This window comes from Corvus brachyrhynchos, unplaced genomic scaffold (assembly GCF_000691975.1).
Source record: "Corvus brachyrhynchos isolate BGI_N302 unplaced genomic scaffold, ASM69197v1 scaffold54, whole genome shotgun sequence".
Lineage (NCBI taxonomy): Eukaryota > Metazoa > Chordata > Aves > Passeriformes > Corvidae > Corvus > Corvus brachyrhynchos.
The window spans coordinates 1,629,343-1,691,580 of record NW_008237902.1 but is presented as its reverse complement, the minus strand read 5'-3'; the positions used below and the strand labels follow the sequence as shown (position 1 = coordinate 1,691,580).

The following is a 62,238-nucleotide window of genomic DNA, read 5'->3' as shown; positions in this document are numbered from 1 at the left end:
AGCCCAGCGAGGGGCCGCAGCCAGCCCTCCCTGCCAGAACTCAGGTTGCTCCATCGGCGCTGGAGCAGGGCCCCTCGGAGCAGCACACACGGGGCTTGCCAGGAGACACCCGAAAGCTGGGAAGGCCCAGGCCAGGAGCACTCACCTGTCCGAGCGTCCTTCGGTCCCGAGGCTGGCGTGGGGCAGAGCTGGGCAGTGGCGTGGCCGTGGCAGTGACATTGTCCCACCTGGCCAGAGCTCTTTGGGCTCAGTGTGGAGAGTTCCTGGGGACACCTGTGCTCCAGCGGCTCCTGAGTCTGGAGCAGGCTGCAGCTCTGCTTCCCCCATGCACAGGGCTTGCTGCGCGTGTCTTTTCTCTTCCCACTGCTGGTCTGGACAGGCCTCCTGCTCATCCTTTCAGTTCATTAAAAGGGCCTCAGCCCCTCCTGCAGCATCTTAAAACATAGTGCTGGGAAAGTCAGCAGTGGCAGGGGTGACAGGCAGAACTAGAGTAACCACTGCACCCTTGTGCTTACAGCTCCTGCAGTTATCTTCTGCCTAGGTGAGAATCTCTCTCAGTGATTATCTGGCTCTTCTGATTTTCATCAGCTGGAAAAATGCATCTTTGGGATTATCCTCTCAGCATCTTTGCCTACCCCTTAATGTGACAGCCTTTGGCCAGTTAGTCCACTTATAGCTTGTCTCAATTCCAGCCTCATCCTCCTGCAAGGGTAACTCACAAATAAAGCAAAGTGGGAGTTGCCATGTTAATGTGCTTTCCTTGAGCCCTCGGGGAAAGGTCCTGAACATGATTTCTTCCGCTTGGATGGAAAGAGGAATTTCTGTTTGAGCCTCCATGAAATTACAGTCTTCTTTTTTTATGAAATGTAGACCAAAGTAAATATTACCTTAGAGTCTCTTATTCGTATTGCAATAAAATGAGACACTTCCTTGGAAATAAGTTTTAAGACATGAGTCTTGTAATGTTGGGATTTGTTGGAGTGGAGTTCACAGCTGACCTGAGGTCTGGAGGGCTTGGAAGCAATAGTCTGTGTGAACTTCCCCTTCTCCAGCACATGAGGTGCAAAACTGGCCAGTTATTCAGAGACTTCCCCACCCTTCGTAAGCTTGTGTGCTCATATATCTCTCATGGTACATAAAGAATGACATATTGCAGTGAATCTGCTAAGAATAGCTTGTAAAATACATCATTATATGAATCAGCCTCATTAGAAGTCTCCTTCTCTCATGATTTAAACCAGACGCAGTACTCACAGGAATGGAAACCAGTTTTTTTTCCTCTCCTGCTGGCATGTCGTGCTCAACCAAATGTTGAAACAGAAGAAAATAATTCTCTGAACTCAAGGCCAGAAGTAGAAAGTAAGTACTGCATTACCCTGATGCCTCTCTGGCATAATTAAAGTCTTGGGTGTTTCCCTGGATATATGACTTTCCAGTTTCATTAATAAAATATTATGTTGCTCTTCTGAGCAGCACATAGCTACATTCCTTACATACTCCCAATCCCCCTGACTCAGGACGCTGTAACACCTCACTTTCTGCATCCTCAACCATTCCAGGCTTTTCTCCCACAGCTGCTGTTGTTTATGAAGGGGATTATCCAACATGGTGCCTGTGATAGCAGGAGACAAGGCTGGGCAAGCCAGGAGGCCTCTCTCAGCCCATTTTTCCACAAGGACTGGTGCACCAGATGCCACGGCTGCATGACTCAGACCTCATTCAGCTTGCCTGTCTGCTGGTGCAGCCACTTGCCAGCTAACGAAGGCAGTGTTTGACTCAGACAAGGCAGATGCAACCCCAGTGACACCCCAGGGATGGCTGCAGATCTGGGCTAGTGGCCATGTCATGCAGGACTCATGGAACCAAAGGGACGGCTCTGTGCTCCAAGGCAATGAAACAAAGTCTTCACTCCCATTTGTAGAGCTCACTGACAAACTGCAGGTACAGCAACTTTTTATTGTTTCTCTCTTGTCACTTCAGGATCAGAAACTGTTGTATTTCTTGCTGTTATTTCTTTTAAACCATGCCAACACACACCCTCCACAGCACCCTGCCTTATAAACCTCTGGCTGCACTCTTCTGAATCACACTGATTTTTTAATTAACTCTTATAAGATCAATTACTCAGCTGCCCTTGGTTGCTCTGGCCTCCTATTGCTTCCAACCATGTAACCCATTCTCTCTCCCTGGTTTGTGGTCTTGTTGCCAAGGAGCCTTGTTGGCTGAACACCTCCATGTGTTTGTCTCCCACCCAAGACTTTGGGCCAAGGACATCACCAGGAGGTTTGCCACAATCAAGACATCATGACTTTGCAGGCAAGCTGTATTTATCTTGAACTTACTTTGTTGTTAGACTCTGCTTTCACTTTTGCAGAAGTAGGTCAGAAACGCAGTCTGGATGAATGTTGCCTGCAGAGGTGACGAGCAGCTTCTGCTCAGCTCACAGAGGCTCCACAGAAAGCACCACTGCCTGTTCCAACAGGCTTTAAACACTGCCCTTCTAGCCTGCAGTGTCCTCAGTCTGCTCTGGAACCTGCAGTGCCTTTGGTTGCTGCCAGTGCAGTCACTTCAGTGCACCTGGGAGCATTGCAGGCTGGATTTCAGTGCACGTTTGCTTGGAGGTAATGGGCCTGCTGGGATGGCCACAAGCTGCACTAAATAAGCCATAGAGAGACACAGGCTGGAAGTCCTGCACTAGGGAAGGAAGGTTCTTAGGCTCTCCTGTGCTCTGGACATCTGTTATTTTTTGTCAGTAGGAAATACAAATCCCTGATTTTCCTTCTGCCAAAGTTTGAATGTTCTAGCAGGTGATCAGTGGATGGTGCTGAGGGTTCAGTGTGGTCTAAAAATGAATAAGTGTTTGCAAAAACCTATGTACTTTTTTGCAATTGCACCCCACTCAGGTGGTGGCATTTCAGGGCATAGACCAAGCAAATTTTCTCTTTTTTCTAGACTTTGTCATCCTTACCCACACATTTGCCTTCGTGTCATAATTTGAAGGAACTATTTTTAATAGCAATTCACAAAACCTTCATGTCACTGCTGGTTTTGCCATGACAGAAGTGGGTTTTATCTATCTCTCACTTTGTTCATCAATGACCATTTTACAAGCCCTGTTTTGTATCAGGTGTGATTTTTACCTCAGGACTGTGCATCTTTTGCAATACAAGCCTTGCCTGCTGCCCCTTGGATTTGAAAGTGAGGATCTGGTTCCCAAAGCTGGGGTTTCACAGCTGTGGTCTGACTGGTTTCCTATCAGCACATACAAGAGGAGTGAGCACACAGCAACAGCTCAATACCCACTTCAAACCTCAGCCTTCTCAGCTGGAACAACTGTTGCGGTTTGAAGTTTTGTTAACTTTTTTGGCTAATTGATAACATCTGCACCTCACCGCCCTTCCTCACTTCTCAAGCTGCTTTCAAATAGATGGACAGATAATGCTGTGGCAGATCTCAGTTTCTGTATTAGCGATCTATTGTCACACTTTTGGAAAATTGTGTGAGAACTGGGGGGTGTCTTCGAATAAAACCTCCTTTATAAAGGCTCCTTTCACACAGTCTCAGAAACAAGCCCAGAGACACTAATAAACCCTCATGCTAATAATTTGGCATTTCTCTTGTGATCAGATAAAAGAACTTATGATTTCACACTTTTCCCACCTCTATTTTCCCTACCATGTTTTCTAAAGTTGGAAAATTACACTTGGGCTTTAAATATTAGAATTAGTATTTATTTCTCATTAGTTTTCATTTTCTTTGTATTACAGAGAAAATCAGGATCAGGAACTGGTATATGTGATATTTTAGTAAATAAAATCCTTGTATTCAGGATCACTCTTGAAGTCTGGTAATACACACTGACACCATATAGGTCCCAAGGAGACATTATGGTTGTAATGGAAATATCATATATATCTCATATCCCAGGTCTGATATATCAACTCAGCAATAAAAAGAAACAGGATATTTGCAACTATATTTTAAACAGGTATTTTGCTGTTACTATGAGAACATGGATTACTTAGAAATTTTGGTGAGAAAATTCCTTAATGGTTTCATCAATGTCGAACCCCATGAGATCTCAGTTCTCTCACTGCTATCGAAATAGCTATTAATGCAGTGAAAATCAGAAATAAATGAGCGTGGTGCATTGGTGTCTGCCTGTACACCTCAGAGTTAGGTCTCAGTGCAGGTCAGATGGTCCCTTCTCTCATATTGCAGGATTCCCAGGATCAGATTTGGGTACGTCAGTAGAGATGTGTGCACTGTGAACTCTCCCCACCTCGACACCTTTCTGTTTTGGCTGGGGAGAGGTTCCCTCCTCCATCTCCCTCCTGGTGTTGGGGTGGTTGGCAGTGTTGCTAAGCCAGGTCTGGAGATGTCTGTGATGTGCAGGGAGCTGATGTAAGCTGAGACTTGAAGGGTTGATGTTGCTCAGCCAGCCAGGAGAGCCTGGTGAGTTTCCTTGTAAAAGGAATTTCTTACTATTCAGGGAGACTTGTGTTACACAAGGCTTTGAAAACAACATTTGACACAGGGTAGGGCTATCCCCTTTATGAAGTCCCCAACAGAACCCACCCACTGCCATGAGCACTGTTATTATTGCCGTTGCTTTATTTTGTGCCCTTTCAGCATCACCAGCATCTATAGAAAAGATAAAATCCCAAATACACATCTCATAACTTCACCTAATGCAAGCTCAACACATTTGGTCTTAATCTGAGTGCTTGGACTGGGATGAGTTCTGCAGGGCTGTAATAAAATAAATATTTTCCTGCACTGAGAAGGCTCAGGGAAAGGTTCCATGTCAGGTCAGCAAAGGGAGCTCTTTAACCATGTTTTGCTAGACATGGACCATATCCTCCTTTAAGAAACTGTCAGAGCTCCATAGTGGCTGGTGGATGGAATTGATTAAAGTATTCACCTCTTGCTCATTTTAAATGTTGGATTTGGTTGGTATTTGAGGAAAGTTGGGCAGTGGGTACAGCCCCAGCTTGTAGCAACAAGAATGTTTCCACCAGAAAAACAAAAATTAATAGTGAATGAGCAACTCTTGGTTGGAATTCCCTTTTCTTCCCTGCCCAAATTGGATTACTTTCAGGAACAAAGGGAACAAGCAGCCCTATTGCAGCAGACCAGGTGAGCAAGGCTGAGCTGCTTAACAAGTGGCAGTATAGGGAGAGCTCCTTCAATTGTTTTTTCAAGCAAACCTGACCCACCTGCTCTGCCATTTTAATTCAGGAACCAACGGAAATGTGATCCACAGGTGCATTATAAAAGGGAAGGCAGAGGTACTGGGAGGGAGGTTTGCCTTTTTGCTGCAGTGTGAGACAGTGCCTGAATGTTTTGTGTCATTACACAGCTGGTGCAGAAATAGCCTGAACATCAGGAGAATTTGTTAAGGTTAGTAGTTTTCTATTCCTTTGCAGATGTGTTGTTTTTTGGTATACCACAGATGAGCAAAAAGCCCCATCTTGCTACCAAGTCATTCAAAACCTGTTCCTAAGAGATTGTGCCTCTACTAAACCTCTTGGTATCCACACTGTTGCCTTTCTACAGCTGGGTACTGCTGCAAACTCAAGATAGTTCCCTTTCAGTTTCCTGGGAACTGATTATGAGCTCTGGAAATAAAATGTGTTTCTTTAGATGGATCTTTCTTAATCTAATTCCTTAGATTAAACTGATTTATTGAGTAACTTTCCTAAAGGTTGATACTTTTCTAGTTTGAGAAGTAATTCATCTTCAATTTACGCATGCATTTAGTTATTGAATGTTCTCTCTTTTGTACTAGACAGGAGCGTTTTTTCTCATTTCTAGACTCATACCAGCCCATGCAAAGAACTCAAAGTTTTGAACAACTTCAGAAAGAGGACTATGAGCAGAGCTGGAAATGAGTGCAGGGGTTTTGGTTCCAGGTACCTCTGACTTATTAATTATCCACTGATGTGATTCAGTCTTCAGAAAGATCAGACATACCCACCATGAGCCAACTAAGCTCAAAGCAAAGGTATTGGATGGATACCCATTTGCAGACCTAGGTCAGCAAGAAAGCCATTGTGGGGTCATAATAGAAGTGGATGGTGCTCTACACCTGGGCCTAGACGTTTTGCTACTTATTTAAATTCAGTAACTGCATTCCATGTGATCTCATACCTCTTGGAAAAACCTAATTCTCCTTGTTTAATAAAATACACACTTCAGAGACCACTTTAGGAAAAGCAAGTGGCTCTCATGGTTGGACTTAAATCACAAATGAAGACTTTTGCAGTATTTTCAGCAGAGGACGTTAAAGCAAAGATTGAATTGAATATTTATGTTTTTGTTTGCTGGCTGTCAGTGGGAGGGTGATGTATCCTATCCTTGCAGAAGTTGGTTAAGTGAAAGTATTTCTTTGTGATCATTGCCATTTATCCTTTAATTTTGGAGCAGCACTAATCCCTCTCCTTTCAGGGTGTGTCAGTACACTTACAGACTATGATAAGTTGCCCAGCATTGAAGGTTTTACAACCTTATGTGTATTTTTGAATTTTTTTTGGGACACATATAGATCATGTTAAAAACCAGAAGTCCATTGTTCAATCAATCAAGTTAATCCTGGTGCTCCTTGATAACTATAGCTATCACATTTCAGAGTGATTTTATTGGATATTACTGGGATTACTTGTAGTAGCCACTCAGTCTAGACAGGGGTTTCTATTACAGTGAACACAGACAAAAGGGTAAGAAATATTAATGCCCAACATCCATTAACCATGCAAAAACTGCATATCAGAGAGTGGATCCTGTTCACTTGGCTGGGGATCTCCTTCCCTTTTGTTTATCTCTCAGAGGGGCACTGGGTTCTTAATTAAAAGGAAATGGGTTGTCTTAATAAAGGAGTAAAAAAATAAGGAGCTGCTTGAAAAATTTACCTCTTAGAGCTAATGGAAATTAGAGATATTTTGATCAACTGTCCTAATACTGAAAGCCCTGAGTATTTTGCCCCAAAATCTGTCTTTGGGATGGCTTTCTCTTCCCACCTTTTTGTGAGATGGAAGTAGTCACAGTCATCTTGCTTAGAAACTTGGATCTCCAACAGTCCTGTGGTGAGAAGTATGATGAAATGGACCTCCATACTTCGCCAGGACTGGATAAAATTATACTGCCCGTGGTTTCTGAAACAAAGCCTTTAGAATGACAAGCACTCCAAGAATGCTGTGCCTTGAATGAATGTGATGGGGCAGTGATGTCGTTCCCACCATCTCTTGGAAGACAACTCTGCTCAATTAGGATTATTGGCTGATTAAAATTAGACCTAGTTAACGAGGCACTGAGTGAGGTAATGAAGTTTAACTCAAAAGCATTTAAAGATCTTATTTTATGCTACTCCGCATGTTCATAGAATCATAACATGTGGGCAAACATTGTATTTGCTGCCTAGACCACTTGTGTCACTGACTGTATTTTGGATAGGACATATTTCAGATTGTTGTCAAATTGCCCATCATAACATGAGCTCTACCAGGTCTTTCAGAGAATTTTGGGAGTCAGGGGAACAGTAGAAACACTCAAACACTGCTTGCATATGGCTTGCTGTCCTGCATTCATGCACCCAAAGACCATGATGTCCTTTTGTTCTTCATATCCTTTTGGGATCAAAAGTTAATTAGCCCGTTGTTGGGAAGGGTGTGGGATCATGTAGAAGCAGAAGAGTCAAAACCTTCTTTTGTTGGAGGGAGAAATGAAAAACAAATTCCCTAGTTATGTAAGAAGTTCGCAATTATTTCAAGACTCCCTTAATTCCTGGATCATGAGGTTGATTATGGACTATATAGAGACATAAATCAAGATTTCCCTGCAAGACTTTAGCTTGGTGTAGATTTGGAGAAAATGCTCTGCATGCCAGTGGCCTCAACCCCTTTTTATATCTGACAGCTGATATTGGTGTGTTTGAACACGCTCTGGGGGCACTGGGGCTGTGTTAGGGTTGCTCTCACTATGTCTGTCATCCAGCTCCTGGGAGCCAGCCCTGCTCGTCCCTAATCCTCCACAGCAAATTGACCTGGGACCGGAAATCTTGTCTGTTGTTGGCAGAGCACTGCAGTGGGTTTGGTGGGTCCCAGCTGGTTTACATCCCTATTTTATAAATGGAAATGCTGCCATCATGAAGCTCCAGATATATCCAAGTAGGAATGCCTAGTTCTCTGGGTTATTTTAAGCAGCAGTTATGCTCTTGATAGAGTTATGGCTGTTACAATAGGTTACTTGCATTAAACCTGTGGAGCAGGGCAAAGCAGGTGGGTTCCCTAAGGTTTTAGACTTAGCAGTGAAAAGTTTTTCTCTGTGTATGTATTTATCTTGATCCAACAGCTACGGGTCTGCTTGCCCTGACAGATCTCCTCCCTTAAACTTTCATTTCATGGTAATAAACCATGAATTTCCAGGGTATTTCTCAATGTAATGTCAGAAAGGAGAGGGCAGCATAAATTTCTGCCCTCATTTCCAGGGAGATTATCTTCCAAGAAGAATTATTGTTATATATCTTTAAGATCACAGTATCCAACTATACATATCATTTGAGGCTGTTTCTAATAAGCATTGTCTCTAGCCTGTGGTTCGCTCTGGTTTAAATGTTCTCAACTTTTAGGTCAAATAACAGCCTAGAACAGTATTTTTAGGAAAAGATGATGCTTGGCAATGGCTGGGAATTCTGTAGCTTTCCCCACCCTTCAGAGGGTTTGGGTTAATGTGTGTACTTTTCAAGAAAACAAAAAGAATACCCCCAGCCTGGGAAGGCTTTAACTGAAACACCATCCAAGCCAGCTTGCAACTTTTCCTTTGATTGTGTTCCTGATGTGAGGGTTCTTCTTTTCTGAATATAACTGGACTTTCTGAATTTCTGATTGCTTATTTTCTTTTCTTCTTTTTTCCTACTTTTCTCTGGTGCTTTCCCAAGTACCACTCAGGTTCTTGCAAGCTGAGCAATCAATGGTACTGCACCAATGTCATTAATTTTGGATCAAACATTTTTCTTTAAAGTTTGTCAGGGATGTGAACATTTTGGAAGTTAGACTATGAAGGAGGGAGTTGTCCATGGCAAAGGCTGGTTGGTGCTGTTTCATCCGCCGTCTGGCTGGGAGATCCTGATTGTCCTCCTCGTGACAGGTTTTGGATGACTATTGAAAATGTAGATGTTTAAATGATAATTGATAACATTACTCATCTCAGTGATTTTCTTGGCAATGCTCTTGCTTTAACATTAATTTTTAATAAAACCTGCCACTTTAAATTTCATTTTAAGCAGAAAAAAATATTTTTAAAGTTTCAGATTTGGAAGCTTTTACAGAGCCTAATAAAAATTCACTTGGGCAAAGCGCAGTAGACTATTGGTGCTGATGGTTTCTATTTAAAAAACATGTTTCTTTTGTTTGCTGCATCTTGCAGCTGCTGAGATTCTTTGTCTTGCTTCCTCTAAGTCATTCTCCTGCCATCTCCCAACCATCAGAGAGGGGGGCAAGTGCCTCCAACACTACCATTGCAGGGAACTTGATTTTCTTCTCTCTCATATGACTCGGATCTTTGTATTGGTGTGGGAATAATCTGGGCAACAACCAGGGATGCTGGGGAGAAGGAGATGCTCTCAGTAAATTGGGAGGGTCAAACACCCCACCATGCTTTATGAACTATTGTTAGGCAGCAGGATGGACAAGTGCACCAGACTTTCGTGTAGGAGAAATAGATGCCTAATCCTCACCACTGCTCTGGGACCCTCCTATCAGATAACTGAGCAAAGTACTCCCTGAAAAACTTGTTAGGACAGAGATACATGTGTTAAGCTGCATGTACATTTCTATAGAGACAGGAGTGACAGTTCTCTGGGAATCCTGCTCTGCTTTTGGATTTGGCATTCAAAGAAAAGCAACAGCAAAACCACTCATGGAGTAACACAGACTATTCCAAGAAAATAATTTAGGGGGAAAAAGATTTGCATATGAATGTACTGGGTAAAACATCTGTCTGGGGAGTCTGGGATCTGACTCATCCTACTGCCACATTCCTGGATGTCTGTTGTATCTCTAGGAAGAAGCTAGCAAATTGAAGAAAAGGAAATAAATAAAGTTAATCTCTTGCCTACCTAGTAGCTGTATCTCTTTACCAGCTTAGCACTTCTGGGCTGTGTATTCATGTAGGAACCCCAGTTGTACTTCTTTTTATGTGTATTGACTTAGTGAAGTGCAAACATGTTAAAAAGTTCACTTTCTCCTTTATACGAGTCTATAAAAAAGCTCTTAAAATGGAGTCATAGTGTTTCAATGAGACAAATGAATGATCAGCTGAGACCCAACAGTCCTTTCCGATGGATTAGGTGCTTGTGTGAGAAATTCTACGATGCTAATCAGCCTGGAGAATTTTCATGCCTCCAGCACTATGTAATGACACAAAATATTGCGATGCCTCTAAGCCAAGCTATAATGGGATAGGCAAGATGCAGTAATAGGTATCACTACTGATATTTGATTCCAGCTAGAACAAGACTTTCAGAAGTCTCTAGGCAGCACAGATTTCTTGTGCATTTATGGACATTGGGGTAAAACTAAACATATCCACACTAGCCTGGAATTTTTTCTAACAGCTATTTGGATACAGTAATGTACAGAAATAATTATAAACACATGTACAAGTAGATCAGTGTGATTTCAGTGCCTGCTTTTAGGAGGAATCACATATTAACATATTTTCTGAATTTTGCAAGTGCACTGCAAAATTGCAGCTCAATAAAGGGAAATTTATATGTTCATCTAAACTGATGACACCAGTATAAAATAAAGATATTTTCCAGTTGGGATTAGGAAGCTGTAAGACATGACAGAAGTGTTCATAATTAGACATTTCAGCACAAATTTGAATTCTCATGGAGTTGATCCAAAAACAGTTCTCCAGCAAAGCATGCATCTGTTTAAACACTTACTGTGGAAGGGATCGATCCCACTGCCAGAGCAGTAAAACACATATTTGCTGTGATAGCGTAGAAATGGGTCACAGTTTACCAGAAGGAATCACTTACTGTACAGAGCTGTTAGACTTTATTTCTGTACATTTGGAATTTTTGAGTTATGTCCTGTCATAGCTGCAGGCGTGCAAGTGCTGTGTTTGTAATCTATGTTCGTCACTGAGAAAATAAGAAAAAAAGAGGGTATTTCCTCAGCATGAGGATGGGGAGTCCCTGGCACAGGTTGCCCAAAGAAGCTGTGGCTGCCCCATCCCTGGAAGTGTTCAAGGCCAGGCTGAACGGCTCTTGGAGGAACCTGGGATAGTGGAAGGTGTCCCTGCCCTTGGCAGGGTGTAGAATGGAATGTCTTTGAGGTTCCCTCCAACCTAAACCATTCTATGATTTTGTCTTTCTAGGCATGGTATTGTTGTTTTGAGAGATAAAGAGTAAAACTGAGGCATTTTAAAACAGCCCTCAGGATGGTTTGCTCTCTACAGGTTTCACTGAGCATCAAAGGATGCACCTGAGTTGGTGCTGAAATGGTTAATTAATAACATAGGGCTGCGAAATCAGCTTTCTGCCTGGCACAAGTGCTTCAGGAATCCTGCCAGGAGCCAGTAGCTGAAAGCCTGACTAAAACCACTATTAAATGCCTGGAGTCTTAAATGATTTGTGGTTTGTCAAGGTGACACTTGTGGTGTTCAAGGAAATGCAACCTGAGAGATATCTCTGCTATTTACAGAAATGTGTAAGCAATGCAGCTTGTGAGTGTTTGTTGTCATTACAAGAACAAAATGTTATCTGCATAATTACAAAGTTATATTCTGATAGGGATTCTTATTTAAGCCTGTTACGTGCTCCAGCAAAGCAGAAAATCCCTTCCTGAGCACCGTTAATAATGGAGCATTAAGAATACACTTACATGTTTTCTTTTCTTGCTTTATATACATCTATTTATTTTTTAAACAACTGTTTTCTGGTGCTTTCTAGGATTTCTTTCCCAGGTGCTGGAGAGAGCATTTTCCTGGAGCTGGCTACAAGAAAGAATGTCTGTACAGCCATATCTGGTAATATTCCCTGTGCCTTACTGCGACTAGCCCTTTCCCTCCACAGTCTGCAGCAGGGCCTGGGACAGGGAAGTTAGGTGGGCAATGGAGTGGGCAAGGTTTGTCAACTCTGAGGAAAGTGCACGGCCTAGGAGGGACTGATAATGTTCATGGATTTCCTTCTGTAAAGATTAAACTGAACTTCATATGCAAAAAGTCATAATATTTAGTGGTGGGCTTGGCAGTGTTAGGTTAATGGTTGGACTTGACCATCTTGCATTTTTTTTTTTTAAACCTAAAAGATTCTGTGGTTCTATATGATGCCAGAGGACTAAAATATCTCTTATTCTCCCCCTGCCAATCTTATTAGCAGAATTCAGTGAAGTGAATGTGCTCTCTGGGATGCCCCAAGCATGAACTCACATTTGGGCAGTACCTCCAGGATGGAGGGCACTGGGAATCCTTCTTGGGGGCTGTGGGGGCTTTTCAGGATGTGCTGTTATGCAGGGTCATTGTAGCTGTTGGGGAGTGGTTTCTCAGGAGGCTCCACCAGCCATTTCTGATGGGCCAGCCACCTGAGCTTGCTGAGCCAGCCCTGGCCTCTCAAGACCTGGGGAATAAAGGTGCTTCATCATCCTGTACAGTCCTGTGATGAGTTTGGGAAATTTTAGATAGTGTTCTTTGAAAGCAAAAGGGAAAGAAAGGAGGGGGAACCCCACAAAGGGAAGCAGGTGAGAAGGAAGGCAGGAGGAAGGGCAGATAAGGTAACTCCTGGCAGTTAAGCCTTCCTGGGCACAGCCCTGCTCCCTGGGCAGAACCTGCCTGGCTGCTCCTTCCACTGGTCTTGCTTGTGCACAACAGGACAAACAGCCAATGATAATAAAAAAAGGCCACTATCAATCAGGCTTTGCTTGTTGAGTCACTGGGAATTTGCATCTGGAAAGGCTGAGGAACCTCCTCCATTTAGTGCTGTCTCCAGCTGAGAGATGATGGTTGGACAGTGAACAGGGCAGCCCTCGCTGGCTTCCTACAGGGATTCCCACACTGCAGCGTCCTGTAGTGGGAGGATGGCTCAGCAGGATAACCCAGACCTACTTACTCCATGCAGTTTCCTGCAGTGCTCTGTGGATGTATCTCCCAGTGACGTGGGAAATGAGCTGGTCTTGCCAGTTCTGTTAAGGCACAGCAGTAAATTAAGCAGTGGTAAAAGAATGCAGGACCCCTTTCCTGGGTACTTGCAGGACTGGAAGTGTAACACCAGTGTTAGTGGCTTTATCATGGACACGTGCACACTTGGATTCCAGGCCAGGGGCTACACTGAGCAAACATTTAGTGTGATGGGAGGAGGGAAAACATCTATTTTCTTGTGCCAGTACAAAGGATGACTAATTACACCAGGAACAGCTGCAGTGCACTTGAAACTATAGAAGACCAGCTGATCCCTACCATGCTTGCCCAGCCAACTGGCAGCACCTGAGCCCTGCCAGGTAAAAACCAGGCTCTGTGCTTTGTCCAAGTCATTAGAGCTCCACTTGGAGAGAAGTGAGCAAGGAACAAGCTTTGCTTCACTGCTTAATGTTGCTCAAAGGGGAAAAAAAATTACCTGGAATAAATATTTCAGTCCGAAGTAATATTTACTTGGGTGCTTAAACTTTGTAAAATGCCCTGAAGGTCACAAGATATTTATTCTGATGTGTATTTCTCTTTAAGAAGGTGCTTGTAAGTACTACTGCAACATATGTGTGATGAGGGGTTGCCATGGCAAACAGGTTTTGGCACTATTTAAGAGAGCGTTTTATTGCACAGCAGAATAAATAAGCATGTTAAAGCCACATACAGTAACTTGTTGGCACATACATTAATGCTCCCAAGGGCTGCAATAACTTAAGCACCCTCCCTTTAAACATTTTTCAGTGTTTTTCCTTTCTTATTGACTACATGCATTTAGTATTAGGGCTAGGAATGTCCCATTTCCATCCTCTTTTGAAGTGAGTAATTGAGGCAAAAAAAGAGGACTGTCTAGTAAATCATAAAGGGGCATTGTGCACAGACAAGAGGGGCAATTTTCCCATTCCTAACATACATGAGGATAAGCCAGCGTGAGACCTGTCTGTGTGCTAAATCCTGACTTGCTCCCTCTAGACATAGGAGTAGATTGGCCTATTTATATTTCTGATGGAGCCTGAATAATCAGGAATAGTTTCACACTGTTCTCTGCAGTTTCTGTCTTGCTCTGTTGTGCCAACCCAGTCTTCTCCCACATCACAGCAGCAAACTCATTACTTTGGCTTTACTAATTTTATGAACCACCTGCTCTGTTCCCAGTTTGGCTCCCAGTTCACACCAGTGAGTCCCAGCACTGGAAACACTCCCAGTGTTGAGGAAGTGCTGCAGGGAGGCAAGAGGCAAATCTGTGCCTGTGAGAGGGCTCAGGTTTGTGGAGCTCTTAAAGGTGAGCATAAATTACATTTATAATGAAAGCTCTGGTTTAAGAAGAGTTATTAGTGTATTAGTCCGGGCTTTATTAGCGCGGAGGTTTCAGAGCCATGTGGGAGGTGTGACACTGGCTCCCTCTTCTGTGGGAACCGGTAACTTTTCTGGGTTGGAGAACTTTGAAGCTGCCGAAAGCAGGTGAAGCTCACAAAACCTCCCCCATCCCTCCTGCCTCAGGACATTGGTATAAATCACGTTATTGTAGATGTGCTCAGATAACGCCCAGTTGTGAGGCAGGGGCAAGGCTGCCTCCTCCCCTAGGGAGGGAAGGATGGCCAGGGTATTCAGCTGGAGCTGCTGGTAATTGTGTCTTGTTTAAAACTGAGGGATTGGTGAGTGTGATGGACCCAATTCTCCTTAGTTTATTGGGGAAGAGTGACAGAAATTACATCTCACCCTAAAAGGAGAGTGCAGGCAGTGTTGACTCCCATTATAGTCAGAGGAAAAATCTGGTTTACATATTCCCTATAGTTTTAGGATGAAAGCTGTGACATATTTTACTCTTGGAACCCTTTTTGTCTCCTGCCTCATCACCAGGATTACCTCACACTCTTCAGTAAGGCTTGGACTGATCATCAGAGCTTCTTGTTTCTCAAGACCGGGATGGATGGGGCTCTGAACAACCTGGTTTAGTGGAAGGTGTCCCTGCCCATGCCAGGGGGTTGGAACCAGGGGATCTTTCCGGTTGCTTCCAACCCAAACCATTCTGTGATTCTCTTCTATCATTCTAAACTTCCCTGTACACTCAGCAATCGCTGAAGCGTTCTCAGGCCTCAGGAAACAGGGGAGGGGAAAAAAGAGTTCATTATTTTATGAAAGGTACATGTTTGTAATATCGCATACTGATGGGTTCATTATGAATTACAATTTGCCGAATAGGAGGATTCCTGTGGGAGGGACAGTGCACGGAGAAAAAGGAAAGGCAAAGGGAGGGAGGTAATTTTTATGCCTGTAAAGGTGTCTCTGGGGCATAACCAGAGTGGAAGATGTACCACTTCCTTCCAGCTGTTTGGATTTGTTTGCAATTAAAGCCTAGTGGAGCTGTCAGGGGCTGTTGACAAATATATTATAACCAACTTAGGTTAAGCGAGTTAGTTAAAATTAATCCATCCCTTCACAATACTCCTGTTTCGCTTCAGAAGAATGTGCCAGGAGGAATGAGTTACAATCCTGACCATGTTGGGAGAACCTCCTCAAGGTGGAAATTTGCAAATAGGGCTACTGTAGTATGTAATGAGAAGCTGCAGGGCTTTCAATTATCCCACATAGTCTGTCTCTTTGCAACTTGACTGACAGCTAATTATGCTGGTGCCATTTTTTTGGCAGTGGAATTTAATCTCCCAGATGGAAAGCAAATCAATCTGCCCATTGCTGCAGCTGAGGCATACTTTGGCTCAACTTTAATTTATTCTCCTAAGCCTAAGAAGGTTAGTCATTTCAAGGTACAAAAATATCAAATTTCTTCCGTTAACCAGGCTGGTGAAAAAGTGGGGAAGAGTTGGGATTTTATGGGCTGTGCTGGGAAATGTTGTCGCTCCTTCCTTTCTATTAGTAAACAGCAGTATCATCTCCCCTTGATTCCTGGCCGTGGAATCTAACAAGGAAGAAGCATTTACGAGCAGGTCGCTAGTGATAATGGTTAAACATGAGTTGTGGAGGCATTAAGTGGGATTCTACGGAGGAGTGAACTAAATCTCTGAAGAACTTGACACAAAAAAGAATCGGTGGCAATTTTCAAGCACTTTAGCCAGTGTGCAATAGCCTGGTTCCCTTTGGGTTTTGTGCCAGGGATATAAATACAATCCTCCTACTTACCTGCACTCTTCAGGCCTATCAATTATGTTGCTCCCTCCGAGTTGCTGTTACAACTTTAGGTATTACTATCCGCTGTAAAACCAGCACAGAGCAGAGTATGTGATGGGTTATCACAGCCTACAGACCTCATCTTTGAGTAGCCAGCACCTGCAGCTCCTGTCAATGCTGTTTCTCTGTCCAGAAACCCCAATTTTAGCTGGGATCAAGGGGAAGGGAGCTCACAAAAACTTGGTGCTAATGAATGCTGGAAAATCGGAGCCTTATTTTTCTGTAAACTTTTGTCTCTCTGGTTGTTTCAGCCTGACTATGGTTCTGATGTCTTGTCTGTGTGTTACTATTTTCCCTTTTGGGATGCTTTTTCTGAATTCTCTGGAGGTGTTTAAGGCCAGGTTGGGCTGGGCTCTGAGCAACGGGGTCTAGTGCAAGGTGTCCCTGCCCAGGGCAGGGAGTCGGAAAGAGATGGTCTTTAAGGTCCCTCTGACCCAAACCATTCTAGGACTCTGATTCTACTCTGGTTTTTGGAGAGTTTACACAAATAGGAAGGTTCCAGATTCCCCTTCTTACTGAAAAAAGCATTTCTAAAGGTACTTTGCTCAGACCTAATGACTCCAGTTCCAGTTTTCCTCACATTTTTACAAAACCACAGCCATTTCAGTGACTCTTCCTTAGTACACTTGGTGGCTGAAGGATTACACCATCTCCTATCTAGCTACTTACACGTATCTTTTTGTATTTTCATGTTATCTGTATGATTATGTTGATACTGCTCCCAATGGACCCTTGAATTGCATTCCCCAATGGTGATAAAATCTTGTACATAGAAGCGTTTTTGGTGACAAATCTCTGGAGATGTCCTGATGTCCCACTGGTGCATTTGTTACCCTGCTGCATGCTGTGTTTCTTCAATATTATGGTAAAGAGGGTTTGAGTTATTCATCCAAGATTGTTTAATGAATGATAGATTTTTAAAAAAAATAATTAGAACAATTATTTGTTCTCAACTATGCTCTAAGTTTAAATGCTGATGATAAAATGTAGTGTCAGACCTGTAATCTCTGAGTCAAGCACACTGAAAGCAGTGCAGTCCCACCTGTTTTTTGTGTAGTTGTCTGAAAATAAGGAGCAGTGGGGTCTCCAGGCTGCAACAGGAATCAGGACAGGAAAAGCCTCTGCCATATGTCTGTACCTCCTGTCAGGGTAGTCCTTGCTCAGGCACCTGACTTCTACTGATACAAACTGAAAACGCTATTGGCCACAAAATGCTTTTAAGCTTTGAAAGTATTGAAAAAGTTGGAGAATGTCTATTTTAACTGCTGCGTTCAGGTAAAAGCCAGAATGAACTTACCAATAGAAGCTGTAAAGGTACCTCACTGAGATTTCTGAGATTTTTCCATGTGTGGTCTTCCCAAAGTGTAATTTTCATTTTTTAAAATTTTTTTTTATTTTTTCTTTTGCAAGTGGAGCTTGCACGTTTAACTCCAACAAGCAAAATGCCACAGAGATTCCCAAAGTAATGTCCTGGCCCCAGTGCACGTGTTAGCAGGAGTTTCTTGTTTTCCTTGTTATGAATGTAACCTGATATGTTACTTTTTTAGGTTCTTTAATAGGTGCCATAATCTGCTTGGGCTGCCTGAGGTCAAGCTTGTTCCGGGATCTCTGGCTCTCCTGACAGAGCCTGCTGGATTCTGGGACCTTGGAGCAGCGTTCCTTGGGCTGTGGGCGATGTGGGTGAACACGGACGGCTCTGGGCTGTTGGACGAGGAACACTGCTGTTTGTATGGAAGGAGAATATGGTGATGCCCCACATGAGACCAGCTCCAACACCACAAATGATATTGATTTTGTTTTTCCCTTACAAAAGCACCATAATCCCAGCAAATAAAATGGCACATCACAGGTGATCCCAAAGAAATCAGCCAAGCTATTTCTGGAGCCCACAGCTAAATAAAGAGATGGGATGTGAGGCCAGAAAAAGCAAGTCCATGTGATTTAAATTACAATTCAGTTTGCTTTAGGATTTTCTAGTTGAAAGACAAAAGTTGGCCCTCCCAGTCTGGTGCAGCGTAAGAGAGATCTATTAAATGCCATTGGAGGTTGTACTTTAAACTACCTAGAAAATATCTGGATAAACACTTCTGTTGACATTAAAACTTTGAATTTAAAATAAAGTGCAATTTAATACAGTAAATTCTCCACTGCAAACAGATCACGATTCTGTGATCTGAACACTCAGTGTGATGCACACTCCTGTGTCAAAAATCCCCTCCTGTGCTGGAAAAAATCAAGGCCCATTTCACTCCAAGTTAGCTGCTCATATGAGTTTTTTGATATCTTTCAATTCTTTTAGTGACATCTAGTGAAATTTGGGGAAAGTGCAAGTTCCAACTGCAGTAGCAGATGCTTCACAATTAAATGCCTGAAGTACTGCACCTTATTTCATTTACTGTCCCTTAAGCTGCTGTCTTTAAACAATGCACCAAGTGCATTTTGGCCATTAAAAATTTTAAAGTTTGAGCTGATATTCTGGTAAAACCCTTTAGCATTTGAAGCACAAATAATTTACTCTTTGCTCCTTTTAACTTTGGGTATATATTTAGAATAACCTTTATTTTATGTTTTAAATTTTGCCATCTGTTATTGGTGCTGCTGCTCCTCTACACTTAAAGGCTCCAAGTATTTCAACTTCTACACAAAATACCCCAAACTTCTGCAGGCGTTCAAGCTACACGTTTTCAATATTTGGTATTCCTGAACTTACTGAAAAATCAGATTTGGTCTGCTTGTTGCTCTGGACCAATCCAGAGTGGATATGAAATATCCTTTCATCAGCAAATGAAGTTTTCAACAGAGATGGAAAACGTATGCCTCCTACCTAGACATCAGCTAAAAACTTCAAAGGAAGAGCTGCCTCCCTCAGAGCACCATCCACATGCAACAGCTTTTAAAAGTGTAACTTCTTTTTTTCTCAAAGTAAAAACCCAAGTGGGTTCCATAAAGGTCTATGTTGGTATGGATTTCAGCTGTGCAAAGGGCAGGGTGACCACTACAAACAGGGCTCATAAATATTTGGAAAAAAATACAAAGTAGCTTTAAACAGGCTAATATTAGATGACTGGAAAGAGTTCAAAAAATGCTAGGCCTTGCTTGATCTAAAAGGCTTCAACCTCCCAAACTGAATAGGCAATTAGGGCAGATTCTGAACAGGAGGATCTGAAGCAACAACTGGGAAGTCTGGAAAAATCCCAGCTGTGAGCATCACTGAGCACACTCGCATCCAGCCAGCACGGAAGATGCCCAGCATGTCCAAACAAGCCTTCAGCTCACCAGTTCTGATCTGCTCTCATGCTGCTCAGAGCTAACTTTTCAGAACTTAGAAAATAAAGGCTTAAAGGAAAAATCAATCCAAGTACACCAAGAGCAACAGTTCAAACATTTTACTAAATCAATTCACACAGTTTCAAAATTGTAAATATAATTAAGGACAACAGGGTTTCTGTATTTTTTTTTCCTTCCAGAATCATTAAGACAATAAACAAACACAAATTAGGTTTATAGCATCTGTTCTTTTAAAAAATGAAAGGAACGCCACTCGATGTATTGATAAAGCACCACAACACAGTTACAAAATAGGGTTGGCCTGTTTCTTTCACAAGTAAAAGACTACATACTCCTAACAGCTTCCTGCTCCAATTCATACTTCATTAAAATAAAACTATAAAATCTTCTAGATTACACTAACTTCAGACAATGCCTGGTATAACAGTGCATTAACAGCAGTAATGCCAACTATCAGTGCCAACATAAAACAGTTTAGAGAGGAAAAACAAAACAAACAAAAAATTCTAAAACAAAATGACAAAAACCCCACCTTTATTCCCCTAGATGAGCAAAATTTAAAATAAGAGATGCTCTGCCTCACAATGAGTTAAGGATTTGGGGATGCTGATGGGTGGAAGAGGGGGCTGGTACTGTTGCTTTCTAGGCTTAGTTGGCATCTAGTTTGGCCATTTCCTGCACGTATATCCCTATACTCTCACTGTCGAAGAGCACGAAGTACACCGTCTTGATTGAAGAGGACATTGTTGACACAAAATAGCTGGAGATGGCTTTCAGGATCAGCTGAGCAGCTGTTTGCTTTGGGAAGCCATTTCTAGAAGGAGAGAGAAAATAAAGAAAATCAAGACTTGCTGAACCAACTTTTGATGGTTTAACCTCCCAGGGAAGGCTCTGGCTTTTTGCCGACACTCCATGGTAAATAAAGCTGCGAAGACAGTGTTTACAGTCTGAATTAGAAGCTACAAACTTGTTGATTTTGGCAAGACTTAAAATGTTCAAAGAGAAGAAAAGCGTTCTCAGAACATGAATACAGATTCTACATACATTGATGGGTTGAAGCTTATGACACCTGATGGGTCAATTATTTAACAGGTAAGCAAACCAAGAGCCTTCTGCGTTCTGGAAAGCAGCGTGTGTGTTGGAGCTGTGAAGTTAAACATGTCCTGAAAGCAAAGCAACTGTTAAAGTAAAAAGGGACAGAGAACTTGATATAGAATATGAAACATGAAAAGACCCAAAATACAAAATGGTCTTACCACTACTAATGGTTACTAAGCATAGGATTTTACAGGACCTAACCTGACAACCTTTCTTGCAAACTTCTTCACATTTTTATCTAGGAATCCTTGTCTGAAAGATTAATCTAATCTTAAAACAAGTCAAGCACAAGTAGAACGGTCTGAACAAAGCTATGACCTGAACTGTGAATTTTATAGGTCATGGCAAACTCCTGGAATTACACCTGGTAACTGCCTGGAATGTGGCCTGATTTTTGTTGCTGTGTTACTCCTGAAGTAATGCTACTCACCCAGACCATGAGTTTGCCCTGACAAAGTCTGAGCCCTCCCCCAGTCTCAGTGACATGCACTCTGTAGTCAGTCAGTCTGAAGGTGATGGGACACGACCACTCTGCTGAATCAGAATCTGAAAGAGCCTGTTTAACATCACCTGGCTCCTTGACATGCACTAACAGATATCTGACAGTTAATAGTCCCCATTGTAAAGTGTGTACTATTAATACTACAGATAATTTACAGATTACACAGAGGGATGAGTTTCTCAGCATTTCCCAAGCAGTTCAAAGAAGCTGGGCTAAATTCACTTCTGGCTCTAACAGGTGAACATTTCTCAGCACTTGCTTACTGAAGCACCACACTGGTAGTAAAATGCTGTTGTAATCTCCCTCTTCTTCTGTGCGGCAACACACCAATGTGAAGGGCAACTGCCTGTGTCATGGCCCACTTGCTGCATATTGCCTTACCAAAAAACATTCTCACAGAGCAATTCTGTGTCAGTCCTGCCTGTAATGCGATATTATACATGCTCTCTTGAAGATAATGTTTGTGGTATTTCAAATATGATGGCATGAAATAGCTTACACTGTTTTTTCTTTTCTAAAAATGCCCGGTTTTTTTCTTCTATTGAAGAAGGAAAAAAAAAAGGAAAAAGCATTGTGAGAAAAGCTTGTACTCTTCTAAACCCAAATGAGCTGGTCAGGGATAATCAGTTTTGTGATAAGTTAATCAACTAAGAGCAGTTTTGACACAGGAGCTACTTAGGAGTCAGCAGCTTCCACACCTGAGCACTTGCAGGCTACTTATGAATGCTGCATCCTGGCATACATTGAAGAGATCTTTCAGGAATTTTGCTCCTGAACTGTCATGCAGAGCAGCATCCATATGTGGATATACACTCTTACTGAATTGTTCTCAGGGGCCTCTGAAGTCACACAACTTCCGAGTGTTCTGGCAGGGTGGTCACACCAAGGCACATGAAAGAAGAGTGGCCTGGTGAAAGGAAGGCACGGTGCCAGGGAAGCTGATAACAATCCATTTGCTCAGGACACCTCTCCCAAGAGAAACGAAAAAGAGCAGAAAAATCAGCAGAAAGGTGCTGGCCTGATGGCCATGTGTGAGCTGCAAGAAACAGAAGCTTTATGCATTGATCTATGGGTTTGAGTTCAATTTTTGTGAAAAGGCAATTTGGGACTTTAGCCAAACCAGTGTCAATTCAGATCAAAGTCAGAGCCTCAGAATGAAATTCGTTCTCTGAGGATATTTCATGTTCAATCCCTAACTCTCCTTTCCCTTTTCCCCTGATGGCCCTACCAGAATGAACTCCAGGCTACCTCTGAACAGCACCCAAGTTGTGCTTTCCGTAAGTTGGCTGTAGCTGAGCATCTGGCCCAATGAACGCTACAAGTATGCTATTTTATTTCCCCTCGTGATTTATTTGAACTGCCCTCATGTAATCCCATTCCTCAACTATAAAAGAGAATGAAACTGTTTATATGGGTTTATTGGGTGATGTCTGCTTGACAGATGCCTGTACTAGAACAGCTGCATACATGTGGTGTCTTTGGCATTTGCTATCTTTTAAAGCTTTACTTTTTTCTTTTTTTAAAGCTTTTGACTTCATAAAAACAAGTAGAGAGTACTGTCAGAATATATTATGTTCTCTCCAAAATTAACTTATGCTTGAGTATCTCTAATTAAGGGGAAAAAAAGGAAAAATACATAACCTCATATATTACTCAAGGCCTTTTGATTCCTCTCCACTTTTTAAAAGCACCACTTCAACTGGCTTGAGTAAGAATGACATGTTATGCCAAGTGGAGAACTTGCCCCAGATCCTGCCTGTCAGTAACCTGATTTCAGAACAGAATGTGAATCCTGATGATTGTTCAGGGCTTCATCATCTTCCAATACCAATCACCTACTTCACAACAAGGGCTGGGAACTATCCAGAAAAGACAGGGCTGTGTGGAAGATAATTTACATGGTGTCACTTTTACATAACCAATTCAAGAGTCACTCTGCACTCTCTGCATTATTCTGTGGAGGAATAGAGTTTCTCCCAGAGAGCGATTCAGAGCTTCTCTGTGTACTGACCAGCCTATGACCCTGACTGCTAATTCAACAGGTTACTGTGAACCCTCTGCTCTATTTCTCTACTGTTCTGGAAAGTTTGCTCAAGTTATCTCCTTAAAATGACACCCATGCAAATTAACTTTAGCTGGAGATCTGTATGATGCAAGTTGCTTAAATTTATCATCTTAACGAAACTTTTATTTCTTGTCATTCTCCCAAAACCTTGAATACGGTTTTCTGCCCTAGCCCACAGAATATGCAAGAATTAATCTAGTGCTGCAACACAGCACAATGGGAAGAATATTCTTGCTGTACACCAGCCAACTTCTTTCATGGCAAACTCAACCCTGAACAACTGACCCTCTTAAGAGACGCAACTGTGTAATTCAGTCTAGATTTGGCCTTTGGTCTTCATACTGAGCCATTGTTGAAGGCCAGGTGTTCCCAACCTCCCTCTGCACCCCAAACCCAGGAGCCTCAGACTAAAGGTGCAGTCAGTCTGGATTGAGACTCTTAAGAACACAATCCAACTTTCAAAGGCACTGAGCACACTGTACAGAGCCAGAGGACCTGAACTTTAGACTTAGGCTTTCAAGACCTTGGCAAGGGTTTTTAAGTTGTTTTTTTTTTTTTTTTTAATGAAATAGTCCCATGATGTAAACTGCATGGAATTCAGCTTATGGATTTTGGATGAAAGCTTGAAGTGACTCTGCAAATCCTGAGAATCAAGGCACTTTAGCTTTGCAGCTTAAACAAACACTAAGCCATGTCTTCTGGCCATCCTAAGACAGGTAAGTTTCATTACACACTAAAATCAGGCAAAAGAGATCCCTTTTCTTCATGTTCTTTTCCACATCTCCAATTTATATAAATGAATTGATAGTCTGAAGAAAGTCTTTTAATATTCTCTTGAAAATTCGTTTTATGCTCTTTTTTTTGCATGCTTTAAGATTTGCAGGGCACTATAAGATCTGCCAAAACTGAACTGGTGTTCAGGAAAACACTGCAGGCTTCATGCACTGCCTGAACAAACTTAGAAGAAACACTTCTTTTAGGGAACTGATTTAAACAAAGGAGAAAAAAACCAGCATTGTAGCAATGTGTTTTATACATGGGAAGGGACTGGAACAACAGATGGCACTTAGAGAATGTGACCTATCTGGCATCAGGTTTGCCTGACAGCCTTACCTGCCACTGCCAATGGAAGGAAACGCGATTGATTTCAGCTTCTTTTCATCAGCCAGAGCCAAGCAGTTCTTCACTGTCTTTTCCAGCAGCTCCTCACATTTGTCTGAGCCCCAACCTGGGCTATTACAGTGGATCACAAATTTCGCAGGCAGTCCATGGCCAGCACTGACAACAGCTAGGAAGAATTGAAAACGAAACATAATTACTTTCCTCTCCTTAGGATTAAAGGAGTGTACATGTGATTAAAATAGCAAACAATCAACAGACGTTCCTTTAGCCCCAGTGAATGTTTTAGATTACAAATCACATAGCCTTAAAATATAACATGATTACAGAGACTTTGTATTTCCCATTTGCAGCTGCATTTTGCTGTGATAATTTATAAATCATAGTGAAGATTGAGCTTATTTGGGAGAGAGCAAGAATTCATGGCTGACATCAAAGGAAGCACATTTATACTGAGGACTGGGTAAGGAGAAGGGCAGTATCTGTTAGAACCCAAACCCAGACAAGGGATGATCGTGCTTTGGTTGGGTTTACTACAGAGCTACAGTAAATATCAGGATGCTGGACAGGCACAAGGAGCTATGACTCCAGTGACCTTCAGCTACTCCTGCTAAATGTACAGTGTTCAGCTGGCTTCTGATCATATGCCAGCCCAAACTGGAGCAGTTCAGAGGTACTAGTGCTCTGCAAACCCCTAAGGAAGGATGGAAAAGAGGTGAATTAAGATTCTGGCTTTATTTCGAGCTTTGTCTCTGAATAACTATAATGAAGATGTTTTGTGTGATTTCAAGACTTTGGGCCTGGCCTTATTTTAGCTTTTTTGTGTATGGGTCATCCAAGATCACTTGAACAATGCTGGGCTTAGTTTCTCTCTTTCATCACATTCTTGACAGAGGGGTGGAGAGGATGCATTTACAGATTTGCAATGTTTGATTCACACTGTTTGTGTAACAACAGGCCAGGCCTTGTATGTACAAAGAAATGAGGAATTTTTAATCCTATCTTATCACCACAATACTACCATGGACATCTGGGGACTAAGAAGATGCAGCAGACCCTGCCTACAAACTGCTGACAGGCAGGAATTCTCCAGATGAGAGGCCTCCTTCTCTGTAGGAGAACACGTTCTGGGTTCACCACTTCCCATCACAGAGCAACAACAGACTGTGCTCTGCCTGCCAGAAACCTGGGTAAGAGGATCTCTGTCATTTCCGAACTCACTGGGCTGTGGTTGCAAACAAAAAGTTGTAACTTTGGTTTGTCAAAAAAAAAAACAAGGTGGGGGGAAGCAAACCACCCTATCACAAGCTGAGAGAAGAAAAACATCTATCTGAAATCTCACAAGAACATACAGTGAACCTTCACAAAGAATCAGCCCCTAAAATACCCCACAAATTGTAGGTATTAAATGGCAGCTTATGTCTTCACAAAACCATATTAAAAATACCAGTAAGTTTTTAAAAAAATTAAAAAATCAGGTTTGCAAAGGTGCTTAGAGGTCTGAAATCCTCTATTCCATTCTGGAATGTTTATGAGGCATTTTGCTGTTTAAGTATAGTAGAAATAACTCTTGGCACATGATCATCACATATGGATACTATCCTGTGGCTGCTGCAGGAAAGAGAAAATACTCTTTGTCATATGGATCCTGACCAGGGGTTAACCAGAACATTTTGAAGGACAATGGCAGCACAAGCATTTATGTTCTTATGGGTTTGCAGAGTCCCAACATGTTGAATAGCCTCAGTGTTAGGCAATGCTAATTTGTCATAATGTGCAACTAAAATGTTGGCAGATTCAGAATACATCATAAATCCAAGAAAAATCTATTAAAAACAGCTGACATATCTCTAGTCAGATGTGAAATGTGGATATCATCTTCACCCTGAAAGAATAAAATACTGTATTGATACACATGACCAACTTTAATATTTCTCAGGGAGTGTTTTCTAGGGTAGTCATTAATTAACTCATTAGGATTCTGATGAGGACAACTGTTCATTACCAAGAGCAGCTGTCCCTTACTTCAAATGCAAATGCACTGAAACGGGAAGTAAGAAAGAGAAAACCAACTAGGGACTTATTCTGTGCTAGTCACATTCCAGGTAAGCATCATGTTTATGGGTAGATTAAAGGGATGCCCACAAAATTGAGAAATCTGAAAACTAGGTATCTGTAGGACAAAAATGGATGTATCGGTTCTGCTCTAGAGTCCTCCAGTAAGTCCCTAGCAGCCAGTTTCTCCCAGTGCAATGCAGAGCTGCCCTGGGTAAGACTGCCAAGCAACCCCCAGATCTGAGGGGTGCACTGACAGCTGGGAAAAAGAAACTTTTCAACTTGCCACCTATTTGAAGCAGTTTGGTCTGGGCTAGTAAGCAATCTTGTACAGAAGTTAGTAAAAAGAAAAAAGTGAGTAATTGATTCTGCATATTTTTGCAGAAAAAAATTCCAAGAAAAACTTACTAAAATTTTTAAAAAGCAAGGGAGAAACCCCCGAAGTATTAAGCTCCAGAAGTAAACAGTTGTAATTTTTCCTGTCAGAGCTGAATTCTTACATCTCCCCTTCGGCTGTAGTTAGGATTCGTTTACAAAACTCTGCACACTGTATTTATTTTTATAGCATAAACACAGATGGCAGAATCAGCCTTCTATATGAACAACATGGATCAGCAATTTCACAGATGGTGTAAAATTATATATTGCCATTATCAAACTTTATTACTCATATAGTAGATTTTTCCCCGATATTACATAAATTTTGATAACTAGGCATCAAAAAGTTGTAAGCTTTTATAGCGATGATTTTGGCACTGATTAAACTAAGTACCCAAGCAGATGCTGAACTTTAAGCACATGCTTAAGTTCAGCGAAAGTCAGTGGCATTTCAGCAAAGCAGATGTTTAACAGAGTTGGACTACAAAAATAAGCATCTCATTAATTGCTTTCCTGAACTGTACCCTTAATGATCAACACTGAGTGTATATGCACGTACCTGTGAACAGCCTGGTTTTACTGTAACACTACAGCACTGCCCATTTCCCAGGTGCTTTGGTAAAGGTTACTTAAGATGCAATGTGTGCAGTTTAACTGTGGAGAACACAAACATACAACCCTCCGGAGCTGCCTGCAGACAGCACAGCCCCAGTGCTGTTGCAGGAGGAGCTGGGCTGTGTGAGCCAAGCCCACAGCCCGCCGAGCTCTGGTCTGGGGTCCCGAAGCGCAGCCTCACCTCCGGCTATGTCCAACGGCCCGTTCTTTTTGCGGAGCTCAATGACAGCTTCCACAAACTCCTTGCCGCCTTTCTTTTCCAAAGTGCTCCCTGAACAGAGAATTGTTAGTTTACTCCTCTGATCTCAGCAGACATGTGATTCATCATTCACTTTTGTTACATCACTCTAGAGTTTTCTGCCCAAACATTTTTTGGGGACTGCAAAGTAAGATCTAAACCTTTTGGGACTTGAGAATTAGCTAGTCATTAAAAACAACAACAACAACAACAGAAAGAACAAAAAGACAACCCTAACAACCCAAAAACCTCACACTGGTATCCCTTGCTAACATTCTCAGACTCGAAGTTACTGTCAAGAACCATCTGACATGACATCCCTACCTCCTTCCTTCTCATGAGCATCTCTTAGTGTGAAGTGTTCCAGAAGAATGTGCTAGCTCAACAGTGGTTGAAGGTTTGTAATTCCTTCCCCTAGGATTCATTTCCCCTCTTCTCTTACAAATTGCTTTAAAGAGCCATTTGCCACAATAAGAATTTAAAACTCACCTGATCTTGGTCCCTGACCCCAACAGGTGGCCCCAGGAATGAAACAGTCTCGTGAGTGCAGCGGGCTGCTTTACTTGGTAACTGCCCAGCTTGTTGAGCCACCTTTAACCAAGAGGAAGAGCCTCAGAAATAAGGAGAATCTCTAAGGAACATATTCCTCCAATGAACTTCACTAACTACAACTAAGGAGCTGGACAAAGTCATTCTGGGAGGAGAAGAGCTGTGCAGTGTGTCAGGGCAACCAAAAGGTATGCTGTTTACAAAGGCAGTCCATCACTAAATGGTTTAGATCTTATTTTGCAGCTCTAGTTTTAAATATTAATATAAGAAAAAACAGCCCAAGAAAGCATTTTCCTAACTACATAAGCATCCCACATAATTTTGCACTGTGCATATTAATTATAAAGGTAGATAAGTAAAAAGCAGTGACATCATAAAGGCTCTGATTTGAGATATTGCTTTGAAAACTGATTCCAGAAATTCAGAACTAGGATCTCTAAGGATCTAGACATTTATTTGGTGACACCCCTTACTTTCACTGATGAAGAAAGAAAAAAATGCAATTTCTGATGGAAGTGCACATACTATATGCTCCAGGAAGCAGAGTCCCTCCTCCAAGATTCCGGTTACTAAATCAGGTTATAGCTCTAGGAGCTAAGAAGACTGCAAGATGCTTTTGTTTTGTTTTGCTAAATTTCTTCCAAACTGAAAAGTTGAAAACAATGCATTTGTTTTCCATTCAAAAACCGACTCTGTGACCCTATTTTGTTAGTGGGAGTTTATTGCCTCTGGGGTACAAAAGCTGAGGACAATTACAAAATATATGCCTTTTCTTTGGCTTTTTCATAACCACTTCACAACAGGGTTTGCCAAAAACTGGATTGCAAGGTCAGACTGTGTAGGTCAGAGTGTAATTTGCTCTTTGTCCTCATTTAAGCTTTTAAATATAAATACTTCAGCCAAACTCCTAAGAATTTTCTGAAACTTAAAATTACCTATCCCAGTGAAACTGAGTAGGAGGATCACCTTACAAATCTCTTAGAAAAGACAGTAATGGCTTTATTTGTAGTAGCAAGGTGTCTTAGGAGACTACTGGGAAAGGAGATGCAGAGCAGCACTGAGATGCTTGGAAGCACTCTGCCCTTCAAAGGCAGTGAATTACCAGAAAGCACAACACCCTGTGCCCTTTGCTGGGTCCATCCAGCAGATGTGGCCGACTCCAGGGTCTTATAAAAACCCCCTGACAGAGAAGGGATGGGGGGAATGAAACAGCTTTCCATTCTAGTTATATTCTTGTATATATTTCCATATAATTCCAATTTTTATTTATATATATTCCAGTTATATTCCCCATGAGTCCATGAACTCTGATCAGTCCTAAAACCCATGACATTCATAATCCTTAATTTCTCTTGTTTCAAGGGGAAACATAATTAAGCCTTGTGCAGAATCTAGGAACAGCAAAGTTCTATTAAGTAGGTCATTTCTTTGCCATTGCAAAGCCGTTGTACATTTAATGGAATTTAGCCTAGTTTGGTTTAATTCAATCCAGAAGGATCAGCTTTTTCCCTTCTACTGGGAATTAATTTATAATTAAAAGCAATGAACAACCACATCAGTTCATTTCACTGAGCTCTCTTCTTGCAGATATGGTAAAAAGAAGAGAAAAAGTAATATTTGGTATGAATGAGTGCAATATTATGCATTTACTCCTCAATTATGCTCTTCTTCTGATTAGTAGTGAGGGTTTATATTGAAATCATACTTGACATCTGTGTTGTAAATCAGCTTAATCTGGCAAAGGACAGACTGTATTTAACCATTTTCCACTACAGTAGCAAGTTTCTTGATGGAAGTCTTGCTTCACAGCTTCAAGGTTAGTAGCTTATTTGCTCAAAGGCATAAATATGTGTCACTCCCATGAGAATAAGATCATTATCTCATGCTTTCCAAGCAGGCATTGGTATCAGTGTTGAAAACAGCGTTAGCAGAAATTTAGGCTCTAAAATTCTCAGGATAAGCCCCCAGTACATTTAAATTGTTAGGGAAAAAACCAACAAAAAATTTAAAAAACAAATTTAGATGGTAAAAGTTAATCATTGGAAGCTAAGCATTTGTGCACTTCTATTCTTTCTTACAGCAGTCAGAGGCAACAGGAACCTACGCTAAGGAATGAGCAGTCCAGCTTCAAGAGACAATTTTCTTTGTAGGTAGCAAAGCATTTCTTTGTCACAGGGTAGGAGACAGGCACATTGGCTAAATGGGTCTGACAGACTTTGGAAGCATATTCTTCAGGTACAGTCTACTATGACACTCTGCATATTATTTAGCCAGCCAAGTCACAGTGCTTCTGCCCAACAGGCCAACCAGAGCTACATTTCTCTGCATGTTACTCAGAAAGCAGCCCTTTCAGAAAAAGCCAATGGTGCAGGACATGTGTCCCTCCAAGTCAGTACTGAAACAAGGCATCAGGTGTGGGGGGAGCCCATTCTCACAGTGAAGGTGAGGTCACAGGAGATGCAGAATAGAGGCTGGGATCAGCTGACTGGTTTTAAGCATTTCTGCATTCAGCCCAAATTCTGATTTGCCTTCTCAAATTACCAAGGCAGTTCAGTCAAAGTACTCCTACCCTTTTATAATAAAATCCTTCAAAATTCTGTATGCAGAGAGAGGTAAGAGAAGGGCTAGGAGAAGAGTTACTCAGGGAACAGTTAAGATGGCTGACTTAAGAGGTCTGTCCTGCTTCCTGTCATGCCTTCTCTCCGTGTAGCTCAGCTGACTGATGTGTGTGCAGCACTAGCCTGGGCTTCTGGATGTGAGGACTGTGGAGCAGGGCTAGGAAGGTCATTGGCCCGTAAGATAATCTTAAGAGTTTGGAAAATACAGACAGGTTAGATCTGGCATGTGAATCCAGACATGAACATCTGAAACTTGGCATGGTGCACTGGAACTGGTTAGAAATCTAAAGATCAAGACTCAAACCATATTCAAACCAGGCACTTAACTTGTCAAACCAACAATGTTGTAATTCATTTTCCTTGGTCATGTGCCTGCATTTAATGCACTGTTCCTGCACTTCAATTTTGGTGGTGCACTCCACTGTTAGTTCCGAAAGGCCGATTTGGCAATAAAATCCAAAAATGCCCACTAGGTTTGTAATTGTTCATTTCTTGTTACGATCAGTCAGGACTGCTGGAAGTGAGAAATGAATGCAAATCTGCATAGCTACAACAAGCTGGTGGCTGCTGATCGACCATGCACACACATACGAACTCCGCAGCACTGAACTTGCCATTACCTACTTCACCACCGGTGTAGAAGTCAGAGTTTGTCGGGTGAACGACAGCATCACTGTCGATCGTGGCAATGTCAGCCTGTACAACTTGCAACTACAACAGGTAAACAGATGTATATCAACCACGTTGGACAGAGACCCAGCACAGGCTCTACATTTACACATGTACCAACGTCCATATTTTCCTACCTTTACATCTCCAAACCTTGCGCCAAAGGAGTATGCTGAGTTGTGTGTGCAGGTGTGTGTAGAGAAAGGGGTGTAGGCAGCAGGAGAAGGAATATTGAGTATGACATGATCAAATAAATGTTAAAATGACAAGTCAGAGCAATCACATGAGATCATTTCCAAAGTTTTAAAATCAGCTAATGCCCCATTTCATTTTGCAGAAACCTAGAACAACCAGTTCCCCACAGAGCATGACATTAAAATATGGAATCTGTTTAAAAAAGAGAAATTCAGGATCATCAAGCCAAACAAAATAATTAGTTTCTCCATTTTGTCAGCACCAATAAGCTGACAGGCACTGATCTTCATATGTAAAGCCATTCATAATTTTGTTTCTAAAAATGCCAGTCTCCTTCACATGGAGGAAACCACGTATTTGCAGCCAGGGTTGCACAGAATTTCCTTTAAAAAATACAAATAATTGTTCTTATAGCTTAGAAGTACGGCGTATTTTTAAATTATGTGATGTAATGGCCAAGCCACTTGCAGAAATATGTATTTCTAAGAAAGGCTGATTTAAAAATTAGCCTTCTTAAACCTTTTTTCTTGTTAAGTTACTTCTCTACATTCCCATAGGAAATGCAGCAGTAGAAGAATTATGGGTTGTATTCCATTAAGGAAGTTTAAAAAAAAGACAGCAGTAGGTGTAATCAAATAAGAAGGGAATGCAGTATATAATGCATGAAAGGCAATTTTTGTTTTGCTGAAGAACAAACTTCTGTTAAAGAAGGATTTTTTTGATTTCTTATAAATCTGAAACAAGAGAGAAGCTTTAAAAGCAATTCTCCACCTACAATAGTTCACTCTTGGTATAGTATCAGTATTTGTTTTCAGCTGAATGTAAAAGGGAAGAACTGAAACATAATGGAAACAAATCACTGACTGAATTAAACATCAAATCAAGGTAGGAAAGATTTGGGGATAGCTAATTATTTAATAATCCCTTTCAAAAAATTTTAAGCCTACTCTAAGTATCAAAATAAAAACCCTGACATTGCAGGTAGAATGGAGAAACTGCTTATTTTGAGAAAAACCTGACAAAAAAGTATTTTAGTCCTCAAAGTATCCAAATAATAAACCCCCCAAAATAGCTAACAGTCACATATGATCATTATGGAAAAGAATTTAAAATTTTTGAACTGAAATCAGCTTGAAGACTAGCAATAGCTGCAAGTATTCAGAATTGGTCAAAAAGTATTTTGAATATAGTTCTTCAACAAAGCAGGACCTGCAAGATTTGAATTTCTGCTCTGATTAAAGGTATGAAGGCCTAGAGAGTAAATTCTGGGTTCCATAATTTCCATGTGACCGTTAGTTGTGTCAACCCATGCCCCATTTACCTAGGTCATCTTTAAGGTCAATGTCAGCATTGGTAGGATTGATAATGGCCTCCACCTCAAAGCCGGCTAAATTACTGATTTCACTGTGAATAAGGTTCAGCTGAAAAGAAAAGCATGAGGTGGGAAATAACAGGACAGCTGGGAAATCACAGAGAAGCTGCAGAAAAGTGAGCTTTGCAACACAGATGGAGATAGCATCACTGCAAACAAATATGCAAAATAAAAGGCAGGTCATAAAGGGTTATTATCCCAAAAAAATTCAAACACAAGACTCAAACACTGTTCACACTGGGAGAACATGAATGTACCTACTAGTCAGCTCTATTTTGGTTTTACACTGATAACTATTTGGGATTCTTATTATTATCCAGTACCTAAAGGGGGCTTACAAGAAGTCTAGATAGGGACTTTTCATGAGGGCATGGAGTGACAGGACAATGGGGAATGGCCTTAAACTGAAGGAAGCTAGATTAAGATTAGATACTAGGAAGAAATTCTTCCCTGTGAGGGTGGTGAGGCCCTGGCACAGGTTGCCCAGAGAAGCTGTGGCTGCCCCATCCCTGGAAGTGTTCAAGGCCAGGTTGGATGGGGGTTGGAGGAACCTGGGATAGTGGAAGGTGTCTCTGCCCATGGCAGGGGGTTGGAAAGAGGGGAGCTCTAAGATTCCTTCCAAACCATTCTGTGATTCTCATTTTGCCATTAAAAGAGGGTATTTGTTTCTTCCCTGCGTATAGATGAAGGACACCCTAAGCATCCCTTAAGCATCAATTACAGGGATGTGCTAGGACCGTTCTGCACTGAAACGGGATCAAAGCTGCTGCTTCCTCCTCCTTTAAGCCAGCAAACACGAGCCTATCTCTGAGAAAGCACACACTTGTCTCCAGCAATTCCTCCATCCCAACAAGGGGACGTGGCTTTTTTTCTTTCCTTATCAGAGGTCACCATGTTTTGTATTACAGCACTTCAGTCCTCATTACAGTTCTGCAGCCTTTGGGAATGTCTGGTGAGGTACCGTAAGCAGGCCCATGATACTATGTGCGTATTGCTTCCAGTTTTTATTTGCTTTACTTCCTTTTGTCCCTTATGAAAGCAGAGATTTTTAACCCCACCCACTAATGCCCATTTACTCCTCGAAGTACTCCCATATATTTCAAGCACGTCTTTCGATTTCTTTTTTGTTATAAACCAGGAGGATTTCTCCCGGGCACACAGAAAACCGAGGAAGGCAGCATAGAGATTGACGTCACACCTGCACTACATGTTCTTAAAAGACAGTTTGGTTGTCTCCTCACAGGATGTGACCCACACCACAGAACCAACTCTACAATTTGAGGCAACCTGATGGGAATGCTAAACTTTGCAAAGGTCAGAACTGCAGATATGCAAAGTTTATAACCAGGTTTTGAGCAGGTTGTGACACTGCTTCGTAACTTCTGTTGGAAGTCTGATTTCACAGGCACCAAGTTTACTACTGTCAAAACTTTAAATACTTTAGAAGTGCGAAAGATTTTCCAGACTTTTTCATTTGGGGAAATACATTAGCTACAGCATGACCTACACCTGTGTTTACAATATGCATTTAAAATGACTTTTTCAGTAGCTCTTTAGGTGATATGGAAAGCAACCATAAAAGAGAAAGCTTTCATTCATTGATGCAATTCCTGAAACCAGCTGCAGTTAAGCCAGACTTTCCTTTTAATCCAATGCCCTCAGCCTACTAAGCATAACATACACCTTCAGGCATGGCACTTCATCTCGTAAATAAGAGAATTTTATCTCATTTGTAGTCCATGGTCTGTAAACTTAACTCTTCAAATAATTTCTTTGTGTATGTTAATTTATTAACAGGGAATATGAGCCAGTCCACGGAACTCATACAAGTGAATGGGACATTTAAGGAGGCCACCATCCCTGTATTTAAATTTTATGAAAAACATATTTCCATTTCATTCATGTGATTCTATGAATTGACCTTCTTTCTCTTTTTAAAAGCTTGCAACTTCATATAATTTACATATTTTGCTTGAGTAAACTATGTTACCTCAAAATACGGTGATTTTGACTAAAAATGAGTGTAACTCAGCCCTGTTTTAAGTACATGTCTGTTTGGGAATTTGTAATAAAATCTAAGAAAGCTTCCTTTCCAAATAGCTTGGAATCCTTTAATACTTCACACGTGGTGAGTTATTCATTCTGGAGTTTGAGTCTTGAGTTTGAATACAAGCAACTGCTGTTTAAAAAAGTCAAATCAAATCAAACCAAAATGTTAAAAAAACTTCATGAATTTAAAAAAACAACAAAAAAACCAAAAAAACAACTGCAAAACACATGCACACACCAGGACTGTTTTGTGGAAATTTTAGTATGTTCCTAAGCATATTTTGCTCATTCTCTAAGTGATCTCTTTGATTCCTAACTCTGTGCTCTACAAGTTTTTGCCCCAGATCTATCTCAGCTGCAGACTGTTTTTGTTTTGGACCTTAAATCTACCCCTGAGCCTACTCATATATAGGATTTACATAACAGACAGCTGGTAATTAAAGTTTCAATTTAACACAACAAGAAAATGCTTAAAAAGCTGCCCATGACTGATAGCATGTGTTGGCAGCTAAGTATTATTTTACTAAATTCTGCATTTACTGCTCAATGCCCTGTTAGCTATCCAATTGCCAAAAAACAAATAAAAAATTCATCAGAATTTTTCCTGGGGAATTAAATCCTCCAATGAGTAATTGCTCAATTTCACTACCCAATAGTATGAAGCATGTATTAGGCAGAAGTGATACCCTAAAGGGCTACGTTAAAAAAATGAACAGACATAACTTGCATATACAAGTGCAACAAAGAACGGACATAACTTTAGGTAACATTTCAATTAAATGTTAGTTAGATAAAATGCGGATGGCACTTGGCACATCCATGAGTATTTTCTAAGCCAAGCCTGGCATTTCTAATTTCAGACAAAATTACCTTAAGAGTCTTGAAGCTTTTCCTGGTATGAGTTTCATACCAAAAACTGAAGATGCCTATTGCAGACCACAAGCTGAGGTCTCTTGGAAAGAGACCAAACCTTAAAGCTTAGGCTTGAGGTCCTGCAACTCTGCCTCTACTCTGTAATCCTCTCAGGAAAAACAAAACTAGGTAATGTGCACAATGCCACATTTCCACTAGGATGTCACTTGTAGGAAGTGCAATCATTTACATATTAACTAGATTTTAATAATTAATGTAGCATTAATAAACTTATACAGGTATAACTGAAGGGTTCTTTGCCATTTCAGGACCTCTAAGCATTTCCAGCCGAATGTCAGCGGTTACCTAAAGATTCATTGCAATACTGTAATTTAAAAAACTGAAAAATACCCAGGTTTGCAACACTCTCATTTGTGTTTTTTGCATCAAATTAAATCTGGGGGTATTAGAAGGATGAAGAGCTGCTCCTGCAAACAAAACCTTTCCCTTCCCTTCTGCAAACATGAAGCCAAGAAAAAGATTTTTCCCATTAAACACTTATGAATGATGTGATATCAAAACCAAGATTATTTTTTTCCTTCTCTGCATTTAGCAAATGATATTCTGATCTGGCAGATAATGGTTTTGCAAACCAAACAGACGTGCTGGAAAGGTGTTCAAGAATGTCACAGGAGGTTTGAAAGATCCTGATTGATTGATCTCAGCAGCAATTCTTCAAATGCTTTCTCTAACCCTCAGAACGTGATCTGTTTCATTTGGAGTGTTCCCTCACAGGAGACAAACAGGTTTTCATTTTCTTTTGATTTCTCTTTTCATTATGTGTTACAACAAAAGGCTAACACTTGGTCCTTCTCATGTGCAGGCCTAACTGACAAGGACCCAGTGCAGGGATGGATTACACCAGTAATTTTCTCAGGGGGCTGCACCCCAAGTGAATGAGAAAGCCAGAAAGTCCATTCCCTGGTACTAGGACTCACTGGGGAGCTCTACAACAGACACTGGCTTTGCCCACCACAGCTTAAAGCAGTCCTGGAGTTCATGATTTTCTTCCACTGAGCCCAACAGCAAAGCCCCACGGATTTGCTGGGTCAGTCTTGCTGGAACACAACACTAGGTCTTATTACAGGTTCTCTATGGTAACTAAAATGAGCTCAAAATCAGCTCCAGAAGTCTGATGTTACTTGCTTTCTTGAAACAGTAATATCTATTATAAATTTTGGGTTCTAATTTAGTCATCAAAACTTTTTTAAAAAAACACCCCCCTAATAAGAGTAAAATAAAAAAAACCCTACCAAACCAGCTATCTAGCTGTAGCTGTGGAAAATCAGAAGTCTTACAAAAAATGTTACTCTCATGCATGTTAAACTTGGCAAACAAACTGAAGGATAAATGGAGAACAACCTCAGTATGAAATAAAAATGAGTCAGAGGCGTTACATTCCACAGTGGACAATGGCTCATCTTTTATGGCTTACAACACAATGATCTGATTACTGAATGATAGCAGAAAGATGCTGTTTTACTTAAGAAAATTTTGCATCACAAATTAAAGGCAGGTTTCAGGATAAAAGACCAAATTAATTTAACGAATTGTCTCTTTAAATTGATCCTCTTTAAGCAGATATGTATTTGTATTAAACCAACCCATATCCCAAAGCATATTCACAGGGAAAAAAAGAATTCTTCATCTCTAGCTTTTCATAAAAGCATCATTCATTATTACACAGCATTAACTTCTGTAAATCACAAAGCAGAACATAGCATAAAACCATTATTATGAACAAATGTCTGAAATGGGTTTTGATAAAAACCTGTAAATCATTTACATCAACAATGAAGTGGGCTGACTGTTGGAAAAAATACATTTTATTCTTAGAATAATCTCTTTGGCAGATGTTTTTCTGTAACAATTATGCTGTTTATGAATGAGAGATTACAAGCACACAGGCTTTCTTTCTAATTAAGTATTTAATTATGTAGTCACATGAAGACTTATTTATGTACTTTTAAAAATGTTCTAGAAGTAGTTTCAGAGAATTTCTTTGAAATTAGAAAAACTGATATCATACATCTCTTCGATTGCTCAGTGGGGAAATGTCCATTGTACCTAGATGTTTTGTGGAAAGGGGGGGTGGTAGGAGGGGGCTACTCCCTAAGCAGCACAGAAAAATAGGTATTAATTTGTAAAAATGCAGGATCATACCTTCTGGCCAAGAAACAGGCTTTTGGTGGACAGGACTGTGAAACCATCTGCAGGAGTTCCCTCTGTTGTACTGTCAGCACTGGCTGATTTGCTCACTTCTCCCTGCTTCTTCTTCCAAAAATATAGTTAATTAGTTAACTCAAGGCCATGAGAAGAACAGTTTAATGACACTAAGATATATGATATGCACTAAATGCTTAGCAGGCAATAAAATGCCTGCACAAACAGTGGCGTTGGATTTTATCCTTTAGTCCAACCAAAGTGCCTGATAACAGCTGAAGGGATCAATAGGAAAAACGACCTCAATGTCTGCAGATCTACAGGTGCCTTCTCTTGCCCACAAGTGCACAGTAAAGATGACAGTTGTCTTAAATGTTACAGGAAAACATATAAACAGCCCTAAACTTTTAACAGCTTTCTAATGGCTTGCGTGGACGAAGATTACGTATCTCTATGTGTGGGCAGACATTCATTCTAAGCTAAAAACTGACTTGCCGGAGAATAAATTTTTTGTGATGGGAGGTGCTCCCAGATTTCACAGACTTATTTTTAGAAATGCTCATTTGTAATGTGGCTGTCCTTAGAAGCAGTGTCAAAAGAATACAACTACTTTCTATCTGCCTGGTTGCAGAAAATGGGCTGAACAATTTTCTGTCTTAACACCATCACCTACTTTCATCTTCAGTAAAACTGTTGGAGGAGAGAGAAGGAGTTCCCCTCAACCACCGTTTCTTTTTTCAACTCTATTACTGCAGTGAAATAACAGGTTTCAGGAATGAATTGAATTACTGAACAAAAATGAGAATTAGGAACATTTTGAAAAGGAAGTCAATTCACGAAGGCTGTAGTTATAAACTCAATTGGTGCCAAAAATGATTTCACATTTTCAATAAAATTACTACTTACAATTTCATATAAATATTTGGTGCCTCAGCAATATCTGTGTTGAAGCAAAAAAAGAACACCTGGAACACTGAGCAAACCACTGTTCTCCTATTGTCCCTTTCCAAAGTATATAAACTAAGTCTGAGGCTGAACAACTAAAATGACTTTGATGCAAGGGTATATTGTGCTTTTAGATGCTGTAACCATGTTTTATTTTACACAAATGTTTTGAAAATTAGATTTTCATGGGTCCTATTTCAATTCCCCAGGAGTTTACTGTTAGCCAAATACCAATATAGTAAGCAGACAATCCAGTTTATTGTGTGAAGAAAAACAGAACCCCACAACAGACTTCCTGCTTTTGTAATCAAGAAGGGCAAAAAAATTCCAGATTTAGGGAAATTATTAGTGCATGGTTATTGGAAGCACTGCATTTGAAATGTCAACTAATAGGTGCTCTGAGGGAGAAAACTAAATTCAACACCTCAAAAAACTAGAGAGTGAAACAATCAGAAGAGTGACCAAGTAAACAGTAACAGGATAAATAAAGAAGCTTTGCTTGACCCAGAGGCAACTTTCACATTCCTTGTCCATTTCATGTGAAATTCCTGTACTTTTCTTCCTACTTGCAAAATTTATTGCTTAACAGTAGTTGTTTTGCAAAAGAAAAAACATCCTTGGCTACACATGTACACATTAGAAAGATTCCCTACTCCTACAAACTGAAACCTGTAAGGCATGACCAGTACAGCACCCAGGCACTTTCCTTTTCTGTCTCCTGGTACCTCCACCCTCTGCCCACCTCAGAATGTTTCTTACAGAGTACCCCATCTGCCTGTGCTGCAGACCTGGGCCACTTCTGAGGGTGTTCAGACTCCAGCTGCACCAGGGAGAGGGCAGTGCTCCTCCTTCCCTGCTCACACTGTGACTGAAATCACCATTGTTAACAACACACGCAACAGAGAGCTGACCCTGTGTGAAGCTCCCTGCAGCTACTGCTGGCAAGCTCGTTTGGGTTTAAAATAAACACATTATTCTACCTTGGATTTTCTTGCTCCTTTCTTGCCGCCTGTTTTCTTTGATACAGTTTTTTTCTGTGATGGAGACTTTGCCTTCTTTGCTGGGGGTGGAGTGATGATGGCTTCCAGTTTTCCTTTTGATCCCCGCTTCTTTGCCAACAGCTCTGGGTGAATATTGGGTAACACTCCACCACTGGCTATGGTGACCCCTTTCAACAGCTAATCAAAAATAAAAAAAAGTTGTACATGACAAATTCCAGCATTTACTCACTGATAAATAGAAAATAAGATTTATGGCAAATTTTGCACACTGCCTTGAGTTTCTGCACCACTATCCTTGAAGAAGAGAGATGTGAAATGCATGAAATGGAGCTGACCATTAAAATACTAGATTTTAAATGTAAAGGGAGCATGTGTTCTTCCTGCACCCGTGCCTGTCACTGCCAGCATCTCTAGGGCTCACCCAAGATCCGTTTCTCTGAATCCACGCCATGAAGGCTATTACCCAATGAGGAAAAACAAGACAGCTCCAGGTACACACCTGAGGGCCCGACAGGGCAGCCTTTGAGAGGGAAATGGGACCCCAAATCCAGGGTGTGAGACTGCAGCGGGTGCCACACTGTGGAGAACCCAATAAATATCTCAAGTGCTGAATTTTCCTGAAACTGTGTTTTTAAAAACATTTTTTTTCTTAGAAAAACAAACTTCAAAATGGAGGGCAACATTTATACAAATCTCTATACCTGTACGTCCTTCTTCAAAAAAATATGCAGTTGAAGATCAATATTCAAAAGTGTGCAGTTCATTCAAGCCTTCAAAAGCAGAGGTGAAATATATCATGTTCTGTATTTAAAACCACTTTAATAAATTTTTTTTTACATCTAACTGGGACTAATTCATTATTCAGGAGGATACAGACAGTGACATCCAGGTCCCCCAGCTACTCTCACTTTCTGATTCGTGTTACTGCTCCCCAGTCTCAACTCAGTGAGCCCCAAACTTACAAAAGGATAATGAATGGAAAGTATTACCAAATTTCGGACAAAGCCAGAAGGAGGGTGGTTGGGGGATATTATTTTTTTCCTGCTCCATCATGATACATAGGTTTGGAAAAAGCATCTTTTCAGACAGGTTTTTACAGCACCTCACACAAAGGTATGTTAACCCCAGCCACTGCCTCTGGCTGACACCACGGCACTGTAATAATAATGCCCATTTTTTTGTGGCTAAGTTAAAGGCATCTTTAAATCTGCAAAGGACACAGACTTGCAAGAGTTTAGAGCTCTTCTGTGGTCACAATAACAGACTTCAGTGGTTAGGTCCCACTGAGTCCTCAGCTGTCTAAGGGGTAAACTAAAACCAACCAAACAAAAACCAGCATCTGCAGGACTTTCTCAGCGTCCTTGAATTTATGACAATGCCTCAGTCCAACAGAAGTGGTTGTAGTAGTGTTAGCAAACATCATTTTACATCTCCACTGCATTTTTTCACATTTTAGGAGTGCTGAAATACATAATTAAGCTGAGTGCTGTAGCTAGTTACACAGCCAGCATGCTAGTGAGTGTTTCCTGGTGTGCTACTCAATAAGAGGAGGTCTTGAGTTACAAGTCAGCTATATGGAAAGACAATTTAAGAAGCCCTAAAGGAAATCCTGGCCTTCACATGGCAGAGATTTTTCTTACCTGATTTAATTCTTCATCATTTGCTACAGCCAGCAGGATGTGTCTAGGAGTGACTCGACCCTTCTTGTTGTCCCTTGCTGCATTTCCAGCCAATTCCAGAATTTCCGCTGAAGAAAAAGTAAGCTCTTTTTAATTACAATGCGATCATTAAGAAAAGTCAATGTGTTATTTAGCATCCATGCAAAACGACTGGGGAATTATAACATGTTACTCCTAACTGCTGTAGGTACCTTCAATAGACATCTAACTCTAAAAGTATCATTTTGTTTATATAAGTCTAATCACTGAAGAACAAATGCACACTTAAGTCCTGTGCTTTAAACTAGAATTTTTTTTTTCTCTTTTGAAGCAGTTCCCCTAGATTCTTCACTTTTCAGTGTTCTTCTCAAGGCTACTGTGTGCTCATCTCTTAGGATCCCTCTCCAATCAGAGGACAGAGTACAGTAGATACACAAATTCTATAGGTCTTTTTCTCAAACCTGTCAAATGCGAGTTCTGGCCTGCATCACTTCTACTTTTTTATTACTGGAAGACACTATTCTCAATGACTCATTTTTAGCATTATGGAACTATGTAAGCACACATCCAATTAGGACACTAAAAATACAAATTCTGCTGCTACACTCACTTGAAGACTCTTTTCGTATCTGAGACGTTTTTAACCAGAAAAAGTAATTGATGAATCATGTTTGTTTGCGCCTCATAAATTATTTCCTTAGAAGGTATTTCCTTAGAAGATATAAGGTTTAACAGCTATGCGTATAACTGAATCAGGAAAGACGAACTTGCTCCTCTTGCAGGATCTTTGCAGAGAAAGATTAGAGCATTACCTGCTAACTGATCTATCTGCAGCTCAACAAGCCTTGGGCAAGGATAAAATTAATTACAAGAAAGTCTGGGGAACAATTAAAAAAAAAATGACATAACATGTTTATCAGACTTTGCAATTATGTGCTACTGCTGTCTCCATTACACATAACCTTTCATCTCCCTCTCTACAATCTGTGTTTCACTATGGCATTTGGTAGGTTTCCTTTTGCATATCGGATAACATTTGGAGAAAAAGAGAAAAAAAAAAAGGAAATGTCTTTTTTTACATCTATTACACACTAATATTAAAATGCAACATTACAATAATATATGAGTTGATTTCACATTTAAGAGCTGACTATACCATGAGAGCTCTCCCATAAGCTTGCTTTGGAGGCAAACAGAACTGAATTAAAAAACAGTTTAGCCCATGTTCTAAACCAATTTTAAATTAGATGAAAATCTAGATCTCTCTGTAAGGGAGCTGATTCAAATTTTCAGAAGAGTAACTCTGGAAAAAGAAGTAGGTGGGAAAAAGTATTTAAAACTGAGACTGGACTTGAACTCTCAGGTCAGCCCATCTTTGGAAGTGTTGTTCTACCAGGTTCAAAGGTTTGGGTCACTGAAGAGTTCTGTTTCATTAAAAGTAATCTTCTCACAGTAGGAAAAAACAGAACTGGAAACAAAAAATACTAAAATCAAAGTCCATGTAACCACATGCCTTTACTGTAGGACACAGTAAATCTTAAGTAATACTACACAGCACAGACCACGGCATCTCATTAGACTGAATTTAACATGATTCACCAATTATTTTTCATCCTAAGTCCCATAACAAGTAAGTTATGATGCTGGAAAACATTCAGATGCTTCTGGATGTTCTACAGTTAAACTTCATGGAGGATTTTTGTGTGTTTTCACTATTTTTGTGTTCTACAAAGCACTCAATTAACTTTATTACAGCATGAGGCAGAATATTAAGTCGAAACCCTGAAAGTAACTCAACATTTCATGCTGACAACAATTGCTTTAATTTATTTTTAAAGCAGGATTAGCTGGGTAAGGTCAACCTGCCCATGCTTTCCACACCTCCAAAGAACTGAATTAAGCTGGCATAATCCTTTTCACATACTTCTCCCAAGGCCCAGCTCAGACACATGAGGTTTAGCTGCCTGCAGCCTGTGGTGGCAAAAGCCCTGCATCACCTCCCAGGGGACATGGTGAAATCCTGGATACACCCCAGGCATCCCCACTGACCTCAGCAAGGCTCTATCACTGAGTAACTCCACCACCTCCACTTCTCCACACCAGGAATGGAACTGTTTGTACCTCAGACTTAATCCCAGCTGAAAAGCAAGGGAAGGCTTTGCTGCTTTTTGGTTTGCCTCCACTCCCCCACCTCCACTGCTTTCCGGCATTAGGCCCCGCTGAACAGTCAGGCCGTGTTATTCCCTGCGACTGATCAGCACAGCTATGCAGACAGGTCATTTTGGAACTAAAGACTCTAAGAAAGTGTTATGCCTGTAAAGCACAGAGGAATGTTTTATTTGTTCCTCATAAAATGAAAATGTCTGCCTCATACAGTGGAGAACTGTTCTTGTAAGTGCTAAGCCCTCTTCCTTGGACAGGAAACTCATTTTGAAATTACAGTTTTCTAATGGTCCTTTAGGGAAGTTGAGGTACCCCACTTCCTCTTCAGGCACAGAATGCTTTGCACTGGTGTTGAGGAGCACAAAAGATGAGCTTGGGGAGCGGGAGAGAGGAGGAGGCCATGGAAGGTGGAATTTCTCTTCTGGCCTTCTCCTCAGCTCTCCAACAATAATCAAGTATTGCTAGTACATGCAGAGAGACCCACAGCACCGAGAACAGCCAAACTCAGCTATGTACACAAGTCTGGTCAGAGGGGGACTCTCCTATTTAGAAACAGATTAGGAGGTATTCCAGCTGAAGCCAACACAGGCAACAGTTTTTTGATTTAGCACTGACAAGAGACAAACCTAATCCAAACCCAACAGATAGAGCACTTAGAAATGCTGGAAATGTAGACTTTCTGGATGCAGACAGGATTCAGACTACTTGCCTGGATTTTTCTTGCAGACGGCTTTATTTTCACATATGTTTTACACTGCTCTAATTCTAAAGATTTAAATGGTGTTTTGCCCATGTTCTAAACCAATTTTAAATTAGATGAAAATCTAGATCTCTCTGTAAGGGAGCTGATTCAAATTTTCAGAAGAGTAACTCTGGAAAAAGAAGTAGGTGGGAAAAAGTATTTAAAACTGAGACTGGACTTGAACTCTCAGGTCAGCCCATCTTTGGAAGTGTTGTTCTACCAGGTTCAAAGGTTTGGGTCACTGAAGAGTTCTGTTTCATTAAAAGTAATCTTCCCACAGTAGGAAAAAACAGACATTCAAAAATCTACTCCTGCAATTGAGCAGGGTCAAGAGAGAAAGCTTTGCTCAGACTTGTTGAGGCAAAAGAAAGTTTTAAGAGCTTCCATGACATCAGGTTTCACTCAGCTTGTATTTATCCAGCCAGAAGACCAAAACAAGAATGTTTTACAAAAATGGGGCCTCACAAAAACGATGGAAGTTGCATAATGTCTATTCCATTCGTTTCATATATTTACTCAAGGCATTTCCCCCCTAGAGAATAATTACATCACCACCACTCAGGCAACAGGCAACTGCAAGACTCACTTTACAGAACTAAAGAACATGAAGAGCTCTATTTTTTCAGAAGTGAAGGAAAACCCCAAGTTTTTCAATATTACATGGTTTGGAAAGGTATCCTTCAACCACTACATACTGAAATCAGCTTAATACGAAGAGAAACTCCATCTGCACAAGTTACTTTTTCTGTGCTTTTGAATAATTTCAAACAAAAATGCAAACCAACATGTACCACTTTAAGAGCAGATATAAAACAAACCAATGAAAAAGGTGTGAGAACTGTATAATTAGGGAAAAAAATTAATTAGGAATGCTATGTCAGCATGTGATATATTCATGTACGGACAGCTGTTAAGTAGCAAAAAAGGCGTGGATGCCTCAGGAATCTGACTTTATCATGAACATGATAAAGACATAGTTATGATAAATATTTTTCTTCTTTTCAGTCATTATTAAAGTAGAAGCATAAAGTGGGAAACCCTGAAAGTTAAGAAATTTTCCTTAAAATTTATCTCCAAGGCAATTTTCATTTAGATCACTTGAAAAACTCCTTTGTAATAGTTAGAACTAGGATATGGGTAGTGAAAACTGGTCTAAGCCTGTTCTCAGCATTTGGACCAAAACTACTTTTCTTCAGCTGAGGTTTTTAAAAGTTCAGTTAAATATTTTTAAGGGAGAAAAGCAAACCGGTTGTGTATCTTCATATTTAAGCTTGAGATAAGACCACAGGAAAAGCTGTTCTCAAGACATTTCCTACTCAAACACAACCAAAAAGTGTCAGAAGTCTCCACAGAAACCTCATCCTGAGTCAAGTTTTCAGGGCGAGTTCCTCATTCTTTACTTTCAGACTCAGGTCATCTCTTAGACATCCTACTAAGTTCCCAATTTCACTACCAGCATTTCCCTTTCACGGGGGTCTGCTTGGCCCAAGTACTCTTACACTGGTATTTCACAACACTTGCAAATTCTGGAACCAGAGCACAACACGTGGTTAAAATGAAACTAATTACTATTAGGCCAGAACAAAGCAGGCACAGTAGGAACTGCAAACCTGGGTGCTACAAAAGCAAATGCATTCTCCTCCCCCTCCTGGAGAGTGCTCTAGTTCACTTATCCTAATTTTCAAACAACATATTACTGGTCATTACTGACTAAAACTCCTCTCAAGACTAAATGACAAAGCCTTTAGCTTATCATGGATTCCAGGCTGTAATACTTTATCAATGTAAATAGTCAATTCAATTGGTCTGATTTCATCCCCAAAATGTTTTTTTTTCCCTCTTTTTTTTTTTTTTTGGTTTACATCTCAAGCTAAATCATGGCTGTTGCATCAAATCTCTTTGTCCCCCCTGTCTTCAGGGAGATGAAATAATATGTTTGAAAATTAAACTCTTAACAACTAACAGGTGATGTGTTGACACAAGGCCAATTTCTGAACACACAAATTCCAACAGGAACAAGTCAGGGGTTTCTAAAAAATTGTGAAGCCACTCCTCAAAAGAAAATTGAAAACAATATCCAGAAATCAAAGAAAAATGAATGTTGATACAATTCCACTGAGAAAAATATGTATTTGGTACAAAGCCAACTATGTGACAAGGAGTCTGCTTATTGTACTTTAAATTAATCATCTTTCTCATCAGCATTTTATTGACTTGAGATTCATTTTACATGATTCCGGAAGGTTTTAACCCAATCAACCCCGATCAACCAAGACTGTTAAAAGTTTCCTGCATTCTACTCTCCATGTATTCCACCAAATCCCCCTGAAATCTGCAGTTGCAAGAGTGAAGGTAAAATCATTTAACAACACTTTCCCTCTTATGCATTCCAATAAAACAGTTCTCAGCCTTGGTTCAAAGTCATGGAAATCTGATGCAGTGAAAATCAGTTCAAGAAACTTTACTGCTTTGAACAAGCCTTGATGAAACCTTAACTCTCAGCAGGGCAATCGTTCTCTTAGGATGTGATAAAAACCCCAAACCTTGAGAATCTGAGCTGTATCAAAACTAGGCCCCTTAAAGGAAAAACTGTTAACTTTGCCAAGTTATTGTAAGTTTTGCATTTCTGTGAAGCAGATGACAGATTGCTGTTTACATAAAACACAAATTCAGGCCACAAAAGCCACTTCCACTTAGAGCCTTCTGATCTGACTTACACGTCTTTTCATCTTTTTTCTAGAGTTTAATACCATCCATTATTTTTTTTTTGTAAGAGATCCAGGGTTATTTAACTTCCTTCCCTTTTTATTTTTTTAATTTTAATTTCTTGTTTACCATTGATCTGTAAAAGATACGACAGTTCAATTTTCAGGGAAACCTGAATTTCAACTCAGACGTTATTTATTACACCAGCCACACCCTGAGTACTAATTTAAAGAGCTAGCCTAGCTCTTCTCTACAAGAATCCTGATCTAACTCAAATCAGCTTTTACTCTTTTTCAGTGGAGCTTCCTCTACCTGGCAGTACACTTTGCTGTTCCTCCTAATAGCTTACATATGTTTTAGAAATGGATTAATGGAACTGCTGCCAGACGTTACTTGATCAAGTGCAGCATGTGGCACTTGGGGACAGGGTTTAGTGGTGGACTTGGCAGCGCCAGGTTAACAGTTGCACTTGATGATCTTGGAGGGCTTTTCCAACCTAAATGATTCCATGTACGCTTTGGTCTGGCTGTTAAATAGTACAGGAGACTACTCACATCCTGAGACTTGGTCCTAGTTTAGTCTTTAACACTGCATTCCCAAACATTAAAGAAATCAAGAGGACTCTCTGTTAACTTCATTGGAGTAAAGCCCATATCCAGCCTGACCTCCTGTCCTCAGCCAGTGCCCAAGGGCAGGTGGGCTGGAGCATTAAAGGAACAGGCAAACTTAAAATGCTATTTTTCCAGAACATTCCCTCTGATTTCAGCCATGTGCAGCTGAGTGGTTCCCCAAGTTAGAAATGCTGTCTTTTTGTTTAGTTCCCCAATGGATTTTATTTCTATGGATGTGTCTAATTGTTTTCTGAATCCATTCAGAAAGGTTCAGCACCTTTTTTAGTATCCATAACATCTTTCACTAACAAGGCTTGCTACACCACAGACATTTTTGCAAGTTGGGAGAAAAGTACCTCCTGTTTGGTTTAGAAATATTGTATTTCACTATATATCCCTGTCCTGGGTTGCAGTGTATTCTATCACCATCCTCATGAGCCGTTGAAACCAGGTGGGGCAGTGTTTCCTTGCCTCCTCCCCCCAGACTGTCTTTCTGTTAATTGCCCATCATTGTCCTGCCGCCTGACTCAGAGAGAACTCCCTCCGGACTATCTTCTGTTAATGAGCCTAATCAACACTTGGCCTCATGACTCATTACCCCATTGTGAGATGCTCCACCCAGAGGGAGGAACCAAGCATCCCATCGTGGATATAAGCTGGGACTCTGACCACCAGAGACAACTCTTCCCACTGGATTTCCAGAGGACAGGAGCTACACAGCCACCATTGGACCTCCTGAGGAAGAGCAGACTGTTTTACTACAGGATCACTGCTTCAGAGGACTGCAGCCACCATTCTACCAGACTGCTACCACCACCCTGCCTAACAGGGTGTCAGGTTGTACCTTGACTCTGTCAGTTTGAACCAGTGTTTTCTTTTACTTTCTTTCCTTTTCTTTAACTTCCATTAAATTGTTATTCTGACTTGGTGCCTCCCACTGGTTTGTTTTCAAACTAGTACAATCCCCTAAATTTATTTTCCCCCAGTGAAGTTAAAATTGAGAATGGAGTACTTTGTCTGACAGCACTGAATAATCCAAATGGAATTTCATTTCTAAAGGTAATTCAGGGAAAAATATACTTTGGAAAAATACTGAAGACCAAAGAACATTATCTGAACTCAGGCATTATAAATAATCCTCATGGAAAAAAGGGAGGAAAAAAATCATGCTTACAATACTTGATGCAAGAACTTCTAAAATTTGTGAATATCTGAAGAAAGAAACTGCTTGATAAATACACTGTGGAGTCAGGATGTCTTCCTGCTTTCTAGCCAGTTGTGCTACAACTGTCATTCCAAGAATAAAGGGCTGAAGAAGAAAAGACTTAAGCTTTATAGATTCTTTTCTCCTTCTCAAGAAGGAATTTGTGTTAAGATAAAGGTATGGGTAGGAAAAAACTGTGTAGTGAAATGAGCCACATTTTTGTTTTACACTTCTCTTACACTCCATTCTTCCAAACAAAGGCTGAAAGCAGTATTAAATTGAGCAGCAATATACAGAAGAAGTCATTACTCTGTTGCAACTTAGCCAAATAAACAGATGAAATTACTTACTAGAATAAAAAGTACTTCATGCTAGATCTAAGGATATTAAAATATAACTGAAATATAGCAAAAAAATTATCATTTTCAAGGGAGAAATATTCACTGACCATGACATAAAAACTAAACCAGCCCCATCCAGCATTTTGTACATTATTGCAATCCGACACGTCACAATGTTGCATATTTACCTCTCTGAACTGTGCTGACATAGCAAGATGCACTGTTAGAGCTTTTATTACAAGAAAACACTCTTGTTGGCCCTTACAGTTTTTCATCAAACCTGACCTGTGCAGCTTGGAGAATACATTAGGACTGTAATCAGGTCAGTAATTTTGTACTGAGTGAGCTTTTGTAACTCGAAGATCCACAGAAGTTTATGGGAATACACAATATGACAGACACATATGTAAGTGATTACAGGGCTAGAGCCAAGGAAGAGCTTATCAGTGAAAGAAAACTCTTTATTTATATATGTTTGACATACACTGATTCATGCATTTGTAATTCAGAAAGTTTGTCATTCAGTTGGTAACAGTGCAAAGTTTTGTATCTAAAGAGGCACTTCTTACAAGTGGAGCAATTTTAAATTGTGATAATGACACTTCACTTGAGAGCACGACACAAGTCTTACGTAAAAGGAATGTTACAAAGGAGCTTTCCTACGCTGATATAGTCAAAAGGTTGTGATGTTATTGCCATAAACAACCCTGCTGTATTTTAGGTCCAGTATTAATCCGTATTAAATGCACACTACATACGAAGACGTAGTTTCATGCTTGCTCAGGGAAGGCACACATCCTACAAGCCCCTCATTTACTTCAAGCGTCTTTGGGACAGAGTTTGTGGTACACCACCACAAAAGGAAGTAGTGTTTCTAAAGCTGCCTCTTTAAATAGAAGAAACATATCTTGGTAGTGAATGCACATTTAAGCAGTATCAAAAAAGATACTGTCAATTAATTATCTTCTTAAATTTCATTACACTCCAAGGACACTGGGTTATTTCTGGGAGTCTCAGAATGCCTGGAACTTGAATCTGCTTTTAACCTAATGCTTTTTTACTGTGGAACCCTGAGCTCCCCTCTGCTTCCAAGAAGAAGTTCAGCAGAACATCTGCTTTGACAGAGAGCGCAAATCATTGTTTTCCTCAGTGAGCCTGTGAAGATTTTGGGCAGTGAGCAGAACACAAGAGGAGAACAGCAGTTCAAGTTGCTCAGCTTGCACATTGCAAAGTGAGCATCTGAAGTGAGCACTTAAACCTAATGCTCACAGGAAGGACTCTCCTTTTGCAGTGAATCAGCCTCTGGACCAAGAGCATTTCCCACATTGAAAATTAGTCAAGATGAAAATGCAATGAACTGAGCTCCAGCACATAAACCCCCATTATTTGATTCTGCTGACATTAGAAAGCCTGAAAACAAAAACTCAGGTAAACACAGGAATGCCTAAGATGCAATTCTAACTTTGGGGTTCAAGAAGTGCTTATTTGACATTTCAACAAAATATATGATCAACAGTACCCCTGTGCAAAAAAACTCAAAAACCCAGCTGAGAAAACGATCTAATGGAGAAAACAGGTATTTAACATTTTCTCCTATCTTCATATGTACATAACAAATATAAATCAGAGCCTCATTTCTTCTGTATTCCTGTGCTCCTGCTGTTTAATAAACTTCTCCTTCTCCTCATTTGCTATGACATTTTGGCAATTGAAAATTATTTACAGTGTAGAACAGATGATGGGGGAGGGGAGAGCAGAAATCACTTGCAGGCCTGGCTCTTGCTGCCTTTATGCTCAAGAGATTTCTGTTTTTCAAGGGCAAAGGAGTATCTTTTTCAGTTAGCAAGAAAGGTTGGACTATATATTGTAACATGTGCAAGCTCTACATCTGAAAAGACCATACCTGTATGGCAGGAGCGGTTCTGACAAACACAAACCACTGAAATTCACGTGAATGGCTGCAATGCCCCAGATGAAGTCTGTGGCCATTCTCTTGACTGACCTACTGTTCTTTTTTGACATAAACTGATACTGATGCACTATTTTGCAGAGAAATTAAGGAGGGGATTGCAGTTTTCTGAAGTCTATGTTAGGGAAGATAAATAGGCAAGGAACCATTGGAAAATAAGTGCAATAAGGAAAGAAGACAAAAGGAATTATCAACACTGCACATGCCAACTGAAAACTGTTGATAATGATGCCTTAAGAGGCCTCCTAGAAACAGAGACTAGCTTAAAATTAATTTCTGCTTATGCTGCAGAACTGATGCACTACTCTGACTATTCCCTGCAAGACAGGAAGCACTGCATGAACTGCTGCTGCAAAGAAAGAAAAGAAACAACTGCGCATTTATAGTTCTTTGGCATCCACACTATTCCTCCAGAGTAAAGAAAGGAAGTATATCCACCTGCTTCAATACTAGTAACACTCAAAGGTACTTTCTGCACATTTACTCAAAAAAGACACTTGCATCCTATTTACAGTGGACATAACACATTATTTCCTTAGATAAAAACCAGGAAACAATAATCAGCTTGGCTTAAGAAACCAAACTGGATACACTGACTGTGCTGGTGAGAGAATTATTTTCTAATGTTACTTCTAGGTAACAAGAACCTTTAGTGAATAAGTAATAAAAGGAGGATACCCACTGTACAACTTGTTTCTATGTGAAGCATATTGAAATCTAAGGACATGAGAAATCATACAATGTGCACTCTCACTTTCTGATGAGTAGTTGTACACACGATAAAAATAAGGTACTTTCAAGTACAAAGTGGACAAAGTCGTAACTCCAGACGAGTCCAGAACAGAACTCCAAGTCTGAACAGCTGGAAGCATTTCAGAAGTTCGAATCTCAAATTGAACAAAAAACCCCCAGATCTCAGCACATTATGGGCTAATTTCAGATTTACTTCAAAGTTAAACCTCAGCAAAGGCCAGCAAAATTTAGCACCTCACCTTCTAAAGGATTAAAGTTGGTTCCATATTCTGCACACTGATGCACCAGTTTTTAAACCTTGGTAGGTTCCTTTCTATTAGGTCATGTCTCTGTCATTTCCCCTCCCATTTTTGTTTCTGAAGTTTCTCTTTCCTATGACTGCTTTTGATATTTTTTACTTCTCCTTCCTGGATGCAAAGGATTGCTTTATTGATTTAGCCAATTTATTAGCATGCCAGTTCACATGGTCTCCTTCCTATTATGTCACGTTCCTGCTTTTACTTTGAAATGGTTGAAATGCTTTGATTTGGTCTCAGACCATGTGCTAACATGAGGATCTTTAAAAATTCTCCTGGAGAGAAGTCAGGATTTCTCCGGTTTTGTGAAGTAATAACTGCCAAGAGGTAAAAAGAACACAAACCAAAAATCTCCAAGCATTCCACTTCAAGGGGCTGTTTCTGAATTACACTGAAAAAGACGAATGACCTCAAGTTCAGAAAACATACTGAGCACTAAAGGCTAAAAAATTGTACTATACAGAGTGTGAAAAACTTAGAGAAAGGAAAAAAAAACCCCACCAGATTGAAACAGGAAGGGGCCTACAAGAAAGCTGGAGAGGGAAGGACTTAAAGTGATGGGACTACAAGGGGGAAGCACTTCAAACTGAAACAGGATAGATTTAGATTAGATATTAGGAAGAAATTCTTCCCTGTGAGTGTGCTGCAGCACTGGCACAGTTGCCCAGAGAAGCTGTGGCTGCCCCATCTCTGGAAGTGTTGAAGGCCACCAGATTGGATGTGGTTTGGAGCAACCTCATCTAGTGGGAGGTGTCCCTGTCCATGGAAGGGGGGTTGGAATAAAATGAACTTCAAGGTCCCTTCCAACACAAACCATTCTATGATAAAACTAGTACTAACTCCGGAAAAAAAAGTAGTATCTGTGCTTTTGAGATGCATCTATGTACAGGAATGAAAGAAAACCCTGAGATACAGGTTACTAAGATTATTTACCTAGCCTTCAGAGGAAACAGAAAAACCACAACAAAACTGCTTAAAAATAGTTAAAGGGATAAAGAGGTAAAGTACTTCTTCCTTTAGCTATCCTTTCCTCCTGCCTCTTCTATTTTTCCTGAAGTGATTTATGCTACTTTTGCTTGGTTTTTTCTTGTTGTTGGTAATGTCCTCAGACAGGTTCCCAAGATGCACAGCAGTTAAAGAAACACCTTTATTTCCCCAGCCTGTTCTTAACTGCCTAAACTATCACTGCCACAGCCAACACTTTAAACCAAACAGTTAACCAGTAACATGTGCTGCTCATTAGCAGAGCCTTAAGATCACCTGCATTGCTCTGTTTCTTTAAAAGGGCAGCATTCAAAGCACCCTTCACCCTAAGAAGCCTTTTATTTGAGTTGTTATTGCTGTAAGCAGGAACCTAGCTAAAGGAAATGTTATTTTTTTAAGGCCATCTATGAAGTTTAAAAGCACTCTTTCAAAGAAAAAGCCCAAGTAAAGAAAACTGAATGTCAACAAGTGAAAGGGAAAAATATATTTGATGGTATGAATATCCTACAGAAAACAAGCACTCTATTAATTATTCGGTAATATTATCAATCTTCATCTTTACAGGAGAAGAAACTGTAGGAAGAAATCTTCTGTTCTTCATGTCAATAGCCATTATAAAATGTATCTAAAACTGTGGTAAGGTCAGGTTGCTTCAATTTTAAATACTCCCAGAAAAGTCAATGCTTTACCACTCTGTGCTTGAGTCAAAGAAAAACCTGTATCTTTTAGAGGCTCAGCACACCAATACAGCTTAAAGTCTCCTGTCCCTTGCAACACTTGAACCTGCAGCAAGAAGAACACTGACACAAGCAAATGCACTGGAAAAAGAAACACTGCTTTGAGAAATAAGATCTAATTCAAGCTTTTCCTTAGTCATGCTAATAGAATCTGGCTCCAAACACTCTTCCATGTGGCACTTGTGGTTTTTTCTAGATCTCTACACCACAAGTATATACTTAGAAGTCAACCTGGCCACATGAAGGTGACTGAACCCCTCTCTACTTTTTTTTTATTTTAAGTAAACCATTATTGCAAAAAGCCCATATGTTGATGGTATTACAGTCGGGGTTTTCTGTCAAAAGACTGCTTTTGTAATATTGTTTGGGGGGTAAACTTGCAATGTCTTAAGTCTTGTTTGAGAACAAAACAGGTGTGTAAAGATCTTTACTTGCATGTCTGGTTGTTTATGTCACTGGGCAAAGCATTATCTTCCTTTGAAGCTTCTTTCTAAATGGAGGAAAAATAATACTTTTGTCCTCCAAGAAGGTACTGTGAGAATGAGATAATTATTTAAGGTATTCTCATTCTGATGTGATGAGAGGAACAGAGCAAGAACTACAAATGTAAGCAAATAAGATACAGAGATCCAGGGAAGATGAACAGTGTGCATGTAGACATAGACAGTCAAACAAATTGCAAACAGCATGTGTAGTCTGAAAAGAAATCTGTAAATTGAACAAAACTGATTAAACAAGGCTGTAAGCAATCTCAGCCCCATGTAAACACTGAGAAGCTCTCTCTATTTAAAATTAATGTATATGCTTAACAGACAATTATAACCCCAACAAAGTCATCAGGTACAAAATCAAAGCAAGGAGGACTGCAACAATGTAGTCCACACACACAGATTGCAGTAGGAACCCTGACTGCCTGTGTGGAAGCAGTGTGTTTACAACTGGTGAAGGTAAATCCAATACTGGAATGAACAAAAGCCATCAGGGCTGTGAGGCAGGAGTGAGGGTACCTTTATTTTGGCTTAGAAGTGTGCTCAGCATAACATGCACTTAAGCTGTAACTTTTTCAGTCATTTATAAATCAGATGATCTTTTTCGTTTGTTTGGGTTTTTTTCTGTGCAAATTCAGTTTGTATTTAACTTTTACTGCTACTATGTCACATAATTCAGCAAAACCTACCAGTTAGATATTCCAGTACAGCAGCCATGTACACAGGAGCACCAACACCAATTCTGTACTTGGGGTGGCCTTTCTTAATGTACCGGAGCATTCTTCCGACAGGGAATATGACCCCAGCCTTCGCGGAGCGGGAAGTCTTAGTTGACTTCTTCTTTCCACCCCTGCTGGACATCTTGTCTGTATCAGGTCTGAAACAGCACTCTATGAAGAAAAAAAAAAGGAACAAAAGATAAAAAAAAAAAGATAAAAAGATAAAAGGTTATTAATAAGGACTGATGCTCTAAGACCACACACTGAATTCCAAGGCAAATCAGAATTTTGGAGTAGCCAATGCATTAGAGTATCTAAAACATCCAGACAAGTTGCCTTTTAGAGTATACACAACAAGAACCTAAAATAATTTTCCACAGAATGTTTACTTCCCATTGTAACTTGGCATAATTTTATACAGAAAATATATAAGACAAGTTATTTCCTATAAATCTACTTTTCTGAAATTCCTAACAGATTAACTCCAATACCACTAATGGAGCAGAGTGATAACTACCGGATTTAAATAAAACTTCTGCATTGATGCAGAGGATGCTTTCTGCGAGGAGACTGACACAACCTCCTGATCGCCATGAAAACCTTTTGATAGGGCATTTGAACAGCTGTGGTAGGGCAGTTATGTTCATGAATAATTACATTCTGAACCAGGAGAAACTGTATCCACTAAAGCTTTCAAAGTGTACTTCTTTAAAAAACTCCATTTTCAAGATGTGTGAGAATTGACAGAACAAAGGCCTATGGACGGCAAAACACATCTCCTGTACAGTAAAAGTTCTATTTTTAGAAAGATCTGAAATTACCCCCTTGAGATTTGAACCTAGCAAAACTCAGCCACCTCCACATGGAAGACCATATTGCTTCAACATTCCCTCCAGGAATCTGACGATCTTCTATCTGCCACCTTTCCCTAACAACACAGTGATCTGAACACCCAGCATGTACGTGACAACTGTATCTCAGTTTATCTTGCTGAGGGAAACTACTGCTGATACAGCTGTCAAACATACTCTGTTGTCTCTTTGATTTCTGCTCAGGCTGTAAGTAGAAGCTGGTAAATCCAAAGGGGTGGAGGGTTCACAGGCTCTCAAGGTGTCTTCGAAGGTTTAGGCAACTCACTAGGTTTTGAAATTACCTCAGAGGAAAGGAGACAGTGCCCATCTCCCCATCTCTCCCCTCCCTCACATGTGAACTCCACGGAAACCAGCAGAATGCATCAGTGATACACACACACACACCTCTGTGCATCCCACTTCTTCCCTTGCTGCACAAGTCCTACCTAATACACATGCAAATTCACTGATGTGTTTATACACTCCACTATGAAACCCCCTTTAAGCCTGCTTTCCCAAGACACCATTCTGCTGCTTCCTCTATTTTTTGCTTGTTTATTCTGAATTCTCTCCTTGCCCTTACGAACCTAACTGTATTTCCCACATGCCTGAATCACACAATGGAGTGAGCTCAGAGTTAGTCAAAACAGGTTAATCAACCCCACTTTTAGGTTTTGCAATTTCTGTTCTGTGCTGACACATCCTTACAGTCCTTCAAACCTCAGTGTGTCACTAAGACTCAGGCTACATAACTGCCAAACAAAGTCAGGAAAGAAACACGAGTATCAAAGGTTTCTTTTCCTTTCCACTTCCAGGTTCCATTCATCAGAATTTCTCTACACCTGCACAACACATTAAGTAAATGAAATGCTATGGGTTTACTGTTTGTTAAAGCAAAACAAAATAATCCCATCTTTGTAGCTCAGATGAAAGTCACACTACATTTAGGAAACTCATGTCCAAAACCAGATAGGAATCTTTGGGAGGGGGAAGCCATCAAAAGGGCTCCTTCTCCTTTCATCTGCTGTGGACTCGGCTCTGTAACAACCATTATTCTGTGAAGAACAGGACAAAAGCCAATTTTCTTGCCTTGAGAAATGGCCTAACTGCAGCTCACAAATGAATTTAAAAACATCCATTTAATTGCATTTTCTCATCTAGTTAGCTCTGTCTTTGTTAGCAGGAAGGCTGGGTGGGGCTTTGACTTGGCTATAGACCTTCTGCCAGAAATTATTTTCATGTTTCATAATCCATTTTCATCAACAGTACTAGGAACATTTAATCTCCAATGTTAAGAAGTTCATTGAATCAAACACCACAGAAAGGGGCATAAGAAGTACCTGTGCTGCTCTGCAATATGTTTGGTTTGTAACTGAGAGGTCAATAACGAAAACCATAATTTTTCCAGAGAAAGCCTGCAAGCCTTAAGCAGTAAACTTCTATTAATCATTTAGTGAGTTTATGGGATAGTCAGAATAGCTGGAAGAGAATATGGAAATCCTTACTTCCTAATGTTTTTTTTCCTTTGGCCGAGTGTCATCTTAGCTATCAGCTACTGTAACATTTGGATCAAAGCATTAGTAAAGTAGGTAGTAAGAGAGAATAACACCAACCCATATATAAAATGGAGTATTTTTTTTCTTACATAAGCTTAGTTTATCACCTCTGCGAATTCTACAGGTAATTTCTCTCTTTATTTTATGCACTCCGTCATACAACTCACAATAATATTTAGGATACCCTGGATCTATCTTGACAATTAACCTGATCCCCTTATATTAACATTAAAGACCTTTCTAGCTGTGAGTTTATTTGTGAGGAGAAACTTTGCCAGAATCTGAAAGGTGCTGGTGAGCAGGGCTGCATCATGAAAAAATCAAGAACTTCTGAAACTCTTAGTATTAAAGATGAAATGTGATACAGATTAGTTTCCAACCTTCCCATCTCAAGGATCCCATTCCTACATGTAGTGAATCACTGGATGTTCAGATTGTTTAGATGCTGGGGGTGGAGGGAGGAAAACTTCAATTAGGTTTCAAGTACCACTTTTACTGTTACCAACCATGTAATTTGGAAGGTGAAGGTGAGAGCCCGGCATGAAAACCTTTTTCAGAGCTTAACTGTGTATTCCAGAACCTGTTTGTCCTGCCTTTGAGCTGCAGCATGGCCGAACCAACTCTCAAATGTCTCTTCCCTACTTCTAGCAAGAAAATGTACTGAGGTGAAATGTAAAGTGCATGGCAACAGATCAAAAACCAAAGAAAGCCGTGTGCCTTACATATTCCAAAATGGTTTATCTTTGTAACACCAGAAACTCTGGAATGCTGCCAACACTAATGAACCAGAGCTGTTTGCTGAGTCACTGGGAGCCCACAGATCAGAGAAGCAACCAAAGGGAACCTTATCACATGCACCATAGTTCCGACAAGATTTGAGCAGTATAATAAAAGTAAGTAAATATATTTTTAAGTAAATCACAGTAAATGACAGTCAGTGGACCGGTACTTTTCCTTTCTTTCTTTTTTCCTGTACTTGCAATGGAATTATTGAGAACTTTACCAAATACATTGCGAAGTCTCCACAGATTTGACAATAAAATGATTTTGTTTCAGTGTGAGAGTTCACAAAATTATCACTGTAATAATCAGGGGATATCACTGAGGAGTCAAATATCTAAGTTCACCTTTGACTTCAAATGAAATTTAACACTATGTTCTTCAGTGGCTCTGTTGTGCTTGGACACAGATTGCCCTAGATACAGAATTTATCACTTGACTCACAGCCTTTTGAAACCCCTTAAAGACTGTGGCAAGATTCACACTGCTTTCTAAGATCTCCAAATGCATAAACAAGATTTGATGGTGTATTAATTGGGTCACAGCAAAGATTCAAGCTACAAGGCTCCTCTGCTGTCACGTCTTTGCGAGCCAGAAACACATTTCCTAAGAAACGACCTTAAGGTGTAGTGATGAAATCAGCGTAATTAAGATTTCTCTCTTTGAAATTGGCTGGAGTAATTCTGGTTGGCCATATTTTTCTATGTGAAGACAGATATTCTGCTAAACCACACTTTCAAATACCATCTTCCTCAAATGCACATAGGCATCTGTGAAATGAAAGGTTTAACATCACATAATTCTTAAAGTACAGCCTGAACATCCTGGTAAAGCGATACCCAAATTCCAAATACCAGTACTTCATTAGTTCAGTCGATTTGATCAAACAGCAGTAATAAACCCAGTCTGTTATTAATAGTTTTCAGGTACTGGTTCTTAATGACTAAACAAATTACTATGAATGTTACTGCTGTCAGACAGAGACTGTTCTGATCGTGGGCTTACACTGGTGTATTAACTGCACTCAAAGAAATGATTCAATTTAGATCTACATCATCATATCAGTAAGTGTAGTGGAATTCAGGATACCATTACTACAATAGGAAAAATACAAAGATGTAGTAATTATTTTTCTTTTCTTTCAATACAAAGACTAAGCTGGAAAGTTCATTTTTGTATCACAAGAGATTAACTGCAATGCTATTTTCTTCCCATTGTTTCAAAAGATTAACAATGTAAGTGCTGCCATTCTCTCTTAAATCTATTTATGTCCTACAATAATAGCCACTCGCTGAACTCTTGCTGAAAAGGTGCATTTGAACTTGCTGTGACAATGAACTTGCTCTTTTCTTAGCTAATCAGAAGCTGGCATATTTATAAAATGGTATAGAATGGTCTCTAATAATACCTGCCTGGCACAACAGTGTCTCTGCCTAGGACTGTGGTTTCTAGGTACAACAGTACTAAAAAGAGCTAATCACTCAGTTATCATTTGACCTGATGTGATTTCAAACTTTAGCTCAAATTCTTTATCAAAGCAGTAACTCTTTGAAACAGACAGAGGAGTAAAACTAGTTGTAAAACAGCTGTTCCAAAACTCCATTAACTTCTCATCTGAAAAGGTAGCACCATACATTTATTTTCATTTGGAAAACCAAGAGAACACTCCTCATCTAGCAATGCACAGTAGGTGTACTTTCTGTTGAAGATTAAGACAATTACAATTCCTACATAAAGGATGGGAAAAAGAGGAATAACGTTTTCACAAAATCTGTGTGCTAAACAAAATACTGTTGCACAATGGTATTCAACTGGCAGAAGTCCTTCCCTCCCACAGTGGGTCTGAAACACCAAAACAAATGCCCCTTAATGTGCAAACCTCCACTAAGAACAGTGCTGGGAGTGTGACAAGAGTTTCTGCTGGGCATCCTGCCACCAATAGTCAGGAAAACGTAAATACAATTGTCTTCACTGACCACTGCTGGCAGAACTGGCCTGAAATAACCATTCACACATTATGGGTTTTTGTATCCTAGATAGAAAGCATAAAAATTTATACAGGGCTTTAAGTCACTGGACCATTTGTGAATTTAATGTTCAGAAAAACTGTTTTAAATAAAATGTTGAAAACAACTTTGTCCCTTGACATATTTGTAAGAAAATGAAAAGATAATAAAGAATTCACATGGATGCTTCCAAGGCAAAATCCAAATGCAGAACAAAATTTAAAATAGACATTATGCTGCTGAGGGAAGGGATTGCAAGAACTTGACCCATCAAGGAGGTAATGAATGGTGTGATTCTTACATCACTCCTGGAACAAGGACCATGAGCTGAATCCTGCCTATCCTGTCTTTAGAATGGGTCTGGGTAAGGAACTACAGCTTCTTTAAGTGTTCATAGCATCTTTCCGTACTGAGCAAGCTAGCCAGCCCTGCAGTCTTTCCACAAGCACTGCATTTTTCTTTCCCAATTTTACCTCGAGATGACAAAACCTAATGCTCACAGCACTGCCCACAGGGCCAACATCTCCTCTCCCAATGGAGGATCTGTCTGGAGACTCTGTTCTCCTCTTGTAGCAACAGTTCCAGATCCCCGCTCCTTTATCCCTTCTTTATAACCTTGCTGGGGTAGGACTACCTTTTCTGTGGAACAGACAGCAGGCCTTGATCCTAGTTGACAGAGTTGCACAAAAATATTTCTGCATTCCTCTGAGAGCAAAGGTTCATGACTATTCTTCCAGAGTGTGATTGTATCACCTATCTTATCAAGAGAATATCTTTTATCAAAGCTCATTGCTATGTATTGGCAGAACCAGGTAACTCCTAAGAACAAATTTAAACACAGCAGTTTCTTTTAAGATTAAACTTGCAGTGGTGGACTTCTCTTACGGCTCATGCTGATCTACAAAATAAGCAGTGCTTCAGCACTTTACCGACATTACTGTCATTAAGCCAAATACTAGTCTTGCCACTAGTTTTTAGATCAGTTATGGCTTAATCTACATTGTCAACATTTGGCTTTACTGGCAATCAGAAGGATACACACACAGTACACACAGCAAAGCACAGTTACTCTTCAGAAACCCAGAAGGCCTAGATTTCAGTGTGAAAGGTTACGAAACACGATGATGCAAAATAACCTGCAACCATTACTAAGTAAACAATGTAATTCCTTTATTTCACAACACTTAAAAAAAAGCGCCCCAAACCCCCAAACACACTGGGTAGTTTTCTAGGGACTACATGATACAAAATCTTTCATACCCAACTGCATTAAAACATAATTTTCAATGCAACTGTAATTGTCTTGTTCCCACGTAAGTCTTTCAACTCTGGGCTGTCCCTAAGAACCCAGGTACTGTTTTCATTAATTGCACTCTTGCTCCTTCGCTCATTTATTTCTTCTACTCTTTAGAATAGGGGAGGCAGTGGATCTGCAAAGTTCCCTACAGACCTGTTGCTAAGTGACAGCCACA

General features: G+C 40.3%; 1 protein-coding gene and 1 long non-coding RNA gene across 11 annotated transcripts; one reads left to right on the top strand and one right to left on the bottom strand.

Moving 5' to 3' along the window:
- The first annotated feature begins 3,927 nt into the window (after positions 1-3,927).
- LOC108446421 lies at positions 3,928-19,652 on the top strand. Its single transcript, XR_001861587.1, has 3 exons — positions 3,928-5,403; positions 11,960-12,036; positions 17,919-19,652. It is a non-coding gene; the product is annotated as an uncharacterized LOC108446421 (long non-coding RNA).
- Positions 19,653-19,742: 90 nt separating this feature from the next.
- On the bottom strand, positions 19,743-55,766 carry LOC103614675 (core histone macro-H2A.1). Of its 10 annotated transcripts, XR_001861585.1 has the most exons (10): positions 55,544-55,765; positions 41,843-41,949; positions 40,182-40,379; positions 38,257-38,367; positions 33,082-33,181; positions 31,517-31,607; positions 28,219-28,320; positions 27,673-27,762; positions 24,438-24,612; positions 19,743-20,473 (listed from the first exon to the last, which is right to left on the bottom strand). XR_001861585.1 is itself a non-coding variant. In XM_008632643.2 (8 exons), the coding sequence occupies exons 1-8, from the start codon at positions 55,713-55,715 to the stop codon at positions 20,308-20,310; spliced, it is 1,119 nt and encodes a 372-aa protein (XP_008630865.1). In that variant the 5' UTR covers positions 55,716-55,764; the 3' UTR covers positions 19,743-20,307. The 10 variants fall into 10 exon arrangements, 4 of the variants coding, with proteins under 4 accessions (XP_008630865.1, XP_008630867.1, XP_008630866.1 ...); XR_001861584.1 differs by lacking the exon at positions 28,219-28,320; XR_001861582.1 differs by lacking the exon at positions 31,517-31,607.
- Positions 55,767-62,238: the final 6,472 nt, after the last annotated feature.

What these genes read in the sequence shown, in the direction of transcription:
- LOC103614675 (XM_008632643.2), bottom strand. Translation starts at nt 55,715, where the DNA reads ATGTCCAGCAGGGGTGGAAAGAAGAAGTCAACTAAGACTTCCCGCTCC. An exon ending in TGTACTGGAATATCTAACTG is followed by an intron (nt 41,950 to 55,543) that starts GTAGGTTTTGCT and finishes CTTTTTCTTCAG; the next exon opens with CGGAAATTCTGGAATTGGCT. An exon ending in ATGATGAAGAATTAAATCAG is followed by an intron (nt 40,380 to 41,842) that starts GTAAGAAAAATC and finishes ATTTTTGATTAG; the next exon opens with CTGTTGAAAGGGGTCACCAT.